The sequence below is a fragment of the Salmo trutta genome, chromosome 14, assembly GCF_901001165.1.
Source record: "Salmo trutta chromosome 14, fSalTru1.1, whole genome shotgun sequence".
NCBI lineage: Eukaryota > Metazoa > Chordata > Actinopteri > Salmoniformes > Salmonidae > Salmo > Salmo trutta.
In genome coordinates, this window is record NC_042970.1 from 36,252,654 (window position 1) to 36,313,601 (window position 60,948).

General features: G+C 42.5%; 2 protein-coding genes across 9 annotated transcripts; both read left to right on the forward strand.

Moving 5' to 3' along the window:
• Window positions 1-28,106: 28,106 nt before the first annotated feature.
• On the forward strand, window positions 28,107-37,620 carry LOC115207938 (heterogeneous nuclear ribonucleoprotein A1). Of its 8 annotated transcripts, none has more exons than XM_029775533.1 (12): window positions 28,107-28,298; window positions 28,978-29,094; window positions 32,136-32,282; window positions 32,420-32,630; window positions 32,751-32,828; window positions 32,921-32,962; window positions 33,104-33,175; window positions 34,722-34,889; window positions 35,015-35,218; window positions 35,366-35,435; window positions 37,303-37,392; window positions 37,525-37,620. In XM_029775533.1, the coding sequence occupies exons 1-10, from the start codon at window positions 28,287-28,289 to the stop codon at window positions 35,425-35,427; spliced, it is 1,113 nt and encodes a 370-aa protein (XP_029631393.1). In that variant the 5' UTR covers window positions 28,107-28,286; the 3' UTR covers window positions 35,428-35,435; window positions 37,303-37,392; window positions 37,525-37,620. The 8 variants fall into 8 exon arrangements, with proteins under 8 accessions (XP_029631393.1, XP_029631392.1, XP_029631394.1 ...); XM_029775532.1 differs by having other exon boundaries at window positions 35,956-37,392; window positions 37,525-37,617; XM_029775534.1 differs by having other exon boundaries at window positions 35,015-35,212; window positions 35,956-37,392; window positions 37,525-37,617.
• Window positions 37,621-44,793: 7,173 nt separating this feature from the next.
• Window positions 44,794-58,269, forward strand: LOC115207939 (coatomer subunit zeta-1). The gene is made up of 9 exons (XM_029775541.1): window positions 44,794-44,866; window positions 45,139-45,207; window positions 49,608-49,689; window positions 49,888-49,979; window positions 50,082-50,137; window positions 51,792-51,869; window positions 56,168-56,219; window positions 56,340-56,378; window positions 57,555-58,269. Exons 1-9 carry the CDS (start codon window positions 44,849-44,851, stop codon window positions 57,600-57,602), a joined length of 534 nt encoding a protein of 177 aa, XP_029631401.1. The 5' UTR covers window positions 44,794-44,848; the 3' UTR covers window positions 57,603-58,269.
• The last annotated feature ends 2,679 nt before the right edge of the window (window positions 58,270-60,948 follow it).

Below are 60,948 nucleotides of genomic sequence, written 5' to 3' on the forward strand. Positions count from 1 at the left end.
GCTCTCTCTCTCTCGCTCTCTCTCTCTCGCTCTCTCTCTCTCGCTCTCTCTCTCTCTCTCTCTCTCTCTCTCTCTCTCGCTCTCTCTCTCTCTCGCTCTCTCTCTCTCTCTCGCTCTCTCTCTCTCTCTCTCTCTCTCTCTCTCTCTCTCGCTCTCTCTCTCTCTCTCTCTCTCTCTCTCTCGCTCTCTCGCTCTCTCTCTCTCTCTCTCTCGCTCTCTCTCTCTCTCTCTCTCTCTCTCTCTCTCTCTCTCTGCAGACAAGTAAAAAAATGTAAACTAGTAAAGTAAAAAATCAGTCTATAGTCTTAATGGGCAACAAGGAAACAAAGGAGAAAGAAGACATACATTGCCAGTTTGGTGGCTATCAGGCTCAATTATAAACTGATGATTTACTTGTACAATTCTCTCTCTCTGTCTTTCTCTCTCTACTTGTCCTTTGCATGACCTGGAACACAGAGAAAGTAGCATTAGCAAAGCTTTGACACTCATAGCAAGATGGGAGACGAACCCTGCCATCGATCTTTGATGTTACAAATGGCTGCGTAATTAGTTATTACTGACATGTGTGTCAGTGTTATCTCCTGCCCTCTGAGACTCCAGGTCAAAGGTTAAACACATTGCTACAGTTTTTTTTATTAGTGACGTTTATGCCATTACTGTTTGCATTAAAAGCTTCCTATCTGCAAAAAAAACACTGTGGTAAATACTACAGTTTTGTCCCCAAAAGCACTACAGTTCGCAAAAACACTACACTTTTTAAAAATATCGTAAATACTACAGCATTTAATAAGCTTATACACTGCCCATTCACCTCCCTTATATCGCAGTTTGTGCCACCCATAACCTACATGCCAAGTATAGACCATATATTGTGTTCCCTACAGGTTATAGAAAAAAGCAGAAGCTCTGAACTATCCTTTCAGACCCAAGTCCTACCTACCTACAGGTTATGGAAAATGTGCTATTTTAGTATTCCTCCAGTATAGTACAGTCCGCAAAAACACTACAGTAAATACTACAGCATACTACAATCTGCAAAAACACCACATTACTATAGTATACTGTATATTACAGTTTTCTTTTACTACAGTGTATATACTATAGTATACAACAGTATAGTCCGCAAAAACCCTACAGTGAATCCTATAGTATGTATACCATAGAATACTATAGTTTGGAGGGTCAGCTTGTGAAATATTGCCTGAACCTTCTCACATGAAGAAATACTATTCAGTATTTGTCTACAACATCCTGTAACTGTTTCTTGACCATCTGTGGCAATTGTAGGTGACAATACACTCAACTGAAAATGTATAAATGTTTATACAATACTTTATTTGCACTTTTATTAAACGCAGTGGTCCACAGTTATTGAACAATAATTGAAACGCTAATAAAGTATAACAAACACATTTTTAACACTAATGGCATATGTTAAAAGGTGATGTAATTACTTTCCGTATTGTTGATTTACCATCGATTTTTCCTTGTGGGTGTATCTTCATTTTTTTATGTTGTACATCTCATGATCCTCTCAATGCAGAGATAAACAAACCAGCGAAAGAATGCTGAAGAAAAAAGGAGAGACAGAAAGAGAGATATACACCTGGAGGAAGAGTAGGACATGGGGGAAATTGAAAAATAGAAAGAGAGGGAGGGAGAGAATGCGGTAAAGGAGTGACTGGGAGAGATGACAGGAGTGTTACATTTGAGACCAGGGCTCCAACTCCTCTGTGCAGCCAGTCTGGTGCTGTTGCCATGGCAGCAGCAGCCCTGTATCCTGTATCCGCAGCACAGGCAGAGAGCCTGCAGTCCCCAACAACACACACCCCTCCCACGCCTGACCTGCAGCTGAACCTGAGTGAGGTCGTAGGTCGATGGCTGGCAGCATATGGAGGACAGTGAGCAATGAGTAGGGGATAGAGAGAAGGAGGGAGTGAGAGAGAAAGAGGAGTATGTGCCACACAGATGGGGAGAGGGGGGGGGACTGAACAGAATCTAATTATCATACAAGGAAAAGATGGTATTGACAGTGGAAGGGTTTTTGTTTGTTTCGCCATGAAAAAGGAGACTTCCTATCTCTTTTGTTTTCCTATTATTATTTTAGGGGTGGGACGGCTATTTTTGCTTATTCAGTGTTCTTTATGGATATGTGCAGGTTTTTGAAGAACGGGGTTGAAACAAAGCAAATCAAATACCGACAGACACTTCAATCAATTTCACCATGGATCATTTAACCCCCGTGTGCATGTATCTCTATGAGTGTGTGTTGGCGTCTTCATGGTGAAGATGAGTGAGGATTGAGGAAGCATGGGTGTACTTGTTCCTGTTTGCGAAATGATTTTGCCTGCATGTGAATTTGTCTTTGTGCAATGTCTCACAATGGTGTTAGACACGGCACATTTTGAGCTGTGTTGTTCACTGTCCTGCGTGCCTGTGTAAATTGTGTGTGTGTATCATACGTGTGTTTGCATGTATTCATGTCTGAACGGTACACTGGTAGATGAGCTCACTTGATAGATGGTATTTACACATCTCCCTGTAATTTCCCCTATCAAGCTCAGGGGGTGTGTGTCTGTGTGTGCCTGTCGGGTGCCTGTGTGTGGGTGCATGCCTTTTGGGGGCCCTAGTCGAGATTGACGGCAGAGAGAAACATGGGCAATTTTACAGGTAATTTCCTGCAATTCTACACATTTTGCCATGACTAACAAAATCAATGGGGTCCCCTGGAGGTCAGGGTGTTTTGTACACTCAAGTGTCTATTTTGTATTTAAAAACGTTTTTTTTTCTTTCAAAAAATTATATAATTGTTTGATAACACTGTTTGTAAGCTTTCAAATTATATCAAACTCAACCGCTTCTCTTTTAGATGAAGACATGGGCGTCTCATGGTAGGGTGGGATATGCTAAACGGACCAACTTTGAGCCCCTTTATCTCCTGCATTCTGGTCCAGAACGTCACTTTCTAACCACTTTCACCATGTGCAAACATGTACGGAAGGTTTTGTTCAAATCAATTGGGGTGCAGTCAGGAAGTGATTGATATCGCATGGAATGACCCTATAGTATAATAGTTTACTCCTCTCTAAGATATGAATGGAGTAATGCCATACGGTCTCTGTCAGTGTTTCTATCTGTTCTAGAGCTCTTAACCGGATCTTATCCAGGAGTGACTTGGATACAAGGGGGTCAAGTGAGTTCACCTTTGACTCCTCACCTTACTAAGGGGTCATGGCTGCAGGTCTGTTTGTGAAAATGTCCTAATATTTAGACATGCATAGCGTATACATCATAAAGTGTATACATATCATGTTTTGAAAATAATGTTATGGTCATCATTAAAATAACAACCAAATGATCATTGTAATCACCCTTCAGTCATTGTAATCAGTCATTAACAATAATATTCATATTTTTAACAATAATGTCATATTGTTTCATTATCATCAGTAGCAATAATAGGCAGGGTACTTAGTCAGTACTTGATTAGTAATAGCTGCTGTAAAACCAAGTATTATCAACATTCTGGTGAAGCAGAGAAAGAAGAGGATAGTAGACTGGAGCCTCCATAGAAAATACATCACAGAGCGCCCTCTAGTGGCTTGCTGATATCTCATCATTACCTACACAAGGGCTGATTGTCAAGTGGTATGATGACAATGCAAAGGATGCAAGTGTCACAGAATATGTCTCTCTCTCTCTCAGTCTCTCTCTTTCTCATTCACTTGTTGCCCTTCAGTCGTCTCCGTCATTCCCCTCCTGTGTTGGTCCCCCGCCACCAGATCCTCGGTCACGGCCTCTAAACATGTACGGGAGGTACAGGCAGACATCCACAGGAGCCTCTCCATCCATCAGAACACAGGCAATAACTTTAGCAGGGCTCCCTGGGCCAGTCTGGGATTTGCGTGCACCGGAATGTGCAATGACACAAAGCGACCACACACACACACATACACTAGTAGAATGGATACACGCACACACACATACACTAGTAGAATGGATACACGCACACACACATACAGGTAAACCTCATTCCAAGGTATCTCACACGGGCAAAATGGTACTCAACCACACACGTATGCACACACAAACACACATGACACTCACATCTCTGCCTCATTCCAAGTCATCATCCCATATCTGCAAATACAACACCCTGCAGAGATGACCCCGATCGTCGACACACACACACACCCCTTCCCAACTGTGACCTCTAGATGCTCTACGACTAGAGGCTGGATGAGGGGCAGTGAGAGGGTCATCATCCGTCTGCCTCCCTGTGACCATGCCCTGACCCCAACCTCTAACCACACACACACACACACATTACCCCAGACAGCTCTCCCCAGTCCTTCTCTGTTCTTTCCAAATGCCAAGCCTCTTGGTCCCATTCAGCACTGCCTAATGAGTCCTTTACAAAGCCATCAGCTCTACTGCACTGGCTGAGGCAAGCTAGAGGCTAGAGGAAAATGTTCACTAATATACATGATCTGCTTTCTAATATCTATTGCCTTATTAGTTGTAGAGGGATACTTTTACTATCTGTAATATAAGGTTTTGAAAACAAAGAAATCTGTAACTGGTATGTGGCAATGTGTAATCTGATTGAAGTACTATAATGCTTTATTGTTGATTCCTCTCTGTGTATCTCTTTTTAAGTCCAGACCTGGGTAACAGGAACTAGATTTCTTTCCCCCTGAGCCTTCAGAGTGATATCTAAGCTTTTTTCTAAAAGATTTCCCTTTCTACCTAAGCTATCATATGCATTAAGACATTATATGCTATTATACTATCATTTTCTGTGCACTGGCTATAGATAAGAGCAACAGCTAAATGAATAAATGTAGTACAGTAAGAGCATCGGTGAGGTCTGATGTGATCTCCGGGCCAGGCAGACTAAACGAATGCAGATCCTGCCTGGTGCCTGGTACAGTGAGTACAGGATGTGGACCACATGCTCTATCTGATGATGATTAGGCTGTGCTCCTGGATTACCCTGTCACACCACTCAACTCCTACACCATCGAACCTCTGTTTCATCTTCAAGTGTCTCCGCTGCCCGCGCCGGGCTGCGAGTACCCTCGGCGTGTGTGTATGTGTGTGACTTCTTTGGGAGTACATGTTTGTGTGTGCGTTTGTCTGTCGACCTTCCCTGTCTCTGTGCACAGCTGTTCCATACTTTCACCCCCCATCCCTCTTCTCCCTCTCCTCGGGGTGTATACAAATCTGCACCAGAAAAAAAGGTATCTCTCCCTCCATCTCTGTTCAGCCTTTAGCGTATCTTTCTCTTGTCCTCTACCGCTCACCTACCCTGCCTCCTCCCCTCTTCTCTTTTCTTTCTATCTTTCTCTCTTACTCTCCATTCTTTCTCTTCCCCTTTCCTTCCCTCTCTTTCTCCTTTGCGCTTTCTTCCCTTATCTCTAGCTCCCTCCCTCCCTCACCTCTCTCTCTCATTCGCTCCCTCCCCGTCTACCCCTCCCTCCCTCCCTCTCTCCCTCTCTGATGGATCACCTTCCCCTCCCGTTGAACTCCTCTGATAATCCAGGGGAAGCAGTAAGAGAGCTTTCATCAGCAACGCTGACAGAGCCGCAAGCCGCTGCAGTCTGACATACCACCACTCTGTGTGTGTGTGTGTGTGTGTGTATGTGTGTGTGTGTGTGTGTGTGAAATCAACGTTTATTTGTCACAGGATTCGTAAACAACAGGTGTCAACTAACAGTGAAGTGCTTACTTACAGGCCCTTCCCAACAATGCAGAGAGAAAAATAAATTGAAAAATCATAGAAGGATAATAACACAAGGAATAAATACACAATGAGTAATGATAACTTAGCTATATACACGGGGTACCAGTACCGAGTCCATGTGCAGGGGTACGAGGTAGTTGAGGTAGATATGTACATATAGGTAGGGATAATGTGACTAGGCAACAGGATAGATAATAAACAGTAACAGCAGCGTATGTAATGAGTCAAAAGAGTTGGTGCAGAAAGGGTCAATGCTGATAGCAGCTATTTGGTTAACTATTTAACTAACTATTTAGCACTATTATGGCTTGGGGGTAGAGGCTGTTCAGGGTCCTATTGGTTCCAGACTTGGTGCCATGCGGTAGCATAGAGAACAGTCTATGACTTGGGTGGCTGGAGTCTTTCACAGTTTTTTAGGGCCTTCCTCTGACACCGCCTGGTGTAGAGGTCATGGATGGCAGGGAGACTGGCCCCAGTGATATACTGCACCATACACACTACCCTCTGTAGCGCCTTGTGGTCGGATGCCAAGCAGTTACCATACCAAGCGGTGATGTAGCCAGTCAATATGCTCTCAATGGTGCAGCTGTAGAACTTATTGAGGATATGATGGTCCATGCCAAATCTTTTCAGCCTCCTGAGGGTGTGTGTGTTTGTGCGTGTGTGTGGTGCGCACGTGTGTACGTGTACACACAGGATAGCTGCATGTCTGATGTGTTTGCTTGTGCTCTTTGTAGCATAACAACCTAGCTGAGATGTTATGAACACGTGTGGATACACTGAGTGTACAAAACATTAAGAACACCTGCTCTTTCCATGTCATAGACAGACCAGGTGAATCCAGGTGAAAGTTATGATCCTTATTGATGTCACTTGTTAAATCCACTTCAATCAGTGTAGATGAAGAGGAAGAGCCAGGTTAAAGGAAGATGTTTAAGACTTGAGATAATTGAGACATGGATTGTATATGTGTGCCATTCAGAGGGTGAATGTGCAAGACAAAATGTTTAAGTGCCTTTGAAAGGGGTATGGTCGTAGGTGCCATGCACATCGTTTTGTGTCATGAACTGCAACGCTCCTGGGTTTTTCCCACTACAGTTTCCCATGTGTATCAATAATGGTCCACCACCCAAAGGACATCCAGCAAGTATTTTGGCCCACCAAAGTTTTTTGTGAAAAATTATAAATAAAACTTTGGTGGGCCAAAATGAATTACTTGCGTGCCAGTTTTGACCTTTGGGCCGCCTGTTGCCAACCCTGCTTAAGGCATGCTTCCCAGTCGAAAGAGTTTGAAAAAATAATAAAGTACCTTGAGACCTGGCGAACAGCACTGTAGGACTTATATCCATTATTAAACCTCTTAATCTCTCTGAATTCATTTCCATATAACAGCATGTTGTTGTGATGCGTTCGTATTCCAGTCATTTCAGCCAGAGCATCTCCAGGTCTCTCCGCCCGCTGTGTTTTGTCCTAAATGGAGCAGTAAGCCAGGCCTCATTTAGCTCTCCATGGGGAAAAGCCATTTCCATCCTCCTCTCCTCGTCTATTTCCCACATTAAGAGACCCAAAATAACAACAGACAAAAATATCCAAATCACATTACATTGTAACGTAGTAAAGACCTCTCATCAGAGCGCTTCAAGCGACACCTAGTGGTGAAAGGGGATATTGCACGGTCTGCGTATTTCGACAAATTGCCACAAATAGCCACAAATAACCACAAATGGCTATTGATGTGGATGGGGAACACAAAGAGTACTTCAATGCAAATTGTGTACAAATTGATCCGTTATGTAGAGGGGAGAGTCAGTAAGAGGACAAAGACTGTGTAGTGGAGCAGCTTGTGACCTCATGCACAGGGAGAACAGACTCTTCCAATCAGAAAGGGTTAGGGATATAGAACACACCCTCGGTCCATTAGACTTCATCATGAAAAACTCCAGGTTCTTATAAGAGTCTATAATTACGGCCCAGAGTTTTCCTGGCTGTAACGGCGACTGCTTACATGCAGGTATGTACAGTTTGAGCACATAACTCAAGGCCAAAAGCTACCTGACATGCTGACAGCCTCTAAGTCCTTTTGACTGTCAGGATGATCACTGTCTGACTCACAGTAAATGTAAATTCTTTATCAGGGACCTCAATGGAATTTCAGGTATTATCATGGAAACGGCCCATCAGTTATTTAACTAGGCAAGTCAGTTAAGAACAAATTCTTATTTTCAATGACGGCCTTGGAACGGTGGGTTAACTGCCTTGTTCAGGGGCAAAACGACAGATTTTTACCTTGTCAGCTCGGGGATTCAATCTTGCAACCTTCCGGTTACTAGTCCAACGCTCTAACCGCTAGGCTACCTGCTTATGTTATGCCGCTAGTGAACTCTGTGAGAGTATTGGAAAATGTGTCTGAACATGATGTAAGTATTTGTGTCTTTGAGATTCGATTGAGGTGCTCATTTGTGCAGTGCTTGAGCGGGTGTGAGGTTGAAGAATGTGCATGCGTGTGTGCGCGTGAGTGAGTAAACTCCGAAGAGGACAGACGTAGCTAGTCATGTGATTGCACGTTCCACTGTTCCCCTGTCACTAAGCTCCTCCTCCGTGTGTGTGTGACTCTGTGTGCATGTGTGTGTGGTGGGAAAAGCTACCTGTCCGCAGGTGACTCTTCCTCATCCTCTCCTCCTCTTCCTCTCTCCTCCATCCTCCAACTCCACGCCTAATTCCTCTGACTGCGGCTTGTTTGAACTCCCACATTTCTTGTTGACATTTCAGAAGGCTGGATTTAGCAAGAGCACCCTGACTGTGGAGAGGTGAAGAGAGGTGAAAAACAGATAAGGGGAGGGAGGGATTCCAGCACCATCAGAAATGTAAAATCATTCAACCTGTGAACATTCTGTACAATGGAGTGTAGTGATTGAAACAATATGTTTGTAGAATATTATATTGTGATGAATAGAATATAATTCAGTCTAATATAACTGTCTATATATTAGATACTTGGTACTGTTTCTCTAAAATAGCTAGCTGCCTGTTGGTGTTTGTACCTGGCAGGTCTGTTTTAGTGGCGCTAATGGACACAAAGAACAGTTCGATGTCTCCCCCTGGTGGTTCATTTGTCCTCTTCAGTTATTTTATTATTGTGGACTAATTTAGCTGCTTTATGGGGATCTACTGAGTCGTGAGTCATGACTTCATTTTTCATTTTCGAAAAATTATATAATTTATGTCAATCATCTCAGCTAATAACAATCCTCATATTTCCCTGGATACTGTATTGGACTTGAAGCATGTAAAATTGTAGCATGTAAAACTCTAAGAGCAATTGATGTTTATGAAGAAAAAAAAAACGGATCTGCTGCACCTTTACTCCTTCACCTTTAAGTCCCAACACTAGCACGGACGTACAGGTGGGAGCGCGCGCGCACGCGCGCACACACACACACACACACACACACAAACCTCCCCTCTAGCTGCAGTGTTTTTTTTATGGTGGGCAATTTAGGTGCAGCTGCTCTCTCAGTGATCTCAGAGCTGGGGAGGCTGAAGCCTCAAGTGCAATAAACGGCAGGCCACTGCAGATGGTGCAGACAGACAGAGAAGAGAAATAAGGGAGGAAGAGAGGAATAGAGAGGGGGAAGGAGAGAATTCTGCTAAAACATCCTCTGTGTACAATGTAAAAAAAACACTAAATAATGCCGCAGAGCAGAATTAGGCCGAAACCTGCTAATGATCAAAAACCAGAAAAGCAACGTTAAATTCTACAATTGCCCAAAAGGAAGCAAGCTGGTCGTGGGAATCTGTTCACAAACACAAACAGAGCCCCAGGACAGCAACACAATTAGACCCAACCAAATCATGAGAAAACAAAAAGATAATTACTTGAAACATTGGAAAGAATTAACCAAAAAACAGAGCAAACTAGAAAGCTATTTGGCCCTAAACAGAGAGTACACAGTGGCTGAATACCTGACCACTGTGACTGACCCGAACTTAAGGAAAGCTTTGACTATGTACAGACTCAGTGAGCATAGCCTTGCTATTGAAAGAGGCTGCCGTAGGCGGCCTCTTTCAATGAGGTGGAAACTGAGCTGCACTTCCTAACCTCCTGCCAAATGTATGACCATATTAGAGACACATATTTCCTTCAGATTACACAAACCCACAAAGAATTCGAAAACAAATCCAATTTTGATAAACTCCCATATGTATTATGTGAAATACCACAGTGTGCCATCACAGCAGCAAGACTTGTGACCTGTTGCCACAAGAAAAGGGCAACCAGTGAAGAGCAAATACTTTTGTAAATACAACTCATATTTATGTTTATTTATTTTCCCTTTTGTACTTTAACTATTTGCACATCGGTACGGCACTGTACATAGCCGTAATATGACATTTCAAATGTCTCTATTCCTTTGAAACTTTTGCGAGTGTAATGTTTACTGTTAATTTCTGATTGTTTATTGCACTTTTGTTTATTATCTATTTCACTTGTTTTGGCAATGTAACCCATGCCAATAAAGCCGTTTGAATTGAATTGAGTCAGAGGGACGTCTGGGACGCCATAATAAAGGAAGTAGAGAAAAGAAGAGAGAAAAAAGCTTCAGCCAGTGCTTCAGTGGTCTGTCTCATCAACACCCACCTGGCTGCACATACTCAGTACAAAGATTACTCTACTGTCGTCCGGTTGGTTTTATGTCTTGTAAGCCCATTGCAGAAACACCCAGATGAACTCATTTAAACTCGCACCCACAAGCCCCCCACCGCACGCACACACGTACGTACGTTACATACATACAAACATACATACATACATACATACATACATACATACATACATACATACATACATACATACATACATACATACATACATACATACATACATACATCTGATGGTTCTGATGATGAAAGGAGGACAGGGCTATGAGCCAGAGGGAAAGGAAAGGAGGACAGGCTATGAGACAGAGGGAAAGGAAAGGAAAGGAGGACAGGCTATGAGACAGAGGGAAAGGAAAGGAGGACAGAGCTATGAGCCAGAGGGAAAGGAAAGGAAAGGAGGACAGGGCTATGAGCCAGAGGGAAAGGAAAGGAGGACAGAGCTATGAGCCAGAGGGAAAGGAAAGGAAAGGAGGACAGGGCTATGAGCCAGAGGGAAAGGAAAGGAGGACAGGCTATGAGCCAGAGGGAAAGGAAAGGAAAGGAGGACAGGGCTATGAGACAGAGGGAAATGAAAGGAGGACAGGCTATGAGACAGAGGGAAAGGAAAGGAGGACAGGCTATGAGCCAGAGGGAAAGGAAAGGAAAGGAGGACAGGCTATGAGCCAGAGGGAAAGGAAAGGAAAGGAGGACAGGGCTATGAGCCAGAGGGAAAGGAAAGGAGGACAGGGCTATGAGACAGAGGGAAAGGAAAGGAGGACAGGCTATGAGACAGAGGGAAATGAAAGGAGGACAGAGCTATGAGCCAGAGGGAAAGGAAAGGAAAGGAGGACAGGGCTATGAGACAGAGGGAAAGGAAAGGAGGACAGGGCTATGAGACAGAGGGAAAGGAAAGGAGGACAGGGCTATGAGCCAGAGGGAAAGGAAAGGAAAGGAGGACAGGCTATGAGACAGAGGGAAAGGAAAGGAGGACAGGCTATGAGACAGAGGGAAAGGAAAGGAAAGGAGGACAGGCTATGAGCCAGAGGGAAAGGAAAGGAGGACAGGCTATGAGACAGAGGGAAAGGAAAGGAGGACAGGCTATGAGACAGAGGGAAAGGAAAGGAAAGGAGGACAGGGCTATGAGCCAGAGGGAAAGGAAAGGAGGACAGGCTATGAGACAGAGGGAAAGGAAAGGAGGACAGGCTATGAGACAGAGGGAAAGGAAAGGAAAGGAGGACAGGGCTATGAGCCAGAGGGAAAGGAAAGGAGGACAGGCTATGAGACAGAGGGAAAGGAAAGGAGGACAGGCTATGAGACAGAGGGAAAGGAAAGGAAAGGAGGACAGGCTATGAGACAGAGGGAAAGGAAAGGAGGACAGGGCTATGAGACAGAGGGAAATGAAAGGAGGACAGGGCTATGAGACAGAGGGAAAGGAAAGGAGGACAGTGCTATGAGACAGAGGGAAAGGAAAGGAGGACAGGCTATGAGACAGAGGGAAAGGAAAGGAGGACAGGCTATGAGACAGAGGGAAAGGAAAGGAAAGGAGGACAGGCTATGAGACAGAGGGAAAGGAAAGGAGGACAGGGCTATGAGACAGAGGGAAAGGAAAGGAGGACAGTGCTATGAGACAGAGGGAAATGAAAGGAGGACAGGGCTATGAGACAGAGGGAAAGGAAAGGAGGACAGTGCTATGAGACAGAGGGAAAGGAAAGGAGGACAGGCTATGAGCCAGAGGGAAAGGAAAGGAGGACAGGGCTATGAGCCAGAGGGAACGGAAAGGAGGACAGGCTATGAGACAGAGGGAAATGAAAGGAAAGGAGGACAGGCTATGAGACAGAGGGAAATGAAAGGAAAGGAGGACAGGCTATGAGACAGAGGGAAAGGAAAGGAAAGGAGGACAGGGCTATGAGCCAGAGGGAAAGGAAAGGAGGACAGGCTATGAGACAGAGGGAAAGGAAAGGAGGACAGGCTATGAGACAGAGGGAAAGGAAAGGAGGACAGGCTATGAGACAGAGGGAAAGGAAAGGAAAGGAGGACAGGGCTATGAGACAGAGGGAAATGAAAGGAGGACAGGCTATGAGACAGAGGGAAAGGAAAGGAGGACAGGCTATGAGACAGAGGGAAAGGAAAGGAGGACAGTGCTATGAGACAGAGGGAAATGAAAGGAGGACAGGGCTATGAGCCAGAGGGAAAGGAAAGGAGGACAGGCTATGAGACAGAGGGAAAGGAAAGGAGGACAGGCTATGAGACAGAGGGAAAGGAAAGGAGGACAGGCTATGAGACAGAGGGAAAGGAAAGGAGGACAGGCTATGAGACAGAGGGAAAGGAAAGGAGGACAGGCTATGAGACAGAGGGAAAGGAAAGGAGGACAGGCTATGAGACAGAGGGAAAGGAAAGGAGGACAGGGCTATGAGACAGAGGGAAAGGAAAGGAAAGGAGGACAGGGCTATGAGACAGAGGGAAAGGAAAGGAGGACAGGGCTATGAGACAGAGGGAAAGGAAAGGAGGACAGGGCTATGAGACAGAGGGAAAGGAAAGGAGGACAGGCTATGAGACAGAGGGAAAGGAAAGGAAAGGAGGACAGGCTATGAGACAGAGGGAAAGGAAAGGAGGACAGAGCTATGAGCCAGAGGGAAAGGAAAGGAAAGGAGGACAGGGCTATGAGCCAGAGGGAAAGGAAAGGAAAGGAGGACAGGGCTATGAGACAGAGGGAAAGGAAAGGAGGACAGGCTATGAGACAGAGGGAAAGGAAAGGAGGACAGGCTATGAGACAGAGGGAAAGGAAAGGAAAGGAGGACAGGCTATGAGACAGAGGGAAAGGAAAGGAGGACAGGGCTATGAGCCAGAGGGAAAGGAAAGGAGGACAGGGCTATGAGCCAGAGGGAAAGGAAAGGAGGACAGGGCTATGAGACAGAGGGAAAGGAAAGGAAAGGAGGACAGGGCTATGAGCCAGAGGGAAAGGAAAGGAGGACAGGCTATGAGACAGAGGGAAAGGAAAGGAGGACAGGCTATGAGACAGAGGGAAAGGAAAGGAGGACAGGCTATGAGACAGAGGGAAAGGAAAGGAGGACAGGGCTATGAGACAGAGGGAAAGGAAAGGAGGACAGGCTATGAGACAGAGGGAAAGGAAAGGAGGACAGGGCTATGAGACAGAGGGAAAGGAAAGGATGGGATAGGGGGGTCTATTACTCCACAGGAATGTTCAATTATTCAGACACAAATGAACACATTACACATATGGACACAAGATGTCAACACATATGCACCGCCATACACTAATACAACTTAAATTATCTCTCCCTATGTGTCCCACATTCTCTTTCTCTCTCACACACACACACAAATGTGCGCGCGCTGGACCATAAATCTTAGAAGGACAGCCATGGCCCAGGACTGGAACAGGTGTTGGGGGTATTGGGGGGTGAGAGTACTCAGTGTGTGTCTGCTTGCATGAGTGTGTATGTGTACTTCACTCAGCCAGACCAGGTGGGATCCCATAATGCACTGCAGCAGCTCCCTCTAACTCTGTCTTCCAACCTTCAGGACCACCATGACTCATCACCGCAACCATATCATCTCTAGGTGAAAATACCTCGTGATGCTGTGGCTCATATTACTGGACTTGTGTCATTGAGAGGGAGTTGTACATTCTGGAATGTTTTGGCATACTGAAAGTCAAGAAGCACACATTGCATAGGCTTGTCTTGTATCAAACGCTTAAACTCTTTTACATTACAGTAATAACATCTCATCATAACATATGTATGCTCACGCCAGGAGTCACTCTCTCTTTCATTGGCAGAATCTAACTCACACACAACATACATTTTTTACATTTCATTTTAGTCATTTAGCAGACAGTTATCCAGAGCGACTTACAGGACAAATTAGGGTTAAGTGCATTGCTCAAGGGCGCATCGACAGATTTCTCACCTAGTCAGCTTGGGGATTCAAACCAGCAACCTTTCAGCTTCTGGCTCAACGCTCTTAACCGCTAGTCTACCTGCCGCCCTAAACACATCAAAATGAGATTGCACACCTGCGAACACATACACGCTTAAAATACATAGCTAACATTGTAGACACACACACACACACACACACACACACACACACACACACACACACACACACACACACACACACACACACACACACACACACACACACACACACACACACACACACACACAGGCTAACACATGTTCTAATGCTTAAGAGGGATGGATATAAACACACACACACAGTGCTGGAACTATTGTGATTTATTGGGGAGTAAGTGGTTTAAGCTGCACATCTCGCTCCGACACATAAACACCTGACAGTGGGCCTCATAAATAAGGCTATGCAGACGCCTGCTGGGTAAATTACACTCAGCACTATCTCTTAACCCTTTAACCCTATTCTCAACCAGCTGGTAGAGCATGTTTTGACAATGGATTTAGAAGTGGATATAAAAATAAAAAAAATCACTTGAACTCGATTGGTCAACTCTCCCAGCCCTTCTGCATCAATTTACATACGTTGTATTCTTTTGGGTTAAGGCAGTTCAATTGTGGCACTCTGGCTTTGTCCACTCAGAGGGCTTTAAGAATATCGATATCAGTCACCAAAGATATGGGATAAAAGGCAGGAATTCAGTTGGTGAGGGATTCATTTTGCACCATTCCTGTTAGTAGACATTGAAGAGTAGGAGTATGAAGATAGTTAAAATGTAAATATGATTGAATTGGTAACAACGCACTATATTAAGCAACATAAATAGGTTATACATTTCATGACCCATGACTTAATGTCACCTATAAAATAATGCCTATAATAGTAATAAAAAACTGCACTTTGTCATATATTATCTCAAAATGTAGTCTGAACACGTGGAAAACATGGTGGAAGAACCTAGATCATTTGAAATGTAAAAAAATAACATTTTGAGGGAGATTACACTATACACCACCTGAAAATGTACACCACATCAGTCACTGGCTTCATCAATAAGTGCATCGATGACGTTGTCCCCACAGTGACCGTACGTACATACCCCAACCAGAAGCCATGGATTACAGGCAACATCCGCACTGAGCTAAAGGGTAGAGCTGCCGCTTTCAAGGAGCGGGACTCTAACCCGGACGCTTATAAGAAATCCCGCTATGCCCTCCAGCGAACCATCAAACAGACAAAGCGTCAATACATACAGGACTAAGATTGAATCCTACTACACCGGCTCCGACTCTCGTCGGATGTGGCAGGGCTTGCAAACTATTACGGACTACAAACGGAAGCACAGCCGCGAGCTGCCCAGTGACACAAGCCTAGCAGACAAGCTAAATTACTTCTATGCGCGTTTTGAGGCAAGCAGCACTGAAGTATGCATGAGAGCACCAGCTGTTCCAGATGACTGTGTGATCACTGTGGAGATGGGAGAACCTTCTAGAAGGACAACCATCTCTGCAGCACTCCACCAATCAGGCCTTTATGGCAGAGTGGCCAGACGAAAGCCACTCCTCAGTAAAAGGCACATGACAGCCCACTTGGAGTTTGCCAAAAGGCACCATAAGGACTCACAGATCATCAGAAAAAAAACTCTCTGGTCTGATGAAACCAAGATTGAACTCTTTGGCCTGAATGCCAAGCGTCACGTCTGGAGGAAACCTGGCACCATCCCTACGGTGAAGCAGGGTGGTGGCAGCATCATACTGTGGGGATGTTTTTCAGTGGCAGGGACTGGGAGACTAGTCAGGATCGAGGTAAAGATGAACGGAGCAAAGTACAGAGAGATCCTTGATGAAAACCTGCTCCAGAGCGTTCAGGACCTCAGACTGGGCTGAAGGTTCACAGTCTAACAGGACAAAGACCCTAAGCACACAGCCAAGACAACGCAGGAGTGGCTTTGGGACAAGTCTCTGAATGTCCTTGAGTGGACCACCCAGAGCACGGACTTGAACCCGATCAAACATCTCCGGAGAGACTTGAAAATAGCTGTGCAGCGACACTCCCCATCCAACTTGACAGAGCTTGAGAGGATCTGCAGAGAAGAATGGGAGAAACTCCTCAAATACTGGTTTGCCAAGCTTGTAACGTCATACCCAGGAAGACTCAAGGGTGTAATCTCTGCCAAAGTTGCTTCAACAAAGTATTGAGTAAAGGGTCAGAATACTTATGTAAATGTAATATTTCAGTTTATTTTATTTTATTACATTTGCAAACATTTCTAAAAACCTGTTTTTGATTTGTCATTATGGGGTATTGTGTGTAGATTGATGAGGGGGAAAAACTATTTAATCCATTTTAGAATAAGGCTGTAAGATAACAAAAATTTGAAAAAGTCAAGGGGTCTGAATACACTGTATATATATATGAATACATATGTATATATACATGTTTGTGTGTGTGTGTGTGTGTGTGTGTGTGTGTGTGTGTGTGTGTGTGTGTGTGTCAGTCCTTATTTCACAATGTTTACCTACCTTTAAAAGCCATTGAAGCAGACCTAAAGTCATTTTTGTAATATTGTTGAAATTAGTAAAAATGCTATTCAAATTGCCATTCAACTGCCTGGTACAGCTGTGTTATTTCAAATAGAAATATCAAGTTGAAAAAAATAACTATTGGAAGTTCTTATTTTAGTTATTAGTAATAGGAAGTTAAGGTGAAATAATTGTTTCAACGTGTTTTTCAAGAAGAGACAGTTCAAGGGTTAAACTAACATGTAACAGGTTGGCGCTTTCTATTTAACCCCATGGCCGGTCAGGAAAGAAGAAGAGCCCACTGTACACCACTCACTCCCCACAGAGGTCTGCCCTGGACTTCAAAAGTCTCAGAGAGGGCCTGCACTATGGTGTGGTGACTATGGTGGTTTCACACTGCGCTGTGGTGTGTGTGTCTTGTGAAAGCGGGATCTTCTGCGTGCCTGGTTAGTAAGTGTGCATACCATGGCATGCACATTTTGTACATACTCACTATGATATACAACACTGTTACCTTGACATCCTCTTCGTGCTAAAATTAGATTATGGATCATAAAAACGTATTTGTTGCAGCTTTCTAGTGACTATACATTAGCTAAAGTATGGCCTCAATTAAGTACAAGACATGACTTTGTGTTACACTCCCATGGGAACTGTCACATTTAGCTCGGATTACCATTGTACGTAAATTAGTTAAATTGAGGTGAGTCAGCTAGAAACACCAGGTGTCATGAACAAAACAGATGAAACATGGAAATCAACATGAGTGACAAGACCCGCCCATTCAACCTCCCGAAGAGGAAGTGCGATCCCTCCTCCTTTCTTCTTCTTTTCTTTCTCCTGTCAGTTGATTCCAGAGGTGGTGAGAGAGTGGGGCGTGGTGGGAATGTGATGGGCCCTGTAGGGTGACAAAGAGAGGCTGGAGGCCAGATCCATCATGTGCCCCCTTCCTCCATTCCTCTCTGCCTCTGCCCGAGGCTGGGGAGGGACAGGCTGCAGAGGTGTTTACCTTTACCTAACATAGACTGGACACACAGGAACACACACACATGCCGTTATGAGAGCACAAATACACGTGTATGCACATAAGGGTACACATATACACTGCACCATTCACATCCACACAATATGTGTCGACTGTCTCCATCTGGTAGCCAGCTTGTTGTAACTGTTACAGTACAATATTTGCATTACCGAGTCATATATTAGATGTGTGAGGTGGGTTTCTGGTTACAGATGGCCGAGGCAAAGAGGAGTCGTTTTCTCTCTTGATAGTTGTGCACATAAACAACTTTTGACACAGGGCAGGTGCCATGACACACTGCACTGCCAATATATCTGTGTGTTTTGTGGTTTGGCATGAAATGTTATGAAATTGAAAGGAATTAGTACAGTATGCATTGGCAGCACTTCATTCAACTTAATAAGCATTGGCAGTACATCATTCCCTGTTCAATGTTGCCCCCCTGTGGTAATATGAAAGGCAGGCCATGCTCACTCCAAACCCACTGTTGATTTACCGTGCAAACTCACATTGACAAGTACACTTCAGAATTTGTAAAAAACATATATATATAATAAACAAAATGACAGTCAAGCCAAACTAACATTGAGGTGAGTTAGATATACATTTTGAGGGAGTTGGGATTACAGGACAGTTGTCTCATGGACCATGAATTGTAGGCTACGCAATCTAGATGTTCTTTGAAAAGCAAGAGCCAACCTGAAGTTTAGGGCTTTTTCAGCACTTTTCTACGTGAGTTTCTAAACATTCTCATTATTGGACATTGTTTCCATGTCTTTTAACCATCTCCATAAAATTTGTTTGACTAGTTTTAAATGACTCTGGTCTTTGCAGCACAACATAAATGTCAATTTTTGTTTAGTATTTGCAAAAACCCATTTAGGTTTAAATTACCAATAATATGTTGCCAATTGTCTACCCAGAATTCCAGTTTGTTTGTCTCTGCAGGTGTAAATAAATATCTGATAAAAGCTGAGGTATTTTTTTCTCCATATGTTATGCAAATGTTATTACATAGGTTTTCTGATTATCAAACACTGACAGTTGCCAATCATTCAATGTTCCTATTAATTTTAAAACATTCAGTCCACAAATGACCAATACTGTCATGTGTTACCGGGTAATAATAATTTTGTTATATTGACATGACACATTATGATACAAGTGAAGTTTATTTCCAAAATGCTATATCCACCAATATTTCACATTTGTGTTTTTTCATCAGTAATGATTGCTTATGGGTACCTTAATGTGTGTGTAAAATATTACTGTTCTCAGAATTTTTTTATTCATAGATTTTAGATGTGTGGGATTTATTTTTTGCAAAGCACAATATATCCGTTGTTTAGCTGGAATGTAATGTTTGTATCCTGTATTTGACTGTGATATGTGGTTATCTCACCTAGCTATCTTAAGAGGAATGGATAAGAGCATCTGCTAAATGACTCAAATGTCAAATGTAGATGTTTTGCATACATATCTCATATTACTGTATCGAATATATTTATTTTGTTTTCATTTTTTAAATATTGATGTCACAAATGTATCATTTCTGCAGTTCTTTATTAAAAATGAAGTTATTTCTTACATTTGACTGTGTAAAACTGAGCAGTACTACTTATTTCTTTGAGAGTGAGGTGGATATATTGCATTTAGCAAAGAAACATGATTATTTTTCTCTCTGAAATGAAACCATCACGTGATAGATTTGAAACAAATACATGTCTGTCATTGAACAACGCCATGATTAGATAGTGACAAAAACACACCATAATTTCTTTAAATAATAAAAGCTAATTTACCAACATTTCTGAAAATGTATATATAGCGTTTTGGAATGAAACTCTTTAAGTATGGTTGATAGAAATCTAAATGACTTTGATATTAGCCCTTTTAGCCAGAAGGGAGCACATTTTTTGCAAAAATGCTGTATATCAAAATACCATAAAGTAGCCGAGCCCAGTCAGCAGTAAAACTATACTGAAAACAGCATAAAAATGGGGATTGATAACAATCCTGAAAGTGAATCTCCTCCCCTTCCTCCACTCCTATACATTGCAGTCTTCTGCTTTCTCAGTGATAGGTGGAAAGACTGAGCCAGCCTCCCTCTTCCCTCCCCTGTCTCCACATGTTCCTCCTCCCACCCCTCCAGCCAGCCAGAATCGCCCCCAACCCCACCCCACAGTGCCCCAGAGGGAGCCTGATGAGGCAGCAGCACCTGGATGTGAGGCCCAGCAGGTGTGTTGAGCCTGGAGGTCAAGGCTGGGCCCCCTGCCAGGCAGCTCCAGTCCAGCCCCATGTCGAGGGGGCCCAACCCAGCCAGCCAGAAGGTAATTTCCTGTTTCTCTCTCCCTCTCCCTTCATCCTGCAGAGCTACCAAACAGATGGGCTTTTTATTCAGCAGGGGGGCCTTCCCCCGCCTCCCCCTGGTCGCCATAGTAACACATCTGACACACATTTTCACATAGTTAAGATGAAAAAGTCTGTTGTGGTCATTAAAAGCAAGAATTCCCCACAGTCTGATGCTGTTTCTACTTATATATATTAGCGATGGGACATTTTCAGGGAGGAACAATTTGTAAGGAACAATTTCTAATGGTAGTTTTAACAAAAAATTAAGCAAAGTTTAAATTTGGACATCCACCATTCTGAAATGCCCAGCTGACTACACAGACATGGTTCATTTAGCCGTGAGTCCATATCTCAAGCAGTGGACTGGGGAGAATAGGCCAAAGCTGGCTTTGTCATCTCATCAGACCCCACCACAGGCCTCCCAGTGGTGGAAAATGTACCCAATTGTCATACTTGAGTAAAAGTATAGATACCTTAATAAAAAATGACTTAAGTAAAAGTGAAAGTCACCCAGTAAAATACTACTTGAGTAAAAGTCTACAAGTATTTGGTTTCAAATACACTTAAGTATCAAAAGTAAATGTAATTTCTAAAATATACTTAAGTATCAAAAGTAAAAGTATAAATAATTTCATATTCCTTATATTAAGGAAACCAGAAGGCACAATATATATATATTTATTTATGGCTAGCCATGGCCTTCACACTCCACCCCTCATACATAATATACAAACCAAGCATTTGTGTTTAGTTTAGTGAATCGCCAGAACAGACGCAGTAAGCATGACCATGGATGTTCTCTTGATAAGCGCCTAGAGAAGCTGGACATGTCTACAGTTCTTACAAATCCGCATCACACTCTCAGTCTGTTAAACTTTCTGTCTTTGTTTATGGTTGGACGGTTGGTTAGAGGCTACTTTAGGGCAGAAGGAAGGGCAACAATAAGCCACGTACACAGAGCCATGCAGTCCTACATGTCACCGTTAGAGGGCAGATCTACACATACAGAGTTGGTCCCCAAAAACCCAAGCGAAATGCCTTTATTTTTTAAACACCTACATAGTATAGTCTCTTCCTTCATAACGTTCTTCTTTGTCTATATGTCATATTCTCAATCTGTCTAATATTATTTTCAGCTCGATACCTGGACTGGAGTTCCATCTGTGCTCTCTGTGAAGACAAAATGTGAAAAGTCTCACAGACTGCTCTGTTTCATATCCACCACTCTCTGTTAGCGACTAGAATGATTCCACTTACATTCCCAGTTTGACAAAGCATGAATCTGTAATCGAGTTAAAGGTGAAACGGCTTAACTGTCATCCCTACCTGTCTTGTCTCTCTGTCACTTCCATGGTTGGATCCTACTGGATTAGCTGGTAGCTTTGAACCCCACTTTGCACCACCTCCCTCCCTCCTCTAGTATCTTTCCTCTCCTACTCCCTCTGCCTTCACCCTTTTTTCACCAATATCTTTTTTTTATCTGAGCTTGTGCAGGGCATGCGTTCGCATTGGGCTTTTATTACAGTCGTAGAGATTTAGAATGAAGGGATATATCAGTTCGGAGCACACCGAATTAGTTAACAATGCATTATCTGCTTTTTATGGCAGCTATAACTCTCGTTCTGCCTCTGCTCGGGAGAGAAGGGGAGAGAAGGCAGAGAGGGGGGAGAGATGGAAAGAGAGAGGGGGGGGGGGCAGAGAGAGATAATTGAATAAGTAAATCATCAGTTTATAATTGAGCCCGATAGCCACCAAACTGGCCATAGTTGTCAAACAGTTCTCCTTTGTTTCCTGGTTACCCTTTATTAAGTTCACTTGTTGATCAAGACTATAGACTGGTTGATCCAAATGCCGTTTGTTACTTTACTAATTTCCATTCTTTGAATCGTCTGCAGATGAGGCGACCGTCTGATAATGTCGGGCAGCAGGGAGGCCTCATCCCTGGCAGAGGATGGCTAAGACCATGAAAAGTAAACTGCGTGGTCAGACCAGTCTGGGCGTGAGGAATCTTGACCGTCTTGTTGGATTGGCCAGGTAGAGGACCCAAGGTCCTAGGCCCTCTGATGCACACTTATGAAAGGGGAACCCCCCTGCAAGGCACCACTCAGAGGAAGGTATGAACCTAGACATTAATCACAGATGCTAGACAACCTCTCTACACTATGTGAGCAATCTTGTTCATCTTGTTGGGTTGAACAAAGAGGAGGCCATGTTCCTGCTGACCTGACAGTTCACCTCAATCCTTTGGTTCATTCACAACCCTTGCTGACGTTTGCTTCTCCACATCTTTTTTAATCAAAGACCAGGTAAGAATTAAATGTTTTATTATTACAAGAGTTTTGAGTTGTTCCGATTTTTAAGCAAATTACTTTTTAGGGGGGGGAGTAGAGGGGTGTATGTAATCTTCCGACTTCAACTGTAGGCCTATGTGAATTAATTATAATGTTATTCTGTATTCAATTGTTACATTGTTGTAATCTCTGATATGAACTGCGAGGCTTTATTAAGTCTCTCAAAAATGTGGAACTAGTCATATTGTGTGTTCTTTTGACAGAATAAATCCATAGGAGGAGAGGACCCACCTTTTTTAAATTAAATACATTTAAAAAATCTAACATCCAAAAGGCCTGTATTTCAAACCATGTGGTGGCTTGTGAACATTAAATTGAGAAATATTTATGTTTTGGACAACAGGATGGTATCAGACAACCAATGAACATCCTCATTGTAAAAGGCATTAAGAAAACATACAGGAAAATTATCTAAAAGACTTTTTAAGCCAATTATGCAAGATTCAGGACATCTTTATGGAAGAAGTTTCTGCCTATTTCACCTGCATGGATGCCAATATAGCTGATCAAATTGTTGGTAAGGGAATAAAACTTGAATGTAGGGGCATGATTTGGTGGGTGTTGTGCTGCTAAAAATGGAGGTGCCGTGGACAATTTGGACAAAAAGCATGTTGCCTAATGGTTGTTAGTGCTTGAAGCACTTGAATGCATTGCAGTATGTTGAAGTTATAGTGAATCCAAATTCCAATGTTATTCAGATACCCTACTGTAGATAACAAATGGAAAGATGCTATGATAACATTAAAAAAACTTTCACCTCTTGTCGTTGCTCTCTATTATTCCTTTAACAGATATGGGGAATCATATGGTGAATGGTAAAAGTATTGTAGCGAGTAAAGTGGATACCTATGGATGTAAAAACAATCCAAAATTTATTTTTTATACTGTCGCAAAGCTAACTAAAAAGCAGAATTCCCCAAGTGAGGGTGGCCTTCACTTCAGCAGTGATGAATTCATTAACTTCTTCAACGAAAAGATCATGATCATTAGAAAGCAAATTACAGACTCCTCTTTGAATCTGCGTATTTCTCCAAAACATAGTTGTCACGAGTCTGCACAGTACTGCCGGGACCTAAGATCAATGGAGACACTCAAGTTTTTTAATCCTGTATCTCTCGACACATTCACGCAAATAGTGATGGCCTCTAAACCTTCCAGCTGACTACTGGACCCTATTCCAACTAAACTACTGAAAGAGCTACTTCCGGGTGCTTGGCCCTCCTATGTTGAACATAATAAAAGGCTCCCTGTCCCCCGGATGTGTACCAAGCTCACTAAAAGTGGCAGTAATAAAGCCTGTCCTGAAAAAGCCAAACCTTGACCCAGAAATGTTTTATAAAACTATCGGCCTACATCTAATCTCCCATTCCTCTCAAAATATTTTGAAAAAGCTGTTGCGCAGCCTTCCTAAAGGCAAGTAATGTATAAAAAACACTTCAGTCTGGTATTAGACCCTATCATAGTACTGAGACTGCACTCATGAAGGTGGTAAATGTCCTTTTAATTGGTTCAGACTAAGGCTCTGCATCTGTCCTCGTGCTCCTAGACCTTACTGCTGCTTTTGACACCATCGATCACCTCATTATTTTGGAGAGATTGGAAAATCTATTTGGTCTACACGGACAAGTTTTTGCCTGGTTTAGAGCTTATCTGTCGGAAATATATCAGTTCATCTCTGTGGATGGTTTGTCCTCTGACAAATCAATGGTAAGTTTCGGTGTTCCTCAAGATTCCGTTTTAGGACCACTATTGTTTTCACTATATGTTCTACCTCTTGGTGATGTCGTTCAGAAACACAATGTCAAATTTCACTGCTATGCAGACGACACACAGCTGTACATTTCAATGAAAGATGGTGAAGCCCCAAAACCGCCTACACTGTGTTTCAGACATAAGGAAGTGGATGGCAGCAAATGTTTTACTTTTAAACTCAGACAAAACAGAGATGTTAGTTCTAGGTCCCAAGAAACAAAGAGATCTGCTGTTTGATCTGACAATTAATATTGATTTTGTACAGTTGTCTCAAATAGAACTGTGAAGGACCTCTGTGTTACTCTGGACCCTGATCTCTCTTTTGACAAACATATCAAGAATAGTTATAGCGTATTATTATGACTTACTTTCTCATAACTCGCAGTCAGATTAATTTTTTTTGGGTGGCGGGAACGGGCTTCCATTGATACACCTGGACAACAGCCTGAGGACATGATTGGTGAGGATCATTCTTCTTCCAATAAAATAACTATGGCTGGGGTAGTCAATGTATAGAAAATTATATGCTTCAAAGCATTGATACTACAGTGGTGCTGACATCTTGTGCTAATAGCAGGACACAATAAGAATAAGAATTCATGGGACAGTGATTCATGAAACAGTGATTCTGTACACTCACGCAATGCAGTACTTCACTACCTCAAGTAACAACACACCTCTTCCTAATCCAGGAGGGCTTTATAAAGGTATCGGTGAAGACCATAAAGAAAGTGCTGGAGAGGGTGATGAGGAAGGAGAGGGTGAGGTCTATGAAGAAGGAGAGGGAGAAGGTGAGGTTTATGAAAAAAGTCCTGGTGAGGGCAATGTAGAGCAATTGTTTTAATGTATTTGTTTAATCTTTATTTATCCAGGTTAGTCTCATTGAAATAAAATCTATTTTTCAAAAGAGACTTGGTCCAACCAAGACCAGCAATGATGGTAGCCTCAAGATCCAAACTGAATCATGTTACATTTCACTGTTGTTTCTCTTCACTATTCTGAATGAGTAGAGTGAGACAATAGTGAAACGTAGCGTAATTCAGTGTGGACCCGGAGGTTAGCTCTGCCTACTATGATTGAAATCTAAAATGAACAGTGCAACATTTCACTATTGTTTCACTTTATTAATTCAATCTGGCATTCCTCTAATAGACGGGTACTTGGACTGTCTAAAAAATAACCAGTCCAATCAGCGTCCTCTCAGAAATGATGTGCAGGTTTAGAACGAAAACCCACATGGCCAAATTCAGCAGTTTGGATTAGATTGTCTTTTGATCGGTTGAAGTTGATCCAGAAGCTGACAGGTTTTGAGTAATGCCCCACACACAGTAGATACAGGCACTAACCTTTTCAATGAAGAGATGGCCATACTGAATTTGTGAAGCGAAACGGAACAGTTCAGTTTGGATCCAGGCCCCTATTTGGAGACTGTATTGCAGAATTTTGTGGAAGCACTATCAGAGGCTCATCATCGCTTCTGGGGAAAGGACCTCTCTAGACCCATTCAACTTCAAAACCAGCAGAGTTGAAGCAAATAGCTTAGATCCCCTGCATCAACCTGACCATCAGATCAAAACACAGCCCCTTCAACTCTCCAAGGACCCTACATAAAAATCTCTTACCAGTTCAAGCTGAGTGTTGATCAACCTGGCATGCTACTAGTACTGTTAATTATATTGTAAATATTCTAATTGTTTGTGCATTGTAACCAATAGACCATATGCTTCGGAAACAAAATACCTAATAGCAGCTGTTCTGACTTTGACCAATTAGTGATCCTTTTGTGATTATCTTTGATTTCAATAAAATGTTCCTGATTATTCAGCTGTGTCCTGATTCTCTGTATAATATATTAGTCCAACCAATTTGCAGTAAACTGAATAAAGTGGGAACACTGACCTATCACTGTGTTGGGGCCGCGGGGGAAATTAGCGATTGGAGAAGATGGCGAAAAAGGACATAAGGAAGAAAGTGGAGAATATTATGAATAAACATGAAGTGGGGGATTACAAAGGCCTTCTGAAAGATCTGGGGAAAGAGAAGATGATGGACAAGAAAAAAAGGAGAACAGTGGAAATGGTTATGTGGGAATATGGAATGAGGGATTTCACAGAACTTTTGGAAGAACTTGAGGAAATTGAGTGACGAGAGTGAGGATGAATTAGATGTGGTGGCAGGTGCAGTGATGACTGTTGAGAAGAAGTTGAGTGTTTTTTATTTATTTATTTATTTCACCTTTATTTAACCAGGTAGGCAAGTTGAGAACAAGTTCTCATTTACAATTGCGACCTGGCCAAGATAAAGCAAAGCAGTTCGACAACATACAAAAACACAGAGTTACACATGGAGTAAAACAACATACAATCAATGATGCAGTAGAAAAAAAAAGATAAAAAAATAGAATAAAAAATAATAATAATAATAATAATAATAAATAAAACAAATAAATTAAAAAGAAATAAAACATAAATAAAAAGTGTAGATGGAGGAAGTGTGGCGAGGAAGGTTGGCGTCAAGTGCAAAAAGAGGGACACATGTTCCAGAGGCTCTGAGATGGAACCTGACGAGAGGGTGGATGAAGTTCCTGCAGTGAAGACCGGTGATCCATTTATTGTGATAGGTTGGGTGGAGAAGAGGTTGGGGTTGAGTTGGTGAAAGTAACTAGGAGTGGACTAGTGATGATTTATTGTGTTTCTTCAGCCCAGAGGAAGCTTGATTAGGGACACTTGATTAGGGACAAGAAATGTGACTTGCTTTGCTTTCCGTAGCAGGGCACCATTGAAAGGAGTGATAACGGGGGTGGCATTAAATGTTGAGGAAGATCAGTTGAAAGTGACGATTCCAGGTGTCTGCGTAGCTTGCCGTTTGGTGCGACGCAGATCCAGTGGAGAGCATGAGGAAAACGGAGAAGACGTTGTGTGTCCTGTTGAGTTTTGATGTAGTGTCTTTGCCAGATAAGGTTAAGGTAGGAAGTGTAAGTTATCAGGTGAGAGCGTTTGTTCCTAACATACTCCAGTGTTTTAGGTGTCAAGTTCATGGGCATGTTGCATCAACATGTAGGAGGGGGAGTTCTAGATGTGAGAAGTGTGCAGGATGGCATGAGACAAAGGAATGTGTAGTTTTGGTGGAGAAAATTGTGTGTCTTAGTTGTAGGGGTGCCCATGGGGCTGGAAATCGGAGATGTCCAGTGAGAGAAAGGCAGGTTGAGGTTGGTCGGGTGAGAGTAGTACAGAAGGTGTTGTATGCTGAAGCAGTGAAGAGAGTGGTAGAGGAAGATGGTACAGGGTGAGGGATCCTGAGAGGATTCATGTGAGTAGGCAGAGACTAATGGAGAGTGATGGGAAGAATATGTGCTACAGTAAGGTAGGTTTCTTGGCATTCATAGCTATGGTTGTCAATGGTACTGCGGAAATAGATCGAAAGTCACAGAAAATTGAAGTTGTTGTGGCAGCGGCAGAGAAATACTTGGGACTGCAAGGTTTTACTGCAGAACAGTTGCAGGGGGTGTTGAGTGGTAGTGTTCTGTCCTCCCAGACCGTTGGTCTGGAGTAGGATTAGATAGGGTAAATAGTGGAATGGGGTGGTGTTTTTTTGTATACATTCATTTATTATTTTTTTTATTTCGAGAGGTCTAATAGTTGTCAGGGTAATTTTTCCTTTACCCAAATTTTATAGTACCGTGTCACAAAGAATTTAATGTAAGTAGTCCGTGAATGGCCGCACACTCCAGTACAGTAGGTGGCGGTGTATACACTTTAAATAGGATGCGATCCGCCAACACAATCCCAAAGAACAAGAAGATCACCGTGTTGGAGGGGCGGATCACTATGTTTTCATTCTGATCACAGTAGTGCTGTTGAGTCTCTAGGCTAGCTCAGTTTACGCTAGCTTGGCAATAGCTCTCGCATGAATTAGCTCGTTTCTAATTACGCTACGGTCGAACGATACAAATTTAAAAAAGAATGTCGAAGGAGGTACGTTTGTTTTTATTACTATTCATTAACATGCTGATAGGTTGTAGCGTTTGAGTCCGTAACAGTTATGCTATTTGTAGGCAACGCATTCTTACTTCCCTAACGTTAAACATGACAGCAGGCCATTTGATCTGACAGAAGGCCGTTTGATCTGCAGCTGTAAAGGTCTTTGTCAGCATTGTTATTTAGCGAGTCATCGGTATTTTCACAACTTATTATGAAAATGCACTTTTGTAAACATTCGTCCATTTGTTAACAATTGCAACTGCATTTTTATGGCGCCTGCAAAAAGTAAAGTGTACAGTCCGCCATTATACCTAGCCAGTTAGCTAGTAGAGGGTGCGCGGTGACGCTAGATAGCTAACGTTAGCTCTGCGAGATACGCTTTTGTCGCGGACTTTGAATAAGCAAAAAGCGCTACTGTATTTGCGTTAAATTAATTTCAAAATGTGCATTGCATGTTAATTTGCATTACTGATAGTTTACTAGTTAGCGAAATGGCTTATCAATAGAATGCCAACCAACCCAGGCTCCCGATGCGTTAAAGCAGCAGGCCGCATGCGTAACTAGTTAGTAACGGTAGGCCATTTCTGAACGTAGTAGTAGACCTGACCTGCCATGGCTAGTAATGATGCCCATTTGCTTCTAATCCAGTGTGTTTCCCTCGTATTGATTTCAGTCTCCCCGTGAGCCGGAGCAGCTCCGCAAGCTCTTCATTGGTGGGCTGAGCTTCGAGACCACCGACGAGAGTTTGCGGACCCATTTTGAACGATGGGGATCCCTCACAGATTGTGTGGTGAGTATTGTATTTATTTTTTTAATACTGAACAAAAATAGAAACTCAACAATTTCATAGTTATGAGTTACTGTTCATAATGAGGAAATACATTAATAGCACTACACACCCTGGTACAATTCCAGGCTGTATCACAACCGGCCATGATTGGGAGTCCCATAGAGCGGCGCACAATTGGCCCAGCGTCGTTAGGGTTTGGCCAGGGTAGGCTGTCATTGTAAATAAGAATTTGTTCATTACTGACTTGCCTAGTTAAATAAATAAAAAATACCTTTAAAAAAATGGGCCTCAGGATCTTGTCACAGTATTTTTGTGCTTTCAAATTGCCATTGATAAAATACAATGGTGCTTGTCTGTAACTTATGCCTGCCCATACCATAACCCCACTGTCATCATGGGGCACTCTGTTCACAATGTTGACATCGGAAAACCGCTCGCCCACACAACGCCATACATGGGGTCTGTGGTTGTTATGCTGTTTGGATGTACTTTCAGATTGTCTAAAATAACATTGGAAGAGGCTTATGGTAGAGAAATTAACATTCAATTATCTGGCAACAGTTCTGGTGAACATTCCTGCAGTCAGCATGCCAATTGCACGCTCCCTCAACTTGAGACATCTGTGGCATTGTGGCTGTGCGACAAAACTGCACATTTTAGTGGCCAATTGTCCCCAAATAAAGTTTACATGTGTAATGATTATGCTGTTTAATCAGCTTCTTGATATGCCACACCTGTCAGATGGATGGATTATCTTGGCAAAGGAGAAATGCTCACTAACAGGGATGTAAACAAATTTGTGCACCAAATTTGAGAAGGCTTTTGTGCTTATGGGACATTTCTGGGATCTTTGATTTTAGCTCGTGACACATGAAATCAACACTTTACATGTTGCGTTGATATTTGTGTGTAAAATATATACATGCATACATACACACACACACACACACACACACACACACACACACACACTCTCTCTCTCTCTCTCTACCGTTCAAACGTTTGGGGTCACTTAGAAATGTCCTTGTTTTTGAAAGAAAAGCCCCCCCAAAAAATTGTCAATTTTTTAAAATAACATCAACTTTTTTTATGGAATATCTACATAGGCGTACAAGGCCCGTTATCAGCAACCATCACTCCTGTGTTCCAATGGCATGTTGTGTTAGCCAATCCGAGTTTATCATTTTAAAAGACTAATTGATCATTAGAAAACCCTTTTGCAATTGTTAGCACAGCTGAGAACTGTTCTGATTTAAAGAAGCAATAAAACTGGCCTCAGACTAGTTAAGTATCTGGAGCATCAGCATTTGTGGGTTCGATTACAGACTCAAATGGCCAGAAACAAAGAACCTTCTTCTGAAACTCGTCAGTCTATTCTTGTTCTGAGAAATGAAGGCTATTCCATGCGAGAAATTGCCAAGAAACTGAGGATCTCGTACAACGCTATGTAATACTCCCTTCACAGAACAGCGCAAACTGGCTCATACCAGACCAGAAAGAGGAGTGGGAGGCCCCAGTGCACAACTGAGCAAGAGGACAAGTGCATTAGTGTCTAGTTTGAGAAACAGACACCTCACAAGTCCTTAACTGGCAGCTTCATTAAATAGTACCCGCAAAACACCAGTCTAAACTTCAACTGTGAAGAGGCAACTCCGGGATGCAGAGTTCCTCTGTCCAGTGTTTGTTCTTTAGCCCATCTTAATATTTTATTTTTATTGGCCAGTCTGAGATATGGCTTTTTCTTTGCAACTCTGCTTAGGCCAGCATCCTGGAGTCGCCTCTTCGCTGTTGACATTCAGACGGGTGTTTAACTGAGGTAGTCACCTGGAATGCATTTCAATTAACAGGTGTGCCTTTAAGTTAATTTGTGGAATTTCTTTCCTCTATGCATTTGAGCCAATCATTTGTGACAAGTTGGTATACAGAAGATTGATGGCCTTTAAAAGTATTTAAAACCGTTTGAAAAATTTCACCCCTGGTAACCCAAAAGTAAAACACAGTGCAATTTCTGAGAAGAAAAACATAGCCGATTTCCTGAGCAGTTTGAACATAGTCATTTTTCTGAGACTTTTTTGAAAAGCTATATAATTCCCTCTTGCTGTACCTCATTGAGTTGAGGCCGCAGGATGGTGCTCTAAGGGTGGGTATGAAGGTCCCTATACCCTTTATAAGTATTTAAAACCGTTTTTCAAATTTCACCCCTGGTAACCCAAAATAAAACCAGGCTATTTGGTAAAATACCAAGTCCATATTATGGCAAGAACAACTCAAATAAGCAAAGAGAAACGACAGCCCATTACTTTAAGACATGAAGGAAGTGAATCTGGAAAATTTCAAGAACTTTGACAGTTTCTTCACGTGCAATTGCAAAAACCATCAAGCGCTATGATGACACTGGTTCTCATGAGGACCACCACAGGAATGGAAGACCCAGAGTTACCTCTGCTGCAGAGAATAGGTTCATTAGATTTTCCAGCCTCAGATTGCAGCCCAAATAAATGATTCAGAGTTCAAGTAGCAGACACATCTCAACATCAACTGTTCAGAGGAGACTGTGTGAATCAGGCCTTCATGGTCAAATTGCTGCAAGGAAACCACTACTAAAGGACACAAAGAAGAAGATACTTGCTTGGGCCAAGAAACATGAGCAATGGACATTAGACCGGTGGAAATCTGTCTGATGAGTCCAAATTTGAGTTGAACTGCAGAGTGAAGGAAAAGCAGCCAACAAGTGCACAGCGTATGTCAGAACTCCTTCAAGACTGTTGGAAAAGCATTCCAGGTGAAGCTGGTTGAGAGAATGCCAAGAGTGTGCAAAGCTGTCAAGGCAAAGGGTGGCTACTTTGAAGAATCTAAAATATATTTTGATTTAACACTTTTTGTTTACTAAATGATTCCATGTGTGTTATTTCATAGTGGTGATGTATTCACTATTCTACAATGTAGAAAATAGTCCAAATTAACTTTTGACTGGTACCTTACATATTATGGTCTTTTGTAATTATATCAGCAAATTAACGGTTCAATTCCGAATTCCTCAGGTAATGAAAGATCCAGTCACAAAGAGATCGAGGGGCTTTGGCTTTGTCACTTACAGCTCTGTGGATGAAGTTGATGCATCAATGGAGGCTCGTCCTCATAAGGTTGATGGCCGCCAAGTGGAGCCCAAGAGAGCGGTGTCCAGAGAGGTGAGCGATGTCTGATGTAACTACATCGGTGCTGGAGTTTCTGAATTTGAAGTGGAATTGTTTTTAATTTCCTTTTGAGTATCTTCTGTTTGTCTTTTGAAGTGATTTTAATATTTTGAATGGCATGTGTTGGACAGGATTCCTCAAGGCCAGGTGCTCACACCACTGTGAAGAAGATCTTTGTGGGTGGCATCAAGGAGGACACAGAGGAGCATCACCTTAGGGACTACTTTGATCAATTTGGCAAGATCGAAGTCATCGACATCATGACTGATAGGACCAGCGGGAAGAAGAGGGGGTTTGCCTTTGTTACATTTGATGATCATGATGCAGTCGATAGGATTGTCAGTAAGTTCTCAAGTCAACACCATTGATACAGAAAAGCTTCTATTGTGTATTTAGATGTGTTTTAGTTTTTTCAAGTAATTTACTGTTCTGTTTTTAACAATCTCTTTTCTCCGCTTACAGTCCAGAAGTATCACACAGTGAATGGTCACAACTGTGAAGTGAGGAAGGCTTTGTCAAAGGAAGACATGAACCGGTCCGGTATGTATTGTAGCAGTTGATTCCCAACAACAACTGAAGCTTTAGATGTGATGTTGAGAAAGTGACTGACCTGTTTGACATCTGAATTTCAGGGCCAAGAGGTGGAAACTTTGGTAGAGGTGGCGGATATGGAGGTATGAGCACTCAGGGGTTTTTATTTCCTTTTAAACCATATTCAACCTTGTTCTGTAGGGAATTTAATTTACTAGTTGGTTTCACAGGTGCAATGCAGGCTTCAAGTTATTCTCACATCTGTAACGATAATTTTTTTCTAGGTGGCTTTGGTGGAGGGAGAGGAGGTGGAGGATATGGTGATAACGATGGATACAATAACTATGGAGGCAATGGTGAGTTCTTCTCCTGTGTTTTTTTCTAGATATTGTAAAATAAAATGTGGGCCATGTTTTCGGAAGGAGTTACCAGTTTGTTCAAAAGCTTAACCTGTTGAGGACAGACGTTCTGCCTGCGGAACCCCTAGCCAACAGCCAATGGCATTGCACGGCGCGAAATACAAAACCAACTAAAACACCACAATTCAATTTTCTCAAACAATCGACTATTTTACACCATTTTAAAGATAAGACTCTCGTTAATCTAACCACATTGTCCGATTTCAAAAAGGCTTTACAGCGAAAACAAAACATTAGATTGTTAGGAGAGTACATAGACACAAATAATCACACAGCCATTTTCCAAGCAAGCATATATGTCACATAAACCCAAACCACAGCTAAATGCAGCACTAACCTTTGATCTTCATCAGATGACACTCCTAGGACATTATGTTATACAATACATGCATGTTTTGTTCAATCAAGTTCATATTTATATCAAAAACCAGCTTTTTACATTAGCATGTGATGTTCAGAACTAGCATACCCACCGCAAACTTCCGGTGAATTTACTAAATTACTCATGATAAACGTTGACAAAATACATAATTATTTTAAGAATTATAGATACAGAACTCCTTTATGCAATCGTTATGTCCGATTTTAAAATAGCTTTTCGGCGATAGCACATTTTGCAATATTCTGAGTACATAGCTCGGCCATCACAGGCTAGCTAATTTGACACCCACCAAGTTTGGGGCTCACTAAACTCAGAATTACTATTAGAAAAATTGGATTACCTTTGCTGTTCTTCGTCAGAATGCACTCCCAGGACTTCTACTTCAACAACAAATGTTGTTTTGGTTCCAAATAATCCATAGTTATATCCAAATACCTCCGTTTTGTTCGTGTGTTCAGGCCGCTATCCGAAGGGTAACGCGCGAGCGCAATTCGTGACAAAAAAATTCTAAATATTCCATTACCGTACTTAGAAGCATGTCAAACGTTGTTTAAATTCAATTTTTATGCGATTTTTCTCATAAAATAGCGATAATATTCCAACCGGGCAACGTTGTATTCATTCAAAGGCTGAAAGAAAAAAATGAGAAGTCTTGTGACCGCGCATCTGTCTCACTGTCCCCAGGCTGACCACTTACAAACAGAGCTGTCGTACTTTGCCCAGAGACAGCAGACACCCCATTCCACTTTCTGGCGGCTTTAGAGAGCCAATGGAAGCCTTAGAAAGTGTCACGTTATAGCACAGATGCTGTAATGTCGATAGAGATGCAACAGAAGGACAACAAATTGTCAGACAGGGCACTTCCTGTATGGAATCTTCTCAGGTTTTGGTCTGCCATATTAGTTCTGTTATACTCACAGACACCATTCAAACAGTTTTAGAAACTTTAGAATGTTTTCTATCCAAATCTACTAATTATATGCATATTCTAGTTTCTGGGCAGGAGTAGTAACCAGATGAAATCGGGTACGTTTTTTATCCAGCCGTGAAAATACTGCCCCCTATCCCAAAGAAGTTAACTTGTTTGACATATTTCCTTAGGTGGTGGCTATGGTGGAGGTCCTGGCGGGTATGGTGGTGGCAACCGGGGCTATGGCGGGGGAGGCGGTGGCGGTTATGGTAACCAGGGTGGCAGCTATGGAGGAGGAGGAGGAGGATACGATAACTACAACAATGGAGGTGGTGGTGGTGGTGGAAGCTACAGAGGTGGTAGGTCAACCAAGCAATGGTGCGCTGCACATATAAATAGTGCCATCACTTAGTTTTGTATCAGGATAGCTGTGTGTGATGGATAGCTTGGAATTTAAAACTCCTCTATCTGTGTCCTCTTGCAGGTAACTACGGAGCTAGTAGTGGTGGTGGGAGCAGCAGTGGAAGTGGAGGTGGTGGTGGAGACTACAATGACTTTGGAAATTACAACAGCCAGTCGTCCTCCAGCTACGGCCCAATGAAAGGAGGTGGCGGCTATAGCGGCGGCAGTGGAGGGGGCCGGAGCAGCGGCCCATATGGTGGTGGTGGTGGTGGTGTTGGTGGTGGTGGTAAGTCCCATGTTGTTACACTTCCCCTTGAAGTAAGTAAGAACTGAGCCTAAGTCCCTGGATTTGTAAGGGAGGAAAATATAGGCGTTTCCCTAGTAGCTAGTCCCTTGAGTTGAGCACTTACGTAAGGCCTGGCCCATTCTGCAGGTGGTTACGGAGGAGGCTCCGGTGGTGGATATGGAGGGGGCTCCGGAGGTCGAAGGTTCTAGGTTCTGAGGTAAGCACTGTACTGAAAAAATTGCACTGCACCTCTAGATTGGACTGTTAAATGTAGTTTTGGAGTCCGTACATTGGAGGAATTGAGATTGCCATTTCCACTATGTGGCTTCCTTGGCACAGCCTAGTCCATGATGCAGCATAGTTGTTTTTAGAAAACAAAGCACTCCCTTTACATATGGCCAGTAGGCCTAGGCTCGAGGGCAATCATATACCGTGATACATGTGCTGAAATTGATTGTCTGAGTTCTGTATGGGGGATCCAGCAGCAAACCTTTACTTTCACAGAATCTACCATCTATTGAGCCCCTTGGCATATATGGATTGGACTGAGTTCGAAACATCCCCCCCAACTCCACACACACAATCTGCCCTCCTTGTCTTTGCTATGCAGTGCAACGGGCTTGAATTGAAGGCTTGCTCCTGGCTTTTCTCCTCTTGACCCCACTCAAATGTAGCTGATAATGACGAAAGAAGGAAGGTGCAAAAGTTTAACAATGTTGTTCCGTATTGTCCAACAGGCTACAGTACTTAGGAGAGGAGAGCCAGAGAGGTGACAGGGAAAGGAAGCAGCAGGTTTACCCCCTAGATCTGCTCAGCCAAGCACAGTTGTGGCAGGTTTACATCTGCCACATGAAGAGAAATGTACAGTAGAAAAGGAAAAATCATGTGGAGAGGGAGGGAAGGGAATGGGTGGGTCCTTTTCAAACCGTTCTTGTCAAATGCTTCCCAGCAGGATTATATGATTTTGTAGTTTTGCTGTTTTTGTCTTTGAAGTGTAAAGCATTCCACTAAGGTTTTATGTAGGTATTTTGATTTTCCCCGCACCTATAGGGTGTTTTAAAGATGTAACCGCCACCAAATCAAGATTAAATAAACCGCTTTTCAGTTTTGTTTTTTTACATTGTGTATTTTCATTGATGGGTTCCTGTTGATTGTGTTACATGAGATGAGTAGTCCTCAACAGATGAGTAGATGGTATGAAGTGTAATTGGAAAATCCTCAGAGTACTTGCGTTATGTTCCATATTCAGTATCAAAGCATGTCATTGTTTAGAAAAGTGCATTTTTGTTTAGATAGTTTACCTCAATGCCTATGGTGAAAATACCCTGCTTGCATACAGAGGTCAAAGGCCTTTGTGCTTCTGGGCCGCCGGGCCGGTTTCTCCCCTAAAGTTTAGCATTGTTGCCACTGGACAAAATAAAAGTTTGCTTAATGGCTTTTCTGTTGGCTCATAGCTTCACAATCAATTGGAGTCTAGCTTACACACAGAACTTGAGACTAGCCTATCAATTGGAGGAGCCAGCTGAGAGGCTAGTCATTGGGAGGAACCAGCTAAGGGAGAGAAGTAGCAAGATCCCCGCGAGGAGCCAGTGAAGCAGGGGACAGCAGCAGTCTTTGAGTACAGATGGTTGCTCTTGTAAGACTAGCGAGAGGCAGCTCGAGAAAGGAAGGGGTATTTTATATACCATGCTGGTAGGTAAGAAGAGATTTTTGATCAACTCTTGTATTTGTAACACTCACCTTTTTGAGAATGTTAGCAGTCCATGTTAAGTCTCAGGGTAAATTCACTAACATGGGCTCCATAGGCATTTTATTCCAGCAAAGGTATTTAATCTTAGAATAAGAGGGCTATAGATTTAGTGAATTAGTTAACTACCAGTGTTTTTGGTTGCCCAATTACCTGAATGATGCAAACCTTGACTGCTACTCAACTGCATTTGTGACAACATAAGTGGCCGGATATCCTCAACATTAATGACTAGATCTGGTTACACTAATGTTGGTAGTGCATGAAAATCTAGAATAAAGTCACTCAGTAGCACTAAAAATGTATGTACTTGCTCTAATATCTCTCTCATTTTCAGGAATGTAAGATGTCTGCACTAGTGCACCTCGCATGCACCTCTATACCTGTACTGAGATGACCAGCGGTTGCAGGACCAATTATGACATGGGTATGCTGGATTTATTTTTAAACATTTTTTTAATTTTTATGATTGCTCTCTTTTTCTGCTTTGTGCAGGCCAAATATCAGATTATTTAAAGATGAGGTGTGGTTTTAATTGCTTTAACGTTTTGTCTTTCAGTGTCATTTTAAATGGACAGAAGGGACACTACAGGAATGCTGCTGGACAGTTTTAAACTTTTGTACTAACTTGCAATAAAATGTTTGTTTTTTTTAAGCATTTGTCTTTATTGTAAACACTTATGAGGATCTGGTCTGTTTTTCCAAAGTAAGTCTTGATTGTATGTGGCGTAGAGGCAGTTCATTCTGTATAGACAGCTGTATGTGGTGCAGAGGGAAATGTATTTGAGGTTTTTATCACCTATTTCCAATCTATTTGCTGAATTCCTGTGTAAGGGGTTTAATGGAAGTGGAGTAAGGAGAGGTATGATGTAGAGTAGCGGTAGCATTTTCAGACAAAGAATGCATGATGTGAAGACATGCAAGGTAAGTGGAGAAACCCTGCCATGGCTCATAACATGGCAAGTTAAACAGTTGGTAGTTACTGAACTGCTGACAATAAAACACAGCCTAAGCAGTCTAATAATATAAGTCATGTTTTCCTGTGTTAGGGCATCATTCTAACAAGGAGTCTATAGACCTTTATTATATATTTATATAGCACTTTTCATTACAAGTAGAATCTGTTGCTTTAAACAAACAAATGAAGGGATCTGGCAGTTCATTATGGCACAATAGTCTGCTTGCCTTGCTAACAGGGTAGCGGTTCAACCCCTCCAGTTCTCCTTTGCTACTGTACTGAGGAAAAATATAAATGCAACAATTTTTAAAGGGCAGTATTGAGAGAGGTTCAGTAGGCCCTAACCTATGGATTTCACATGACTGGGATATAGATATGGAACATGCTGTCGGTCCACAGCATCCCAAACATGCTCAATGGTGACATGTCTGGTGAGTATGGCCATGGAAAAACTGGGACATTTTAAGCTTCCAGGAATTGCATTCTCATGCTAAGACATGACAGGATGGAGGCGGATGAATGGCACGACAATGGGTCTCAGGATCTCATCACGGTACAGTATCTCTGTGCACTCAAATTGGCATCAGTAAAATGCAATTGTGTTTGTTGTCCGTAGCTAATGCCTGCCAATACCATAACCCCACCGCCACCATGGGGTACTGTTCACAACGTTGACATCAGCAAACCGCTCGCCCATACGACACCATACACGTGGTCTACGGTTGTGAGGCCGCTTGGACGTATTGCCAAAATCAAATCAAATGTATTTATATAGCCCTTCTTACATCAGCTGATATCACAAAGTGCTGTACAGAAACCCAGCCTAAAACCCCAAACAGCAAGCAATGCAGGTGTAGAAGCACGGTGGCTAGGAAAAACTCCCTAGAAAGGCCAAAACCTAGGAAGAAACCTAGAGAGGAACCAGGCTATGAGGGGTGGCCAGTCCTCTTCTGGCTGTGCCGGGTGTAGATTATAACAGCACATGGCTTAGATGTTCAAATGTTCATAAATGACCAGCATTGCCAAATAATAATAATCATAGTAGTTGTCGAGGGTGCAACAAGTCAGTAACACAAGAGTAAGTGTCAGTTGGCTTTTTCATAGCCGATCTTTGAGAGTATCTCTACCGCTCCTGCTGTCTCTAGAGAGTTGAAAACAGCAGGCTGGGACAGGTAGCACGTCTGGTGAATAGGTCAGGGTTCCAACAGGTCTGGGACAGGTAGCACGTCCGGTGAACAGGTCAGGGTTCCATAGCTGCAGTCAGAACAGTTGGAACTGGAGCAGCAGCACGGCCAGGTGAACTGGGGACAGCAAGGAGTCATCAAGCCAGGTAGTCCTGAGGCATGGTCCTAGGGCTCAGGTCCTTTGAGAGAGAGAAAGAAAGAAAGAGAAAGAGAGAATTAGAGAGAGCATATTTAAATTCACACAGGACACCGGAAAAGACGAGAAATACTCCAGATGTGGCAGACTGACCCTAGCCCCCCGACACATAAACTACTGCAGCATAAATACTGGAGGCTGAGACAGGAGGGGTCAGGAGACACTGTGGCCCCATCCGATGAAACTCCCGGACAGGGCCAAACAGGTAGGATATAACCCCACTCACTTTGCCAAAGCACAGCCTCCACACCACTGGAGGAATATCTCCAACCACCAACATACCATCCTGGGACAAGGCCGAGTATAGCCCACAAAGATCTCCGCCACGGCACAGCCCAAGGGGGGGGCGCCAACCCAGACAGGAAGACCACGTCAGTGACTCAACCCACTCAAGTGATGCACCCCTCCCAGGGACGGCATGGAAGAACACCAGTAAGCCAGTGACTCAGCCCCCGTAATAGGGGTAGAGGCAGAGAATCCCAGTGGAAAGAGGGGAAACCGGCCAGGCAGAGACAGCAAGGGCGGTTCGTTGCTCCAGCCTTTCTGTTCACCTTCACACCCCTGGGCCAGACTACACTTAATCATAGGACCTACTGAAGAGATATGTCTTCAGTAAAGACTTAAAGGTTGAGACTGAGTCTGCGTCTCTCACATGGGTAGGCAGAATATTCCATAAAAATGGAGCTCTATAGGAGAAAGCCCTGCCTCCAGCTGTTTGCTTAGAAATTCTAGGAACAATTAGGAGGCCCGCGTCTTGTGACCGTAGCGTACGTGTAGGTATGTACGGCAGGACCAAATCGGAAAGATAGGTAGGAGCAAGCCCATGTAATGCTTTGTAGGTTAGCAGTAAAACCTTGAAATCAGCCCTTGCCTTAACAGGAAGCCAGTGTAGGGAGGCTAGCACTGGAGTAATATGATACAATTTTGGGGTTCTAGTCAGGATTCTAGCAGCCGTATTTAGCACTAACTGAAGTTTATTTAGTGCTTTATCCGGGTAGCCGGAAAGTAGAGCATTACAGTAGTCCAACCTAGAAGTAACAAAGGCAATGATACATTTTTCTGCGTCATTTTTGGACAGAAAGTTCCTGATTTTTGCAATGTTACGTAGATGGAAAAAAGCTGTCCTTGAAACAGTCTTGATATGTTCTTCAAAAGCGAGATCAGGGTCCAGAGTAACGCCGAAATTCACAAAAAGGACGTTGGAGGCAGCTTATGGCAGAAAAAGAAACAGTAAATTCTCTGGCAACAGCTCTGGTGGACATTTTTGCGGTCAGCATACCTTTTGCACGCAAAACTGCACATGTTATTGTGGTCTGTGTAATTATAATGCTGTTAAATCAGCTTCTTGATATACCACACCTGTCAGGTGGATGAATTATCTTGGGAAAGGATAAATGCTCACAAACAGGGATGTAAACAGGGATGTAGCCTTCCCTGTAGCTCAGTTGGTAGAGCATGGTGTTTGCAACACCAGGGTTGTGGGTTCAATTCCCACGGGGGGCCAGCACAGAATTTTTTTTAATGATATGTATGAAATTGTATGAAATGTATGCATTCACTACTGCTAAATGACTAAAATGTAAATGTAAAATGTAAACAAATTTGCGCACAGAATTTGAGAGAAATAAACTTTTTGTGCGTATGGAAAAATGTCTGGGATATTTTCTTTCAGCTTATGAAACATGGGACCAACACTTTACATGTTGCGTTTATATTTTTTGTTCAGTGTATGTTGGTGGCAGTGATGGCTTAATCCTAGTAGTAGTTCCCAAGGATTTTGCAGTGTGCCTGATATTGGGGTGTTGGCACACAACGACTTCAGATGGGTAATATAGCCACCCATGCAAGATTTCTGGCTATTCAATCATCCCTTGGTCCCTTAAATCAATACATTTCTAGCATTAGGAGGCTGAAGAAATTTGCCTTTGCCCCTAAGACCCTCCTGATCTTTTAAAGATACACCTGTCGGGCTGTATCTCCGCCTGGTATGGCAATTGCATCGTCCGCAACAGCAGGGCTCTCCAGATGGTGGTACGGTCAGCCCAACGCATAACTAGGTGCACACTGTGTGCCCTCCAGGACATCTACAGCACCCAGTGTCACGGGAAGGCCAAGAAGATAATCAAGGACCTATGCCACCCGAGCCACGGTCTGTTCACCCTGTCACCACGCTGCAGAGTATTTTTGCTCTGCTCATACAGTGGTGTAAAAATACTTTAAAGTACTACTTATGTAGTTTTGGGGGGTATCTGTAGTTTACTATTTATATTTTTGACAACTTTTACTTCACTACATTCCTAAATAAAATAATGTACTTTTCACTCAATACATTTTCCCTGACACTCAAAAGTACTTGTTACATTTTGAATGCTTAGCAGAATAGGAAAACAACCAAATTGTTTGTCTGACGAGTATTTTTCTCCGCTCATACAGTGGTGTAAAGTACTTAAGTAAAAATACTTTAAAGTACTACTTATGTAGTTTTTTAGGGTTTCTGTAGTTTACTATTTATATTTTTGACAACTTTTACTTCACTATATTCCTAAAGAAAATAATGTGCTTTTTACTCCATACATTTTCCCTGACACCCAAAAGTACTTGTTACATTTTTTATGCTAAGCAGGACAGGAAAATAGTCAAATTCACACACTTGTGAAGAGAACCTCCCTGGTCATCCCTACTGCCTTTGATCTGTCAGACTCACTAAACACACATACTTAATTTGTAAATTATGTTGGAGTATTGGAGTGTGCCCCTGGCTATCTGTAAATAAATGTAAAAACTAAATTGTGCCGTCTGGTTTGCTTAATATAAGCAATTTCAACGCATTTATACTTTACTTTTGATACTTAAGTATATTTTAGCAGTTACATTTACTTTTGATACTTTTACTCAAGTAGTATTTTACTGGGTGACTTACTTGAGTCATTTTCTATTAAGCTATCTACTTTTACTCAAATATGACAATTGGGTACTTTTCCAACATGTTCGGTTTTTCAGTGGGTGCTGCAGCACCCTCATCACCCCGACTTCCTGTGTCTATGTACACACCATCATATATTATTTGACTCTGATGATAAAGAAATAGAAAATATTCCTGTAAAGGAATGTGTTAAATATTTAGGAATACATCTGTCAAAAAACACTTAGACAACATTTGAATTTCTCTCCTAAAATTAAGAAAACCAAAAATATATTCAATAATTGGCTACAAAGAGATCTTTCTTGTCACGGGTGTCGTAGGGTTTAGACCAAGATGCAGCGGGAAAACATATACTCATCTTCTTTTATTAAAGGACAACGTATACAAAAACACGACGACAACGAACAGGCCGGTAAGGCACAAAGCTATACACAGCAACAATCTCCCACAAAATCCCATGACAAAACACATACCTATTTATAGGACCTTCAATCAGAGGCAACGATAGACAGCTGCCTCCAACTGAAGGCCCCAACACCAATTAACTAAACATAGAAATACAAACGACTAGACTGAACATAGAACTAAACTAACATAGAACAATAACCAAAACCCTGGACTAATAAATCAAATACCCCTCTACATAAACAACCACCCCGAACCATATAAACCAAATACCCCCTCTACATGAACACATACACAAACACACCCTGAACCACATAAAACAAATACCCCCTGCCACGTCCTGACCAAACTATAATAACAAATAACCCCTATTACTGGTCAGGACGTGACATTTCTATACTTGGGAGAGTACTTCTGTCCAAGGCAGAGGGACTGTCTCGTTTTGTGTACCCCTCATTATCGTTATGTGTAAATCCTGCTACTTGTAAAGAGATCAATAAGACCTTTCTTGACTTCATCTGGAAAAATAAGTCTCACAAACTAAAAAAGTCAGTCCTTTCTAACAAAAGAGCTGAAGGGTCTGGAAGTGTTGGATTTTGTTGACATAAATAACACTTTCAAGATAAACTGGTTGAAAAGATGTTTGATCAATACTGATTCAATATGGTATTTCATTCCAAATAATGTGTTTAATAAGTTGGGAGGTCTTCCATTTTTACTGAAATGTAATTATATTCCTGAAAGATTACCCGCTAAATTGGCTAGGTTTCACCAACAAGCTTTAATTGCCTGGAAAATATGTTTCCTGCACAATTTTTCCCCACATAAAGCTCTTCTGGGGAATAATTCAGACATAACTGAAAGGAATAAGTCATTGTTCTACCCCAGCTGGCATGAGAGGAATATTGACTTTGTTCTTGATGTTTTTGACAACAAGGGTAATATTCTCACATATAAACAATTTATAACATTGAAAGAGTTTCCAATACCTTTCAGAGAGTTTATTTCTGTGATCAAAGCCATTGTCAGTGGTCTAACTACACTAATGAAAACTCATCTTAGCTTTGGTAATGATCACAAAGTTTATCCAGAACTCAGATTGGAAGGCGTGGGTTTACCGAGAGGAAAGTTTTTCTGGAACATGCTTATTCCTGACATTGTCTGTAAAAATGCATGGTTAAGGCCTTACAAATATTGTATACCAAACAAAGTTAAGGAAGTGCACTTCAAAATGTTACATAAGATATATCCATGTAATTCTATGATATCCAAATTTGTGGCTATTGATTATATCTGTGTTTTCTGTGAAAAAGAATGTGAGAATCTGTCCCACTTGTTCTTTGAATGTAAATTTGTGTCAGAATTTTGGGGAAACCTTGCAAAAAACTTATTTACCATTATGAACACTATCTATGTTTTGAACATGAAAGATATAATATGTTACTATTGCAATGAGAACAAGACCACTGAAATTATTGTGATTTTTTTTATTCTTGTTGCCAAATACTTCATACACAAACAAAAATTCTATACCAAAATTTCACATTTATGGATTGAATTTAACTATTTTATTAAAACATTAACCCTAGTGAACAATAACAAGAATAACATTTTCCTAAATCATTACAATAAAAAATGTTCATAGTGATTACAATTGCACTAGAATTGTTTATTTTTTTTATATATTTTTTGTTTGTTCCAGTATCTCGTTAATACCTGCGTTCTGTTTTGTATGATGTAAGAATGTAAATTGTTGATCTCTATTTTGAATAAAAAAGAATAATACATTTAAAAAAATAAATTAAAAAAACACACCATCATATATATTTATATTCTGGACTCTGACATTGCTCATCCTGTTATTTTTTATTTGTTTTATTTTTGTGATTTGTTGGGTATTACTGCACTGTTGGAGCTAGAAACACAAGCATTTCGCTGCACCTGCGATAACGTTTGCAAAGTAGGGGTATGCGACCAATAGCATTTGATTTGACATGACGATTCAGGAGTACGTCATCAATTCAATTATTCTATCTTGTGTTGTCAAGACACCCTGTACAAAGGTGGCGACAAAGTCTGGGTAAATGCCATTTGAGGACCTGATTTGACTGATGTGAAAGGCAACCAACGGTATGTCTGTCTGACCGCATTTCTGTGTTGCACCAATCACAGAGAGAGTTTTGTCCCTGAATCCACGTCATCTGGTAGTAAGACAAAATGGACGCACTCAGCCTGGTACTGTTAGCGCTCTCATAACATGCATTTCATGCTATTTATGTTGATATTTGTGATTTGAATGACACTATGATATTGATGCATCAGGGGTAGTTGCCATTGTTAGCCCAACAATGTAGAAAGACACAGTTTAACTAGTTAGTTCACAGAATTAGTAGCTAGCTAGCCGGCATGTTATGATGTTGTCAGATTGCAACTGATCAGTCAGCTCTTGTCGTTGAAGTTGTTTGGCATCATGTTCACTGAACAAAATACAACATTCTCTTCATCAGGAACCCACTCTGTACACTGTGAAGGCTGTGCTCATCCTGGACAATGACGGGGAAAGACTTTACGCCAAGGTAACTAGCTAATCAACAGCAATGAATGAACTACCAGCACCTGCCCACACAGTCAATGTGCTTCAAATCAAATCTTATTTGTCACATTACCGTGAAATGCTTACTTACAAGCCCTTAACCAACAATGCAGTTTTAAGAAAATACCCCCAAAAAGTTAGATAAGAATAACAAATAATTAAAGAGCAGCAGTAAATAACAATAGCGGGGCTATATACAGGGGGTGCCGGTACAGAGTCAATGTGCGGGGGCACAGGTTAGTCGAGGTAATATGTACATGTAGGTAGAGTTAGTAAAGTGACTATGCATAGATAATAACAGAGTAGAAGGGGGAGCAATGTAAATAGTCTGGGTAGCCATTTGATTAGCTGTTCAGGAGTCTTATGGTTTGGGGTAGAAGCTGTTTAGAAGCCTCTTGGATCTAGACTTGGCGCTCCAGTACTGCTAGCCGTGCGGTAGCAGAGAGAACGGTCTATGTCTGGGGTGGGTGGGGTCTTTGACCATTTTTAGGGCCTTCCTCTGACACCGCCTGGACTAGAGGTCCTGGATGGCAGGAAGCTTGGCCCCGGTGAAGTACTGGGCTGTACGCACTACCCTCTGTAGTGCCTTGCGGTCGGAGGCGGAGCAGTTACCATACCAGTCAGGATGCTCTTGATCGTACAGCTGTAAAACATTTTGAGGATCTGAGGACCCATGCCAAGTCTTTTCAGTCTCCTGAGGGGGAATAGTTTTTGCCGTGCCCTCTTCACGACTGTCTTGGTGTGCTTGGACCATGTTAGTTTGTTGGTGATGTGGACGTCAAGGAACTTGAAGCTCTCAACCTGCTCCACTACAGCCCCGTCGATGAGAATGGGGGCATGCTCGGTCCTCCTTTTCCTGTAGTTCACAATCATCTCCTTTGTCTTGATCACATTGAGGGAGAGGTTGTTGTCCTGGCACCACACTACCAGGTCTCTGACCTCCTCTCTATAGGCTGTCTCATCGTTGTCTCACTGTTGTGTCATCAGCAAATGTAATGATGGTGTTGGAGTTGTGCCTGGCCATGCAGTTATGAGTGGACAGGGAGTACAGGAGGGGACTGAGCACACACCCCTGAGGGGCCCCCGTGTTGAGGATCAGCGTGGCGGATGTGTTGTTACCTACCCTTACCACCTGGGGGTTGGCCTGTCAGGAAGTCCAGGATCCAGTTGCAGTGGGAGGTGTTTAGTCCCAGGGCCCTTAGCTTAGTGATGAGCTTTGAGGGCACTATGGTGTTGAGTGCTGAGCTGCAGTCGATGAATAGCATTCTCACATAGGTGTTCCTTTGTCCAGGTGTGAAAGGGCAGTGTGGAGTGCAATAGAGATTGCATCATCTGTGGATCTGTTGGTGCGGTATGCAAATTGTAGTGGGTCTAGGGTTTCTGGGATAATGGTGTTGATGTGAGCCATGACCAGCCTTTCATAGCATTTCATGGCTACAGACATGAGTGCTACGGGTCAGTAGTCATCTAGGCAGGTTACCTTAGTCCCTGTGCCCAAGAACACTATGGTGGTCTGCTTGAAACATGTTGGTATTACAGACTCAGACAGGAAGAAGTTGAAAATGTCAGTGAAGACACTTGCCAATTGATCAGTGCCTGCTCGGAGAACACATCCAGGTAATCCGTCTTGCCCTGCTGCCTTGTGAATGTTGACCTGTTTAAAGGTCTTACTCACATCGGCTGCGGAGAATGTGATCACACAGTCGTCCGGAACAGCTGATGCTCTCATGCATGTGTCGGTGTTACTTGCCTCGAAGCGAGCATAGAAGTTATTTAGCTCGTCTGGTAGGCTCGTGTCACTGGGCAGCTCTGGGCTGTGCTTCCCTTTGTAGTCTGTAATAGTTTGCAAGCCCTGCCACATCCGACGATCGTCGGAGCCGGTGTAGTACAATTCGATCTTAGTTCTGTATTGACGGTTTGCCTGTTTGATGGTTCCTCATAGCAGAATTTCTTATAAGCTTCCGGGTTAGAGTCCCGCTCCTTGAAAGCGGCAGCTCTACCCATTAGCTCAGTGCGAATGTTGCCTGTAATCCATGGCTTCTGGTTGGGGTATGTACGTACAGTCACTGTGGGGACGACATCCTTGATGCACTTATTGATAAAGCCAGTGACTGATGTGGTGTACTCCTCAATGCCATCAGAAGAATCCCGGAACATATTCCAGTCTGTGCTAGCAAAACAGTCCTGTAGTTTAGCGTCTGCTTCATCTCACCACTTTTTTATAACTGAGTCACTGATGCTTCCTGCTTTAATTTTTGCTTGTAAGCAGGAATCAGGAGGGTAGAATTATGGTCAGATTTGCCAAATGGAGGGTGAGGGAAAGCTTTGTAAGCGTCTCTCTGCTTCACAGCATGTCAATATTCATACAGCTGCATGAGTAGATGCAAAGTAGCCAACAGTTTTGTAATTTTACATTCAGCTGACTACCTGGGTAACAAATTGCCTGTGTGCTCAAACTGTGACTTATTTTGTGACACTGTCAGTGCTTGACTTGGACTGAAATAGGTTCTGGTTCTCATTTTGGGTGCTGGTACTGTTTATATTTAGGTGCAGGAGCTCTACAAGCTCAAGCAGTATAACATTTGAGTTGCAAGTACTCTGCTCTGGTGAGCTCCTGCCCAAGTCAAGCACTTGACACACAGTATTCACACCCCTTGACTTTTTCCACATTTATTGTTACAGCCTGAATTTAAAATGGATTCATTTGAGATTTTAAAAAAATGAAAAGCTGAAATGTCTTGAGTCAATAAGTTTCCAACCCTTCTCTTATGGCAAGCCTAAATACGTTCAGTAGTAAACATTTTCTTAACAAGTCACGTAATAAGTTAAATGGACTCTGTGTGCCATAATAATGGATTACATGATTTTTGAATGATTCCACAATTTCTCTACCCAACACATACAATTATCTGTATTGTTCCTCAGTCGAGTTCAGAATTTCAAGCACAGATTCAACCACAATGACCAGGGAGGTTTTCCAATGCCTCGCAAAGAAGTGCACCTATTGGTAGATGGGTAAAAAAATTAAATCAGACACTGAATTTCCCTTTGAGCAGTGGTGTAAAGTACTAAGTTGTTTTTGAGGGTATCTGTACTTTACTATTTCTAGTTTTGACTAATTTTATTTCACTACATTCCTAAATAAAATAATTTACTTTTTACTCCATACATTTTCCCTGACATCCAAAAGTACTCGTCACATTTTGAATGCTTAGCAGAACAGACAAATTGTCAAAATCACACACTTATCAAGAGAACGTCCCTGGTTATGCCTACTGCCTCTGATCTTGCAGACTCACTAAACACACGTACTTTGTTTGTAAATTATGTTGGAGTGTGCCTCTGGCTAACTGTAAATAAATTAAGAAAATGATGCAGTCTAGTTTGCTTAACATAAGGAATTTGAAAGTATTTATGCGTTTACTTTTGATACTTAAGTTTATTTAAACCAAATAGTTTTAGACTTTTACTCAAGTAGTATTTTACTGGGTGACTTTTACTTGAGTCATTTTCTGTTAAGGCATTGTTACTTTTACTCAAGTATGACAATTGCGTACTTTTTCCACCACTGCCTTTGAGTATGGTGAAGTTATTAATTACGCTTTGGATGGTACATCAATACACCCAGTCACTACTAAGATACAGGTGTCCTTCCTAACTCAGTTGCCGGAGAGGAAGAAAACCGCTCAGGGATTTCACCATGAGACCAATGGTGATTTTAAAACAGTAAAGAGTTTAATGGCTGTGATAGAACTGAGGCTGGATCAACAACATTGTAGTTACTCCACAATGCTAACCTAAATTACATAGTAATCGTCATCGGCAAGGACTAGGACATTTTTGTAGGATAAGAAGAAATAGAATAGAGCTAAGCACGGGCAAGATCCTAGAGGAAAACCTGACACTGGGAGACATATTTACCTTTCAGCAGGACAGTAACCTAAAACCCAAGGCCAAAAATACATGGGAGTTGCTTACCGAGATGACATTGAATGTTCCTGAGTGGCCTAGTTAGTTGACTTAAATCCATTTGGAAATCTATGGCAAAACTTTAAAATGGCTGTCTAGCAATGATCAACAACCAACTTGACAGAGCTTAAGAGTTTACAAAAATAATAGTGGGCAAATATTATATAAGACGTGTGCAAACCTCTTAGAGATTTACCCCAAAAGACTCAGCTGTAATCGATGCTAAAGGTTATTCTAACATGTATTGACTCAGGGGGGTTGAATACTTATCTAATCAAGATATGTTATTGTTTATTTACATGAATCTAAAAAATAAAATAAAAAATCCCATTTTGTAACAACAAAATGAGGCAAGGGGTGTAAATACTTTCTGAAGGCACTGTATGTGATCTCCGTTTGACTTCTGCCCCACAGTACTATGATGAAACCTATCCCACTGTGAAAGAGCAGAAGGCTTTTGAGAAGAACATCTTCAACAAGACACACCGCACAGACAGTAAGATGTTTATCCGGCCTAATGAATCATATGCACTTCAGTTTACATTATGGCCACAGGCTTCAGTACTTGCTATTTCATCTCTTGCCAAAGGCTTTGAGTGCCGATCTGTTTTCAGTTGCGTGAAGGCTTCTGTGTATAACTGGTATAAGGAAGCTGTTGTATCAGAGACTGAACTCTCTCCGCTTCTTTACCCAGGTGAGATAGCGCTCCTAGAAGGTCTTACCGTTGTCTACAAAAGCAACATTGACCTCTACTTTTATGTTATTGGCAGTTCACATGAAAATGAGGTAGGCTGATGGTGGTATGCAAACAAAACACAATGAAACATTGCCTATGTTGGCTTGTTTCTCCCACAATACATTGATACGTTTTGTTATTTGTTCCCCCAGTTGATGCTTATGTCAGTGCTTAATTGTCTGTTTGACTCGCTCAGCCAGATGCTAAGGTAAGACTGCACTTTATTTACACTGAACACAAATATAAATGCAACAATTTTAAAGATTGGACTGAGATGCATACAGTTCATATCAGGAAATCAGTCAATTGAAATAAATTCATTACGCTCTAATCTATGGATTTCACGTGACTGACCTTTAAAAATATAAAGCAGGGGCGTGGATCAGAAAACCAGTCAGTATCTGGTGTGACTGCCGTTCGCTTCATTCAGCGCAACACATCTCCTTCGTATAGAGTTGATCAGACTGTTGATTATGACCTGTGGAATGTTGACCCACTCCTCTTCGATGGCTGTGCGAAGTTGCTGGATATTGGCGGGAACTGGAACATGCTGTCGTACACATCGATCCAGAGCATCCAATTTGTAAGTCGCTCTGGATAAGAGCGTCTGCTAAATTACTTAAATGTAAATGTAAATGATCCCAAATATGCTCAATGGGTGACATGTCTGGTGAGCATGCAGGCCATGAAAGAACTCGGACATTTTCAGCTTCCAGAAATTGTGTCCAGATCCTTGCGACATGGGCCTGTGCATTATCATGCTGAAACATGAGGTGACGCGGCAGATGAATGGCACGACAATGGGCCTCAGAATCTCATCACGGTATCTCTGTGCATTCATTTTCCATTGATAAAATGCAGTTGTGCTCATTATCCGTAGCTTATGCCTGTCCATACCATAACCCCACCTCCACCATGGGGCGCTCGCCCACATGACGCCATACACACTGTCTGCTATCTGCACGGTACAGTTGAAACTGGGATTCATCCGTGAAGAGCACACTTCTCCAGCATGCCAGTGGCCATCGAAGGTGAGCATTTGCCCACTGAAGTCAGTTGTGACGCCGAACTGCAGTAAGGTCAAGACCCTGGTGATGACGACGAGCATGCATATGAGCTTCCCTGAGATGGATTCTGACAGTTTGTGTAGAAATTCTTCGGTTGTGCAAACCCACAGTTTCATCAGCTGCCCGAGTGGCTGGTCTCAGACGATCCCGCAGCTGAAGAAGCTGGATATGGAGGTCCTGAGCTGGCGTGGTTACACGTAGTCTGCGGTTGTGAGGCCGGTTGGACGTACTGCCAAATTCTCTAAAACGATGTTGGAGGCGGCTTATAGTAGAGAAATTACAAGCATTTCGCTACACCTTCAATAACATCTGCTAAACATGTGTATGTGACCAATAAAATTTGATTTGAATTTAACATTCTATGCTCTGGTAGACATTCCTGCAGTCAGCATGCCAATTTCACGCTCCTTCAAAACTTGAGACATCTGTGGCATTGTTGTGTGACAAGCTGCACATTTTAGAGTGGCCTTTTTATTGTCCCCGGTACAAGGTGCACCTGTGTAATGACATGCAATGACATTCTTGATGTAACACCTGTCAGGTGGATGGATTATCTTGGCAAAGGAGAAATGCTCACTAACAGGGATGTAAACACATTTGTGAACGAAATAAGCTTTTTGTGTGTCTTTTATTTCAGCTCATGAAACATGGGACCAACACTTTACAATTGCATTTTACAGTTTTTGTTCAGTGTAGTTGAATAAGCAACTGAATGCGACATTTGTAACACTTTTGTTCATTTCCATAGAGAGGTCATGATGTGTGTTTAGGCTCCCTTTCTTTGTCCTCCTGCAGGAAAAATGTTGAGCGGCGGGCCTTGCTGGAGAACATGGAGGGCCTGTTCCTGGCAGTGGATGAGATTGTGGATGGGGGGTAGGTAGAGCACTTATCTCACCCCAAAGCAGGGGTCTCTGGAGCTCTGTATTCTCCTCTAGTATGTCCTTTGACTCCTTGACCAAACCAACTTTTCCATCTAGAATAGAGTACAAGGATACAATACATGGCTGGACATTCATGCCTGGATGCCTTCAAAGACAGACATCTCACTATGCAGTGCCTTGCAAAAGTATTCATCCCCCTTGGTGTTTTTCCTATTTTGTTGCATTACAACCTGTAATTTAAATGGATGTTTATTTGGATTTCATGTAATGGACATGCACAAAATAGTCCAAATTGGTGAAGTGAAATGAAAAAAATAACTTCACCCCCTTTGCTATGAAGCCCCTAAATAAGATCTGGTGCAACCAATTACGTTCGAAGTCACATAATTAGTTAGATTGCACACAGGTGGACTTTATTTAAGTGTCACATGATCTGTGTGTGTGTGTGTGTGTGTGTGTGTGTGTGTGTGTGTGTGTGTGTGTATACACTGCTCAAAAAAATAAAGGGAACACTAAAATAACACATCCTAGATCTGAATGAATGAAATAATGTTATTAAATACTTTTTTCTTTACATAGTTGAATGTGCTGACAACAAAATCACACAAAAATAATCAATGGAAATCCAATTTATCAACCCATGGAGGTCTGGATTTGGAGTCACACTCAAAATTAAAGTGGAAAACCACACTACAGGCTGATCCAACTTTGATGTAATGTCCTTAAAACAAGTCAAAATGAGGCTCAGTAGTGTGTGTGTGTGTGTGTGTGGCCTCCACGTGCCTGTATGACCTCCCTACAACGCCTGGGCATGCTCCTGATGAGGTGGCGGATGGTCTCCTGAGGGATCTCCTCCCAGACCTGGACTAAAGCATCCGCCAACTCCTGGACAGTCTGTGGTGCAACGTGGCATTGGTGGATAGAGCGAGACATGATGTCCCAGATGTGCTCAATTGGATTCAGGTCTGGGGAACGGGCGGGCCAGTCCATAGCATCAATGCCTTCCTCTTGCAGGAACTGCTGACACACTCCAGCCACATGAGGTCTAGCATTGTCTTGCATTAGGAGGAACCCAGGGCCAACCGCACCAGCATATGGTCTCACAAGGGGTCTGAGGATCTCATCTCGGTACCTAATGGCAGTCAGGCTACCTCTGGCGAGCACATGGAGGGCTGTGCGGCCCCCCAAAGAAATGCCACCCCACACCATGACTGACCCACCGCCAAACCGGTCATGCTGGAGGATGTTGCAGGCAGCAGAACGTTCTCCACGGCGTCTCCAGACTCTGTCACGTCTGTCACATGTGCTCAGTGTGAACCTGCTTTCATCTGTGAAGAGCACAGGGCGCCAGTGGCGAATTTGCCAATCTTGGTGTTCTCTGGCAAATGCCAAACGTCCTGCATGGTGTTGGGCTGTAAGCACAACCCCCACCTGTGGACGTCGGGCCCTCATACCACCCTCATGGAGTCTGTTTCTGACCGTTTGAGCAGACACATGCACATTTGTGGCCTGCTGGAGGTCCTTTTGCAGGGCTCTGGCAGTGCTTCTCCTTGCACAAAGGCGGAGGTAGCGGTCCTGCTGCTGGGTTGTTGCCCTCCTACGGCCTCCTCCACGTCTCCTGATGTACTGGCCTGTCTCCTGGTAGCGCCTCCATGCTCTGGACACTACGCTGACAGACACAGCAAACATTCTTGCCACAGCTCGCATTGATGTGCCATCCTGGATGAGCTGCACTACCTGAGCCACTTGTGTGGGTTGTAGACTCCGTCTCATGCTACCACTAGAGTGAAAGCACCGCCAGCATTCAAAAGTGACCAAAACATCAGCCAGGAAGCATAGGAACTGAGAAGTGGTCTGTGGTCACCACCTGCAGAACCACTCCTTTATTGGGAGTGTCTTGCTAATTGCCTATAATTTCCACCTGTTGTCTATTCCATTTGCACAACAGCATGTGAAATGTATTGTCAATCAGTGTTGCTTCCTAAGTGGACAGTTTGATTTCACAGAAGTGTGATTGACTTGGAGTTACATTGTGTTGTTTAAGTGTTCCCTTTATTTTTTTGAGCAGTGTATATATATATTTACTTACTTACTTACTTACTTACTTACTTGTTTGTTCTGAAAGGCCCCAGAGTCTGCAACACCATTAAACAAGGGGCACCACCAAGCAAGGAGCTCTCCAAACAGGTCAGGGACAAAGATGTGGAGAAGTACAGACCAGGGTTGGGTTATAAAAAAAATATCAGAACCTTTGAACATCCCACGGAGCACCGTTAAATCCATTATTAAAAAATTGAAATAAACCTGCCAAGAGAGGGCCGCCCACAAAAACTCATGGACCAGACCAGGCAAGGAGAGGATTAATCAGAGGGGCAACAAAGAGACCAAAGAATACCCTGAAGGAGCTGCAAAGCTCCACAGCAGAGATTGGAGTATCTGTCCATAGGACTACTATAAGCCGTACACTCCACAGAGCTGGGCTTTACGGAAGAGTGGCCAGAAAAAAAACATTGGTTAAAGAAAAAAATAAGTAAACACGTTTGGTGTTTGCCAAAAGGCATGTGGGAGACTCCCCAAACATATTGAAGAAGGTACTCTGGTCAGATCAGACTAAAATGTAGCATTTTGGCCATCAAGGGAAACGCTATGTCTGGCACAAACCCAACACCTCATCACCCTGAGAATACCGTTTTTCATCGGCAGGGACTGGGAAACTGGTCAGAATTGAAGGAATGATGGATGGCACTAAATACAGGGAAATTCTTGAGGAAAACCTGTTTCAGTCTTCCAGAGATTTGAGACTGGGACGGAGGTTCACCTTCCAGCAGGACAATGACCCTAAGCATACTGCTAAAGCAACACTTGAGTGGTTTAAGGGGAAACTTTTTTAAATGTCTTGGAATGGCCTAGTCAAAGCCCAGATGTCAATCCAATTGAGAATCTGTGGTATGACTTAAAGATTGCTGTACACGAGCGGAACCCATCCAACTTGAAGGGGCTGGAGCAGTTTTGCCTTGAAGAATGGGCAAAAATCCCAGTGGCTAGATGTGCCAAGTTTATAGAGACTTGCCGCTGTAATTGCTGCAAAAGGTGGCTCTACAAAGTATTGACTGAATAGTTATGCACGCTCAAGTTTTCTGTTTTTTTGTCACGTTTGTTTCACAATAAAAAAATATTTTGCATCTTCAAAGTGTAAATCAAATGATAATTTAAAAAATATATAATTTTAATTCCAGATTGTAAGGCAACAAAATAGGAAAAATGCCAAGGGGGCGAATACTTTCGCAAGCCATTGTAGCCAAGATAAAGAGGAAGACCAGAAGCAATTCTTTGGCAACCTGGGTCGTTCCACAAAATGATTCCCTTTTGATATTTTAAGTAGAAATTGTGCACCAATATTGCTTTTTCAAAGCCTGTTATATTAAATGAAATATTGACCTCATCGAAAACATGTTTTTAATAAAGGCTTGCTGAAGTGCCACAATTCAGCATTTTGACATGTCCCTCTGTGACATCTATGACGATGTTAACCCACTTAACCCCCAACATTTCTCTAGGTTTTCTCCATAGTAAAGCCCTAGTTATTTTGTTGCTTTGAAAAAGTCATTTCTGAAGATTATTATTTATTTCACTTGATTAGTGATTCATTTTAAGGGAAAATAAACCTATCCCTCATTTTTAAGGTCAATCGTGTTACTCTTTTTTATATAATGAAACAATAACAGTGTTAAACAATGAAACATCTAATAGTCAAATCATAGTGTAAAAGCAGGTGAACTGGTTCTAACCCTTTTGGTAATTTCTTGGGTTTTGTGGTGGAAAACTGAGCAGGTCGAGCAGAACACGCCAACCCTGTTACCAATAGCTAGAAATGTTTTTTACCATCAAAATGTGTTTTGAAGCTTGCATTCAATTGCCCCTCCCTGTTGCACACATCATGCTTCCATTTCCCCTGTCACAAGGGGATTTATGGCAGATTTAAGATGAAATCATCAACCCTGTTACTTTACTTTACTATAGTCATTGTATTTATCTAAAAGGTACTCATTTTGTGGAATGACCCACCTACCACAGATGGATTTTACCAGTTAAATTCTCTATTACATCATTTAAGGTTTCTGAGACTGGATAGGCTCTCAGTCCAATATAAATCAACCATCCTACTAGTCCATAGTTAGGTGATACAATAGCCCCTAGAAGTAAGGTTATTTAGGGTTAGGGAGGATGCCCATTTTGCTTAGCATTTAGATGTCAGCCATTGAGAGTGATCTGTGCTCTTCTGTCTTCCAGAGTCATTCTGGAGAGCGACCCTCAGCAGGTGGTGTACCGTGTGGCCCTCAGAGTAAGACCATTGATCCTCCTCCTCAGTCAAACACCACGGTTCTGTTATCATGGAGTACTGTACTGCCCGGATGTCAACAACATTTAAATTGGACTATTTGTCTCTCTCTCACGTTTACAGGGGGATGATGTTCCTTTAACAGAACAGACTGTGTCTCAGGTAATTGCGCTTCTTATTTACGAGAAAATCTCATATCACCTAGTAAATCTAACCCTAACTTGTTAAAATTGTGTACAATTTATTTTAGTACTACTAATAATTAGATGGGTGCTTACATTAGTCTTATTTCACACATGTACAAGTGTGTATTATACACATGTGAATTGTAAATATTTTTGGGACATATCCCACTCCCCATGAGACACCCTCGGAGATTGGGATCACGGCCAGGGACCAGCCATTATTGACAGCGACCCTGGAGCAATTAGGGTTAAGTGCCTTGCTCAAGGGCACACCAACAGATTTTTTTTCACCTAGTCGGCTCTGAGATTTGAACCAGCAATCTTTCGGTTACTGGCCCAACTGCTTAACCGCTAGGCGACCTGCCGCCTGGTATACTGGAATTTAAACGTGTATTTGATAGTAATGTGATTTGGATATCAGTGAACAACATGGCTGAGTGATGACTAGGTGGTTTGTCAGGCTGACAATCTTAAGCACATATTGTACCTTGTGCTTCCCAGCTCTTTTTATCCCTAAAATGCCCTCATTGGTCTGTTAGCTATTTAAAAAATATATATATATTTCTCTCCAACAGTATATTAAGCTACTACATTAGCTTTATTGTAATGAAAAGGGAAGAGAACAGAGGGGAGCGTACCCAGTGTAGCTGCTAATGAGGCTCCACTGTTAGCTAGACGGCGTGTCTCCACACCTGGCAGGCTCTCTGAGCGCTACGCTGATGGATGCTCCCATCTGACAGGCATTTTACTGGCTGCAGGTGTCTCCCTCTCCCACTCTGTCCATTAATCGTCATCGCCAACCCTGGGCCCGCACGCCTCATAATGGTTACTGAGAGACTTTAGTCTGCAGAATTAAAATGATTCATTCATTGATGTATCGTTCTTGTGTGTAGTGGTATTACTGGTGTCATCACACCACCACTCTTCCCTCATATCACAGTAGGAAAGTTCTGGAAGCTTCCTTCAGTGTTTCATACTGTATGGATTTTTTTCTACCTGTAGTTGGATTTTGAGGTGATGGACATTTACAAACTATACAGTTCTGCCTTATGTGGGTTGCTTACGGCTTTCATCTTCTATAAACAGTATTAGAAGGACACTAAACCAAACCGAGTTCTCCTCACTCTGTTTTTCTCTTATTTCTCTATTTCAGGTGCTTCAGTCTGCAAAAGAACAGATCAAGTGGTCCTTACTGCGATAGGAGAGTTGTCTCTGCTGTCACACACACACCTACCAACACTCACTCACCTGATAACATCATTCCTATTCCTGTGTGTCCCAGAGATCATTGCACTGAAGTCTTCTGATTGAGCCACCAATCAGAACCAGCCAGGCCTACTGTGGCATTTTCTATCCTCCATTTCCTGTCTTGATTATCCATTCCCATGTGGTGGGAGATCCAGAGCTCTTATCGCCCAGACAACAGGATTATTTTTTTGTTGTTGTCTCAACTCCACACATCCTTACTGTCTCTATGGCTGTTGGTGATTCCAACCTTTTCTATTACAGTACCAACAAATGTGATCTGACTAGTATGAATCACCCAGTATTCACCTATTCCTCTGGGATTTTGCCTATTTTAGTGGGCATGGTGTAGTAGCTGTGTTAATAATTGTATGGTATATGAAACATGACTATTGGTAAAACACTGAGCCATCTCCTTGCTGTGCTCGTGTCTCTTTGTACACAACCTTTATTAGAGATTCCACTCAATGTGGCAACTTTTTGCTTGTGTAGTTGTGCATGAAGCATACATTCTGTGATTTTAAATGTGATCATTACAAAGATATGCAGGCTTTCTTTACGTTGTATTTCTCTTGTCGTTGTGAAAATAACTTGGATCAAATAAACTTTATTTAAACCAGCAAGCATTTGATTGGTTTCTCTTGTTTGTGGTGCAGTAAAAGGTTTGTTTGTTGGGGAAAAGTTTGAGGCTATCTTTTGCCGCAGTAGGGCAGATGCTGCAGTTGAAAGGAATTACATCGCCACCTGCTGGGAGACAAAGCCACTACAGTGCACATGTCAGAGTAGTGACAGAGGACATACTAAGATATTTAAACAAATCATTCATACTGACTTGCGTCCAATCCAATGCATGTAGGAAAGTTGCTTAACAGCAGATTCGGACACCGTATGCATGACACCTCAATGGAAAGTAGGCATGACGATCACAACAGCTGAATGATCTATCTGCTAGAACGTGTTAGACTTTAGGAATCCCTGGTATACTGGCAGCAGGTACACATTTTCTCCCTGTGTGTGTGTTTCAAAATGTCAAAAGTTGAGACAAAGTGTGTATGAGGTTTGCATACTGAGTGTGCAGAGGGTAGGGAAAGGTCACAGGGAAGCGCTGCTGCCATCCTTTTAATTTCCATCAGGGAACGTTAGTGACACCTCCGAGCCGTCAAGGACTCATTTCTCATCGGCTAATTACCCCGGCAGAGCCATAAAGAGGCAGAGAGGTAATTTATATTGATTACACAGAAACCAGGATAATTGACTGAAATGCCACCGTTTGGCATGCTCCTATGTTTTACATACACACAGACCGGCAGCATCTCTCTGTGTGTGTGTGTGTCTGTGTCCTGCAGGTTGGTGCCTGTATCTAATAACAGGGAATGTTTACAAGTGTGTGAGTTGATGTATGTCAGAGGTCTATAATTAATGCCTATGATATGTGTATTATTGACAACGGGAATGTCCCATGGTTGGAGTTCTTGTCTGTCTGTTCAGGTCAGAATTAATATTTTCAGCGTCTACCCTGTCTTTATGTTTGCATCCGTCTGTAATTGTCCCACTTTCAAATCTTGACTTCTGCTTGCGTAAACTCACATAAAAAAAGCTTGTGCTTAAATATACATTTACCATTTAAACTAGTGTCACCTGCACTATATACTATTAAACAATTCAGTGATCCTACACATTGATTCAGTGATCCTACACATTGATTCAGTGATCCTACACTTTGATTCAGTGATTCTACACATTGATTCGGTGATCCTACACCTTGATTCGGTGTCGAACAGTGAAAAGTGTGGCGGCATAGATCTTCGTTAATCTTAGCTCATTTGCAAAGACAAATAAATCAAGGGTTTTGGTTGACATCATCGGATCCACCACCATTAGCCGAAACGAGATGATTGAATGGCCACACTGTGCTATCAGGGATATTGGAGCAGGAGTCTGCCTGATTGCATTCTGCTCCCATCTGTGTTGCTGTTATTATGGCCCTGGAAGCTGTGCAAACCCAAGGCATGTGATAAAGGGGAGAGAAAGACATTCGTTAGGGGATGTGTTTTGCATAAACAAACCCGGGGGGGGGGGGGGGGGGGGGGGGTGTGTGTGTGTGTGTGTGTGTGTGTGTGTGTGTGTGTGTGTGTGTGTGTGTGTGTGTGTGTGTGTGTGTGTGTGTGTGTGTGTGTGTGTGTGTGTGTGTGTGTGTGTGTGTGTGTGTGTGTGTGTGTGTGTGTGTGTGTGTGTGTGTGTGTGTGTGTGTGTGTGAGAGTGTGAGAGTGTGTGTGTGTGTGTGTGTGAGAGTGAGAGAGAAAAAGCAGGGTGAAATGGGATTCTGGGATTGTGTAGCAGTGTGGGCAATCTTAATGTTCAAAGCCAAGGCATAACGGTTGTCGTCAAACAGGGATTGCGCCTGTGTGTGTGTACGTGAGTGCAGGGTGAAATGGGATTCTTGGATTGTGTAGCAGTGTGGGCGACCATAATGCCACGGCATAACGGTTGTTGTCACACAGGGATTGCGTCAGTGTGTGTGTGTGCGTGCGTGTGTGTTTTTTTATGAGACGTGGGCCTGGGACCGATATGCAGCATCTACCCGCAGTTTAAACTGTGCTTTATGACTGTGGCTGTTTCTTGTTGTTTACAGATTCTCACTGTCGATTCGGGCCCTGGGACGGAGAGACAGCCAAAAACAACACTACCACAACATTCCCCCCTCCCTCAACTCCCTCCCTCCACGGCTATAACTTACCACTCGAGCCACCAGGCGCCCCAGTTCTACAGAAAAACGTGTAGCAATACCACAAGTAGTAATGTGAACATAAATTACTCTCAAATCTCATCTGTGGTCGCAGTGCATGTAAATGTATTTGCTTGTAATGGTGTGAGGTTGCAGATGTACAAGTTGGTTAGACAAGAGAGAATAGCAAGCAAACTGGCCAGTTATTCCCTATTCCACCCAGCGTACTGCAGGAGCTGCTGGAGAGACAGAGGGAGAGACAGACAAAATAATTTACTATTGGACATTATTTTACTATTGGACATTATTTTGTCTGCTGGAGAGACAGACAAAATAATTTACTATTGGACATAGTGGGGCAGGAAAAAATACATCTCCATTAGTTTGAAAGATCGAGAAAGAGAGATCATACATAGACATACGATGACAATGCTACCATGCCTGATGTCTACACATATCAGTCACACTCAGAATCAACATTTCTGGGGGCATAATGTCAGAGTAACGCTTTCTGAAGTCCTGTGGAGCTGCATAGCTGCACCCCACCCCGAGTCTGGGAACCCAGAGGAAAGGAATT

What these genes read in the sequence shown, in the direction of transcription:
- LOC115207939 (XM_029775541.1), top strand. An exon ending in GGGAAAGACTTTACGCCAAG is followed by an intron (nt 45,208 to 49,607) that starts GTAACTAGCTAA and finishes TCTGCCCCACAG; the next exon opens with TACTATGATGAAACCTATCC. An exon ending in CAGAACAGACTGTGTCTCAG is followed by an intron (nt 56,379 to 57,554) that starts GTAATTGCGCTT and finishes TCTCTATTTCAG; the next exon opens with GTGCTTCAGTCTGCAAAAGA.
- LOC115207938 (XM_029775533.1), top strand. An exon ending in AGAGAGCGGTGTCCAGAGAG is followed by an intron (nt 32,283 to 32,419) that starts GTGAGCGATGTC and finishes TGTGTTGGACAG; the next exon opens with GATTCCTCAAGGCCAGGTGC. An exon ending in GGAAGACATGAACCGGTCCG is followed by an intron (nt 32,829 to 32,920) that starts GTATGTATTGTA and finishes TCTGAATTTCAG; the next exon opens with GGCCAAGAGGTGGAAACTTT.